The 55,780-nt window shown below is 40.3% G+C and overlaps 3 protein-coding genes across 5 annotated transcripts; 2 read left to right on the top strand and 1 right to left on the bottom strand.

The window, feature by feature from the left end:
• Window positions 1-4,771: 4,771 nt before the first annotated feature.
• On the top strand, window positions 4,772-28,876 carry phf21ab (PHD finger protein 21Ab). 2 transcript variants are annotated; one of them, XM_083667018.1, is made up of 19 exons: window positions 4,772-4,997; window positions 7,926-7,964; window positions 8,502-8,553; window positions 9,220-9,318; window positions 10,164-10,196; window positions 10,596-10,661; window positions 14,436-14,594; window positions 16,721-16,975; window positions 17,358-17,453; window positions 18,756-19,100; window positions 19,303-19,407; window positions 19,559-19,610; window positions 19,724-19,803; window positions 20,133-20,193; window positions 21,047-21,213; window positions 21,910-22,065; window positions 22,539-22,614; window positions 22,771-22,874; window positions 23,331-28,876. In XM_083667018.1, the coding sequence occupies exons 3-19, from the start codon at window positions 8,512-8,514 to the stop codon at window positions 24,090-24,092; spliced, it is 2,658 nt and encodes an 885-aa protein (XP_083523144.1). In that variant the 5' UTR covers window positions 4,772-4,997; window positions 7,926-7,964; window positions 8,502-8,511; the 3' UTR covers window positions 24,093-28,876. The 2 variants fall into 2 exon arrangements, with proteins under 2 accessions (XP_083523144.1, XP_083523145.1); XM_083667019.1 differs by lacking the exon at window positions 4,772-4,997 and adding an exon at window positions 8,944-9,021 and having other exon boundaries at window positions 7,950-7,964.
• Window positions 28,877-29,360: 484 nt separating this feature from the next.
• Window positions 29,361-45,113, top strand: prdm11 (PR domain containing 11). Of its 2 annotated transcripts, XM_083667042.1 has the most exons (8): window positions 29,361-29,533; window positions 31,994-32,119; window positions 33,700-33,800; window positions 33,914-34,173; window positions 34,447-34,514; window positions 34,797-34,984; window positions 37,505-38,107; window positions 39,470-45,113. In XM_083667042.1, exons 2-8 carry the CDS (start codon window positions 32,055-32,057, stop codon window positions 41,629-41,631), a joined length of 3,447 nt encoding a protein of 1,148 aa, XP_083523168.1. In that variant the 5' UTR covers window positions 29,361-29,533; window positions 31,994-32,054; the 3' UTR covers window positions 41,632-45,113. The 2 variants fall into 2 exon arrangements, with proteins under 2 accessions (XP_083523168.1, XP_083523169.1); XM_083667043.1 differs by lacking the exons at window positions 29,361-29,533; window positions 31,994-32,119; window positions 33,700-33,800; window positions 34,447-34,514 and having other exon boundaries at window positions 33,988-34,173.
• Window positions 45,114-48,654: 3,541 nt separating this feature from the next.
• On the bottom strand, window positions 48,655-54,236 carry kcnj11l (potassium inwardly rectifying channel subfamily J member 11, like). The gene is made up of 6 exons (XM_083667409.1): window positions 54,167-54,236; window positions 52,976-53,156; window positions 51,641-51,880; window positions 50,330-50,599; window positions 49,778-49,985; window positions 48,655-49,584 (listed from the first exon to the last, which is right to left on the bottom strand). The coding sequence occupies exons 2-6, from the start codon at window positions 53,132-53,134 to the stop codon at window positions 49,175-49,177; spliced, it is 1,287 nt and encodes a 428-aa protein (XP_083523535.1). The 5' UTR covers window positions 53,135-53,156; window positions 54,167-54,236; the 3' UTR covers window positions 48,655-49,174.
• Window positions 54,237-55,780: the final 1,544 nt, after the last annotated feature.

Below are 55,780 nucleotides of genomic sequence, written 5' to 3'. Positions count from 1 at the left end.
GGAAAGCTAAGAGTCTATATTTCTAGGCAAGGAAGTGAGAAATACATTTCTCAACCATCTTCCATCATAATAGGGATAAGCAAAGGCTTTGTCTTCTGGTCAAACATATGGAAAAGTGTTGAAGAAAACATCTACCAGAAATAGTATTTTAAGGTGTTTAGAAAAACATCAAAAATGAATAATGTTCAAGTATAGACCCAGGTCAACTAACATCAACACTTAAATTTTGTTTTTAGGAAATGGTTTGGCTTCGGTAAGTTTAAGAACCATTGCCCAGTCTCTGGGTCATTCTGTTACCAAAAACCCACATAAGTGTAAGATATTTTCAAATTTCTTCTCATGAGGAGCGAGGATAATGAAAGTTAACAAAAGTAAGAAGTATAGGTAGACCTACCAAATACTTGTAGTGTTTTTACTGATATCGATTTAGTTTATGAATTAATAAGTGATTAAAACAAATCAAATCGGTACGGATTACTGAAATTGAATTGGCTACATTCACTTATTGTACAGGTTGTACAGAACCTAAAGGTTCTTTGGATGTCCCTGTGGGAAAACCCTTTAAGGAACCCTTTTGGATTCCATGTAGAATGCTTTTGGGTTGCATGTAGAACAATTTTCACAGAGGGTTCTACATGGAACCCAAAAGGGTTCTACATGAAACTTAAAATGGTTCCAAAAGGGTTCTTTGTTTGTTAAACTTTGCTTTGAAGGGTTTTTGTTTGGCATACGTTTGAAAGTGAAAAATTGAGTCCCAGGGTCAGTCTGTTACTGTGGAATTGCCAATTATGAGATAAATTTGGCAGGCATAAAAAGTACCATACACAGGCTAATGCTATAGATTTGGGGAGAAGACACAAGTGACTGCCAGGATTATCCATATTTTCCATTTGCCCAAAATGTTCCTCAGAGCAGTATTGGGCACACTAGTAAACTCTTTCTCCTGACTTTTGTGCCTATGCCCCATAACACTTGTGTCAAACAGTCATTCTAACATTGACAGTAATTTCTCTGTAGACCATTGTATTGAGAAGAGAAAACATTGCCTTCATGCGGCAACCTACAGTTCTAATCAAATAGGGACCTCTTGTGGTTTGTCTGAGTGTAACACAATTTCAAACAAATCTTAGCAGAAGATTTTCCTTAGATGTCAGAGAGAATACACCTGTGAAATATTGACTAGCTAAATCAACTATCGAAAAGCCATGTAATGATGAATTCCCTCGGACAGGAGTAGACATTTTATTCACAGTGGGCAGGTGTGACGGAGTGCAGGCTTTCGTTTCAAACAAGCAGTAACACACCGAATTGAACAAGTTGAAGCCGGTAGTTGGAACAAAAGCCTGCACTCGTCCTCTGTCAATATGACCAGTCCTGCCAGAGCATTTGCTTCCGAAATATCTTGTATAGGCAGTTTCAGTGCCATGACTGGATACTCTTCAAGTTTGACCTAGCTTTTTTGTGTCATCACAGAAATAATCATGTACTGTAATTAACATTGTAATCAATGTAACAACATGTAATCAAATATGTACAGTAGCTTACACGGTTATGTAATGTTCTTATCACATAAATAACTTTGGTAAAGTGAACTCATATGATTTGACTATCATCTGTAGCCAAAGATTGTTATAGTTGAACAGAGAAACCATCCTGTGCAATTACAAATTGCAAAGTATCATATGCCACAAATTTTCAGCCAACAATGTCAACTGTAACATTTAATGATATCAGTCATCAATTTCATTTTGTTAGTGAATCGGTTTGATATGTACACAATATGCACATGTTCTCATGTACTTTACAAATGCAGGGCTTTTGGTTAATAGTATGTTATTAATCTGCAACTTTAGCATGATTAACTATTATTGTTTGATGTAGGCCTAATGTAACACATGGAAATGTATTTCCTGAAGAAGGTCTGTTTACTGTGACTAAAAGGTCATGACCTGCTCTTGAAATCTTAAGGGAGTGTTTAAAAAGGCAATTAGCAATGGTGAGTCATTATTTGCCCTATCCAAACAAATCAATATGACACAGTATAGGCCTCCATCTGGACACTATTCTTCCCAGTTCTCATCAATACAGCAACTCTCTGGCACAAAACCTGATGAACCTCACTGTTTTTTCCTCACAACATGAGAAATTCCTACATTGCTCATTAATTTAATTTAGTCTCGTACATTCACCTAATTTTTTTATTTGCAGAACAATATACAACTGATCTAATCTAGTATTCTTTAACACTCTCCATAATTTCATATTAGCATGGTCAAAGTTCCATGTGAGCCCTCTGGGCTTTTGTTTTAGGGGATATAACACCTCAGGATGCAAAATATTTATTTTTGTACCTATTTTAGCAGGGAGTCCTATTGAGACCACAGTCTTTTTTACAAGGTGAGCCCTGCATACACACAGTTTACACAATACAAATACAAAATTACAACAAAAAAACACAATCAAGAAAAATAAACACATTTTTCAACAAAGAGGTCCTCAATCACAACTTTAAATTGCCTGAGCGGCACCAAAGGAACCAACTGAAACGTTCTCTGCAGATTGTTCAGCAGTGAGTAACAACTAAACGTGGATTTATCCAATTCAGTGGAGACGCAAGGAACCTATAAAGTTAACCAACTCTGAGAATGAGTTAGGTAATTGATGTTATTGAATTTCAATAACGAGGTTCGGTAAACCGGGAGTTTATGCAGTAGGTTTATAGAGTATTGAAGACATCTACAGGACTTTAACAAGGTCCAGCCAATCTTTTGATAAAGTATGCAATGATGAGTATTAAAACTATCACCTGTGATAAAGCGAAGGGTGCTATGGTAGATGGTATCCAAAGGTTTAAGAGTAGTGGCTGCTGCACTTCGGTGGATGACATCACCATAATCAAGCACTGGCATAAAGGTTGATTGCACAATCCACTGTCTGCTGTTCAGGGAAAGGCAAGATCTATTCCTATAAAGCCCACCTTAAATCTTATCTTTTTAACAATCTCCTTCGTATGTTTTCTGAATGTCAAGTCTTTGTCAAACCAAATGCCCAGGTATTTATAAGCGGGGACATGCTCAATGGGGGCACCACCCAAAGTACATATGCATAAATCAAATACATTTTTCTATGATTTGGTAAATAACATATATTTTAGTTTTTCCAGCATTAAGCACCAACCTCAGCCCAACAAATACTCTGCAGGACAGCAAATGCAGACTGTAGCTCAGAAAGAGCCTGGACAATCGTGGGGGCAATAGCATATACAACAGTGTCATCAGCATATAGATGCAGGTTACAATTATTTACAGATAATCCAATATTGTTGATGTAAATAGTAAAAAGAATCGGACCAAGAATAGATCCTTGTGGAACACCCTTTGTTTATGTCCACAAAACCTGATTTAACACCATCAGTTAAGACACACTGTGTTCTGTCCATTAAATCATTTTCAAACCATCAACATGAAGCCTGATCCAAGCCTATTTCAGACAATCTCTGAATGAGTAGGTAATGGTCAACTGTATCAAATACCTTGGAGAGATCTATAAATAAGGCAGCACAATGTTTTTTTCTGATCTAGGCAATTTAACACATCATCTAAGACAAGTGTAGCAGCTGAGACTGTGCTATGACCAGGTTTAAAGCCAGATTGGTGCACATTTAGAATAGAATGGGAAGATAAAAAGGTTCTTAGCTGACCAGGGACTCTTATACTTTGGAAAGGCAAGATAGCTTGGATATTGGGTGGTAGTTATCTAGGTTGAGATGCTTTATGCAGAAATAGTGACCAGTGAGAGGCCTTTACATGTTTGTTATGAATTTTTAAATATGTTTCAAGATATGTGTTCACATATGTGTTTCATTCAGTAACCTTACAGTCATTAATTTGAGGCAAACAAAGATGTGTGCACACAAAATAGGATATAGGCCATTTATGTTTTCTAAAGATGTTCAGATAGGCTACATTTGTCATTGTCCCTGTACTAAACCTGTAATAAATTGCTTTTGTAACATTAACGCTACTTATTTTAAAATTGGATATATTTATGTTTGGAAACCATTTTGCGTGTACTTTGTTTAATCTTGTCTAGATCGACAGCTATTCTTTATAACAACAAAACATGGCGCGGTTGTTAAAAGGCCGCTTACCCACGCCTTAACCAGCCACGAGCCACCTCCCTTATATCACCAGAAAAATGTGCAGCGGTTCTGTACGAATGTTTGATACAGAAACAGCACACGTTCCATAATTGGGCTATGTCGAGTCGCCGTTTCTACACTGAAATGAATAGCGGGCTATTTTAATAGAACGATGAAAGTGAGCGAAGAGGTCGAGAAGATGGAAGGAAAGGCGCAGGATAGGACCATGGCAAGTCGAGGCAGCAACAAATTGCTCCGCGTATTTCTTTGCACTGAGTTGCACTGAGTGCCACTTCCCTCCAGATGAGTTTCACCGAGTTTACATCCGGGTTTTTTTCCCTAGGCAATGGAAGGCGTAGTACCCCTGTTCCTTAGGCAAAGTGAAATAAATTCGCCGCACCGTCACAAAATATAGTTCGCTTTTCTAACACATTTTCATTTCACCTTGCGATAACCATAGACTCCAATTTGCTTACTTTATCTATAAAATAATTACTAATCAGTGAATTACAAGTACAGAGATTACAAATGTCACCTTTTTAAATAGTTTTCCTACCCCCTTCTTCTCCCTCCTCTTGAGCGCATTGATAACGGCTGTGCTCAGGCTGTGGTGAATGAGATTGAAGAAGAGTTCTTGTTTTGTATCTCAGTTTCTCTCTTTTTTGACAAATTGAATTTAAACAAATGAGAAAATAATACGGAGATCTCTGACTCTTATGAATGAAGGCTATTTTAATATTTACATTATAAAATTGTATCGGGGATTCGGCTGAGAGGTATTGGGTTGTTTGTAAATATTTATTTAATTAATTTCTGAGGAGAGGAGGACTGCTGCTGCTCAAGTGAGTAGAGGAGGGTAAGTGCACATTGGGATCTTTTGATTATTATTATAGCTAACTTTCATTTTCATTGTTGCGAAACTTTGATTGTTTCCCCATGTGTTTAGCTCTTATGCCCATAATTAATCGTGTGTTATTATAGGTAAAGCGACTTGAGGGGTACATTTTCATAGCTATTTTTTATTATAGGAGTTGGGTGATATTCTCTAGCTAGCGAAGTGCACTGCTATTGGAGGACAGCGGACGTAGAAAGGGGCCGCTTCTAACTTGTAACCACCAGCGCGTGCCTTTCTTAGTGATAAATGTCAAATTCCATCTTTGCAGAAATTCCAATCTAGATATGTTATAGCTCCTATCGATGTGTCATTATAGAATTATTGATCTTTACCGCAAGTTACAGTTAGCCGTGAGTTTTCAATGTGGCTTATGTAGCCACTGTAGCAAGCTACTATATTGAGTCAAACAGCTAGCTATCGCTAGTTTAGCTAGCTTTCCCCGACTGACTCCTGTGAAAGCTCGCCCCCTGTGCTGCTAGCCGGTTTGCTATTTCTCAGCTAAGCGGCTAGCGTAACGTTATCGCATTAGGTACATTAGTTATCATTGAAGAGGGATGTCTGAGTGCGAGTTATTTGACTGTAAAAGTTAATCAAGTCCTCATCACACAACATGTTTTCTCAATTTGCATTAACTATCTATTCTAGATAAACAAGCTTGGCTCTAGCAGGATAAGACGAGTTTAGACGTGTGCGAGGCGAGCGGCTGCATAGCGCAAGATGGCCATTATTTAGGACTCTAGCCTGGTAATGAACGTTATAAAACATTTGTTTGACTATTGTTACGAATTGACCTAGAAATAAACTGTATACATTTTTTTAACACGACACAAAAAGCATTTGTGCATTTCAATTGGAAACCCACCATTTTATATGTCTTTATTTCCCCATACAGGCCCATAAGTGATGGTGTTTGAAGTTTACCTGCCTAACTTATTCAGATTCAGTGCCTGTGCGCGTTTATAATGTATCCTAATGACTACGTATCAAACACAAATGTACTGTATGTTACTTTTCTGGATGCATTATCATCAGCTCCTTTTTCCCATTTTGAATCTAAAATGATCACAAGTGTCTCAAGTATTGCATATTTTCATAGTCAAGGCAGTTGGACATTCCCATAATAATATATATTTTTCAGACAGAGCAATACATCATGTAGTAGAATGTAATTTACTGGGAGGGGGATTTCAGGCTTCAGGGGTATGAAAACCATCCATTGTCTATGGATGCTTATTGATGGATGTTTATTATTTGTTTGCGATTTGTTTGATGACATACCTACCAACAATATTCAATGTTTATTTCTTGAAGTTATATACATGACAAATCTGCATTTGATACCCGGCTTAGCCTATGTCTTAAGATGGACAGAGTATGACAGCCTTTTGGGGTTCTGTCTCCTATGCTGTTTTGTTGTCACCTAGGCCTACTAGTTTTGAGAATAGTGATGGCCCTTATCAGAGCACTATGATGAAGATGGATGAAGGGCAAGCTGATCCAAATCCTTTTTCATGGCTGTGAAAACAAAAGTGGATTTTTGCTTTGTGTGTGGGTGTAGGCCTATGTGTGTGTCTTCATATATTTGCAGGCATATTTAAGCTTGATCTTCGGTATTGGCTTTAAGAATAAGCTCAAGTCAGAAAACAATACCAAGAAATTCTAAGCTTTTTCTTTAGTTAGGCCTAATGAAATGTTGAATGGGAGAAACCAGTGGTTGACTCTGTTGACATGATAGGAGTTGAGGGGGCTGTCAATTTGTGCGTGTTGCCTCAGCAGGTTAATTAGTACGAACTGCATGCAGTTACTCTGAAAGGCCCATACCTGCACAAATGGTTTCTAAATCAAGGCATATGTATTTATCAATGTTGGCCTAGATGATGTTTAGATTATCTCTGTATGAGATTTGATATGAGAAATCATGCCTCCAATTATAAACCAAGTAATTGGGTCTTAACCAATGTCACTCTTCTACTGCTGGTCTGTCTCTAAGCCTCAATACTGGTGAATGTCCACTAGAATTTTAATGAAGTGACTGAAGCTTTAAATTACACATTTACACTCTTACTTACTCAGCTCTTCTCTGACTTGTCAGTAGTGGAATAAAATCTGCATCTATAGGGGGAAAAAAGGTTGAAAAGTACTGTAGACTAACACTTACACTTTACATTGTTACCCTATACCTATGTGGTAGTGCTGTTATTACTATTATCATTTTCATCGTTCATGGAATTGAATGGTCTGTGTTTCTACACAAGTGGAATGTCCTTATTTGTAACACAAACAAACTGTTCAACTCCATTACAAGGCATTTGCAAACCGGTTACTAAAAGTCTACACTGTGTAACATCATGTTAATACAGTGTTGTTTCTAGAGTAAATACAGAGTTACTACACAGGTATAGAGGTAACTTAATGTAGAGTGAGATTGAAAAGGTAAGGCCTATAGGCTTATGTAATTTACAGTAGTATCTAATGAAGGGGGCTATATTGACTGATTTGTTTCAAATCAATCTTTCTTACTGGGAAACATGGTTACTGGGAGGTACAGGTGTTTTATATATCGGGGCAGGGTAAGGAAACAAACAATTGCCCAGGATTTATTGGGATTTACTGTTGCCAACTGAAGTCTGTTAGGGCAACAACAATAGAACTATGTTCGAATTCAAGTCTGTAAGCCAGATTCAGTTGTGAATTGGGCTGAAGGCTACTTTGCCCACCCATGGTTCACTCGACACACCTCACAATCCCATCCCTGTAGTGTTGTCACCTTACATGTGACCTTGGCTGTGTTGCTCAGATGGTTTTCCAACGTCGGAGAAGGTTAGCCATTCTGAAAGCCCCAATTGTGGTGGTTGTCGTGTAATGGACTGTGTTTTTTCTGTCTTGCAGGGAGTCGGAGAGAGTGGAGACCAGTCACACTGCCAGGTGGTGAGTCCTGCTACAGCTCCTGTTGTAATTGTTCTCTTGGCTTGCAGCCTTGGCCTGGAAATCAATCGGACTGGACTGGCTGTAACATCGCCTCGGGCAGACTCACTGGTTTCCCGGTCCTCGCTGTTTATTAATTGTTGTGCCATGAAACCAGCCAAATGGATGCTTTTGTTAACTTGGCTTTAGTCAGTCAGTGCTCTGCGAATAAAAATAAAAAAAGTTCTTTATTCACTCACTTCCATGCTGAGAGTGAATCCCAGTTGAAATGATTGACTTGTTGGACATTGCACACTGATCCATAAACGGTAAACGGTTGTGCTGGATTCAAAGTGCTGTCCTATGGCATATAGTAGTACCCAGAGATTTTGAATCATTGAACTTTACGCAGATGCATATCGTAATTATAGTCACTTTAGATCAAAAAAGCAGTAAAAACAAGTCATACCCTCTGTCATCTCCAACAAAGGCCTTTTCTCAATGTCACCGAGTTATTTCTTTTAGTTAAGTTTCAGTAACCTTGTTTTTTGTTGTATGCAGCGGCTCTTTAATGCTTCAGTTGGATGGTATTCAACCTGGAGACAGTGTGAAGGTAGAGTTTGACTTCATTTTCACGTTCAGCCACAATGTTATCATTCGCTTCCAAAAAGAAGTGAACATTTATTGTTAAAGGCAATTTTACCTTGCTTTGGGCCAGGACACGTACCTTTCATAACTCATGTAAAGCACTGTATACAATGAATAATTGTAATATTTTACAGTCCTACAATACTACTGATATTAACTATGGTTCAACTTACTTGATAACTACTGGTACTCGTAATTGCTTGAAATTATTGAACACAATATATAATGAAACTGTACCTTATTGGTAACAACGGGTAGTTTGTGGTAAATACTACAGTGAATCCCAGAATAATCTATAACAATTTAATAATCTTGTAATGCCATTGTTACCATGTTGTTCTTTGGTAACTACCAGGTAATTAGGGGACCGTAAAATAAAGCAGTGCCCAAGATTCTCCAAGATTCCAACATGTACAGAATGGTTCAGTGTCAGGTGGGGACAGGCAAATTTTGTAAACCCCACATATTGACACTAAGATTGTCGCTATTCTATGTCATGGACTGTGACAGAGCATATAAGTTTTGAACCCTTTGTGGTCTGCAAGCAGTCATCCATTTGGTGCATATTGGAGGCCTAAATAGAATAATTGTGTGAAGTTGTTGTTTGATGTGTTTACCCCTGTGTTAACAGGCTGAACGTTTCCCTGCACAGACTGGCAGACTGACTGGATCAATGATGGATTTACAAACATTACAGGAGGCCCTGAAAGTGGAAATACAAGTCCATCAGGTAGGGATAAAAATTCCCAAGAGGTTCTGTAAATGATGGAATGCTTGAGATTGTCAGGTCCTTCCCTACCTTTGTCACTTAAAGAGAGAAAATAGAGTAAGTGTCATGCATACGAGATTCACTGAAATGCAGATGAGTGTTGAGAAAATGAACATCACCTCAAGAAATTAATTACGTGTCAAAACATTCAACATCCACTTTGATTGCTTTGTTTAGAGGCGAGTAAGCATGAGTGTAGGATGTTTTCTCTCCTCGCTCATGTGCTTGATGTGGTCCTCACTCATCAGCCTCTTTTACCTCTGTGCACCAGAGGTCAGACCAACATCTTCTAGTGATCTCAGTCTCTAATGTCCCATAAACACACTCAGCACATTGGCATCTCCCAGAGGAGTGGTCAGCCAGCCACACACAGTAGACCTGGCATCAGCGCATTGATAGGCCAGCCTCGTAATGTCCCCAGACTGAGTCCCCTCACCTGGATAGAAAGCATAGTATATCACTATAACTGAGTGAGTTTTATTTATTTACATTTATTAGGAAATAGTATTTTCAAGTTCATGGAGAACTGTATGGCTGAAATGTATTATTTATGCTTTTTATTGTGTCCTCTGGAGGAGATTTTAATTGAAGTAATGATATTTAAATACCACTGAATTGAGGAAAAGTCAACGTTTGACAAATGACTTGGCTAATGCTACAGTTAGGAATGGGACAGGTGCATTGACTGTAGTTCAAGGTTTGGCCTGAAGGTGTCACTGTGTCCACAGGCTGCGGAGTCCTGTAGAATGGCAATGAACAGTTGTGAAAATGCTACCAACATTTCTCCTTTTCTCTTCCTTCTGCAGAAACTGGTCACCCAAATGAAACAGGATCCACAGGTAAAGAGACGATGTTAAATATTGTGTAAAAACTGCTTTAACCTCAGGGTTTCTCCTACTCATACACCGTTATTGTGGTCAGTAAAATAGATTTAGAAATGGTCGGATATCTCTCTTGACACAACAGCACCCCCAGTCTGAACTGTTTGATAGAAAAATGCATTTTGTTTTTAGTTCATTCTGATGTCGATTCTGATGTCAATGTCAAGTGATGATGATGTAATAGGGTGTAGAACAAAAGGCGTACTTTCACTATCCTGGTCTGAAAGGAAGGGAAATTAAGTGTGTTTGGTTGAAACCAACCAAAGTGTCTTTTCAAGTGAAGTTGGATGTGAAGTATTTGAAATGGGTATGAAAGTTCCCCATCAAGAGCTTGACTTGCTTTGCTCTCCTCTGCAGAATGCCGATCTGAAGAAGCAGCTCCACGAACTTCAAGCTAAGATCACAGCGCTCAGTGAGAAGCAGGTATTTCAGGATACATTGCTGACACAAGGGTATTCCAGGCTGCCCTACATACTGTATGAATTATGACACGCAAATACTATTTGATACACAGGACATTGAAACAATGTTAATGTGTAACTGAATAGTCGTTTTACAAAACATATTGTTATATGCACACTCCAGCTATGTAGATTTTTGGTACTCTTTTTCTTTATACATTTTTAAACCGCAATAAGTAATATGTCTTGAAATTCATCATGAAATGAACAGTAGTTGTTGATAGTGGGTTCAGAGTTGCTTATAACACACCCCTTCCACAGAGCTAGAGGGGAGTTCATGGGCATGCTAACACACACACACACACATACACACACTTGCTGTTTTTACCAGTCTAATGTCTTGTGATGGATGCTTTGAGGCAGAGATGAAACATTATTTTGACTATGCTTTCTCCTCCAACATGCTCTGTCTCTGTCAGCATAATTCTGCTTTCTCTGATACTCACCCAGTGTGACTTCACAGACTTATTCTCAGGCTGTACACTCCTTCCAGTTCAGGGAACTGACTAATCAATGTTGTTTGTGATTATTTTCTCCGAAATGTAGCAGCATGTCCGTTGTCTCTCGTTGAGATAGAGGGCCTGTGAATAAATGACGATGATAGGAAGGCCTACATTCTGTTTGAATTTCTAGGTTTTTATATGTAAGCTGTAACCCATGATGTAGTCTGTTATTTTTCCTAACTTACTTTTGCTTGATTGGTCAATGGCTGCTGAAGAACTATGAAATGGGGGGGAAACATTTCTTCTCTTTGCTGTACTTTTCAAAATGCCACTCTAATTGTGTACTGGCCAATTGTTTGGTATAACCATGTGGCTTGTTTGTACATTTTCTTCAATCAGTTTGGACAAACCAGAACAGACAGGTTTTGACATGTGCATGAGTGTTTCGAAAGGATTGGTTTTTGTTGAGCTCATGACATGGGTGTTCCTGTTGGTTCAGTTAAGAGATAATCCTCCACCCCCCCTTCTGCATGTCTACATGGTGAAATTGATAGTTTTCTAACACCTTGGGTGAGTTGTAGATTCTGTGGGAGTTGCCTGAATTGTTGATATTTCTGAAACAAATTCATAATCCTTTAAGGGATAAGCTGTGTCTTTTCCAGGCATATGTTTCCCTGCTCTTGACTTCAACCTCCAAGGATTTGCTGAAGTGGTTGTCTGTGTTATTGACCTCAACTCACATTTGTATCCTAGATGCTCTGCTCTCTTCCCCTCCTCTGGCTCACTGAGGAAAAGAGTTTACAGACTGTACTGCACTGGACTGGACTGTGTTACTAAGCAACAGATACAGATTCTGCTCAAGAAAGTGAAGTGGTGTGTGTGCGCGCGCACGTATGCGCACGCCTCCTGGTCTGGCTGACATTATTGTGTTGTTACAACAGTGCTTGGGTGTATTATGGATTACAGGTGTGTCAAACTGCTATTCATTTCTTCTCTCAGATAGCGACACACACCCTTCTGACACGCTGGGCACTGAGTCCAGTCCATTTCAGGTTTAATCTCAGTTTGGCAAACAAATGCAGACCTGCTCTACCTGTAACTGATAGCTTTCAGAGTCTTCTAGTTAGGACACTTGACTAGCGTAGCCTAAGTCAGCAGGTCCAAATACACTGTGAGACACTCCTATTCCCAGTAGAATGAGATGAACAGAGGTTGTGTGAAGGCGAAGGCTGTACCATGTGGTGCGTTTATCCCTGCTTCCCAGGCCAGATAGGAGCTTCGCTCTGCCTCCAGATGAGCCTGTCCTGCTTCCTCAGCTGGGGAGGTCTAACAAAGGAAGAAGGAGCAGGCAGCTTGAGTGGTAGCTCTCAAGTGTCCACTGGAGCCTGTTTCAATCACATCTTTGAGTGTTGCACCTTTGATGGACCCAAGTATTTATATCCCACCACCTCCCACCTACCTCCTCCGGAAGAGAAGCTAAGGTCCTCTTTTCCAAGATCCTCCTAGAAGAGCCTGTTTGCAGATTAAGAGGTAATAGGGCCAACTATGGATGGATGTTCGACTTTGTCTATAGCCTATTTGATTAAGAGTATTCAGAGCTGCCCCTTGCCAGGTCCCATAAAAAGGACAAACACACAGTAAATTGTCTCTTTTTTTCTCTGCTGCTGTTTAAATAACTCTTGATTAACATGGAAATTGGCTTCTTGGCAAAGAGCAGCCAGCCCGATTTCCCTTCCCTACGGGGATGGAAGGAGGGATTTGCTGAATCTCCTGTTTGTAGGAGCTCTGAAACCCCACATTAAGAGAATCACACTTTTCTTTTCCCTCTTCGAGTGAAACGGCTACAAAATGAAAGGCTTTATCCACACTGCAGATAATATGATGAGCAAAGCAAAGAGAAGCAGCTGGAAATACACGTTTCCCCCCCCCCCCAGGGTGGTAGACGGTGCAGTTGCTCCAGGCCAGAAGAACACACTTGGTTTCACACAAGTAAATGCATCTTCAATGGACAATGCTGTTACCATTGGTAAATACTTACAGGGAGAATGCGTGTAGGCATAGTATGTATTTAATACTTTCCTGATCCTCTGCTCCCCCTCCACTCGTTCTCCTTCAGAGTAATTCCCTGTGTCAGGACGACGTTCCGTGTCAGTGTAGTGGTGGAATTATCCAGTGAAATGATTTGGCAGTGCTGTGAATGCTAATTTGCTCTTTTTGCTCTCATGAGAACTGTGGCTGTTGTCAAGGCGAAAGGTCAGAGGGCCCTTCAAATGTAAGCCGCTGAAGTCAAGTTTAATCTCCACGCAGAGAAAATGCCTTATCTTATTGTTCTCAACATGAATGGAGCCTTGTCGTACAGTTGGGCAGTGTTTAAAAGGTTCATACTGCCGCATACTACATCGCAACGGTGGTCTACCTCAATGCCGCTGCCTCAGAAGACACGAGTTGTTTGAAAATGTGTGAAGTGCTGCCGAAGGCTACCACAAGGTGGTGACGAGCTGTGAAGGATGTACTGACGGTGCTGACATTATCGGTGTTCCCTCCAAATAATCACTCAAATAAAAATGAGAGAAAATGGTTGGTGAGGGTTTACCTCATCAGCTTGCCTTAACAGATAGGCAAAATCTAATTTATTATAGCAGCTCATGAATTACAGAGATCAGTGGAAATGGTTTAAATATCAGGTTATCTTAATGAGGACCAAGCAATGGGACCAACTCGTGTTTTTCAAATATCCTTATCCATTTTGCAGTCATTTTATCAGTTATTGATGGCAAGTTTATCTGACCAGGGCACAAAAAGAAGCGCCAATAACGCTTCGTTAACAAGTGAAACAAGCAGAAAATAATGTGAAGCAATAATGACAAGGAATAGATGTGTAAATACATACCAGATACAAGTTATTTGTTGGTAATATTGGACATTACTGTACCCTCAGGCTATGCATCTTCATGCCATGGCATTAATGTTTGTTTATCCACGATTATTCTCCTCCTGATCCTTTTGCTCCAACAACAAATTATGTTTGGGTCGGCTCAAATTTCTGAGAACAAATACGGCCCAGGTCGGTTTCAGGTATTGTGTGTGTGTTACAGTAGGCCTATGTTTATGACAAACAGAATTTTGGTGTGGGGTATGGCCGAAGTTGGGAGTATCCAGAGTATCCATTTCTAATTTCTTCGACCAGACAATAATTTGTCCTTTTTCAAATTGAAACTCATCGGCTACTCCCCCCTCTCTCCCCCTTTCCTCTCCTCTCCCCTTGTCTCCCCCTCTCTACCTCCCTCCCCCAGAAAAAGGTGGTGGAGCAGCTGAGAAAGGACCTGCTGGTGAAGCAGGAGCCGGAGCCCAAGCAGCTGCTGCTGCAGCCGGCAGACAAGCACCACATCCTCCAGATCCCCTCCGCCCAGGCCCTGCAGGCACTGCCCACACACACCCAGGGACTTCAGCAGGTATGGCCCCAGCACAGTCAGAACCCCAATTTGCTTCTGCTAAAGAGCAGTTCAGTTAGTGCAGAGGCGGAGGGCAGGTCTCTGGCAATGAGTGGGTGGGGATAATTGAATATGAGATGAAGATATCTGTTGTCCTTGCCAATCAGGATTTCACCATTGTCTCACGTCAGATAGCTCAACTCTGCACTGATCGAGGTAATACAATTACCGTAGTTAAAGTTGTAGGCAACGAAAGTGTCTATGATAACATAATCTAACCACACAGCAAGCCGAGAGGGGCACTAAATTCAACCTGAGAGTCTCCAAGCACTGTAGAGTGGTTTAATGAACCTGTCGCGACTTTTCTCATACAGTATTGTATCATTTGCATCATCTATATCCTCCATTATCGCTTGTGACCCTCAGTCATAACCATTATCAACTGCCACTTTGGTTTAGTCTTACTTCAGTTGCCTTCATGCACTTCACTATTTAATTTACCTTTTTGCGTCCTCTCTGTAAACGGTGTCATGACTGTATGGTTATTTGAATTGTAAGCCTACTTAGGGTCCCTGGCAATAGTAGACAATACTTAATGTAAAAGAAATACATAGGAAAGTGCATTAACCTGTAGAGACTGCAATGCGCAGTTCCAATGAACTGGGGCTATCATGCGTGGGGAGGTAACCTAGCAGGCCAATTGTATGCTTGTTTATATGATCTCCCCTTCCAATATTACCATGGATTGAAGAAGTGGAATTTGACAACTTTCTGGATGATTCTAACAACCATCTTTTTAGTTTGTGCGTAAAGGCTCTCCAAACGTATTTTATATGAAGGAGGTATGCATATTGTCCTGTATTCTGTATTCTGTACAATATACAATGTATAGTAAACAGGCACGGTTGCATGATTTCATTAATGATATGAAATGAAATCAATGAATGGCACGGAGGCGATCGATGTATGCAACATTGGTCATTCGATGTTTTAGGGAATGTAGTGTACAGAATTTCATAATGTGAGAATATACACTAGGCCTACTTCCATATATTTTGTAGAGGATGTACTGGTGGTATGAGGGATTATCCCTGATCAAATAAATGTCTATTTTCGCCTATTAGTAATTATTGGATATAGAATGGATAATTGTCCCAGTCCCCATGCCAACTATCTGACCACTCCCATTTACTGCTCTGACTATATTGGTGCAAATTTGTGTTGGTCATGGCAGGTGCACTCTGAGTTGACACCAAATTACCAAAACGGTCTTTGCACATGGTTTTAGTGGTGCGCAGCGCTCTTTAGCGGAAACAAATTGGTGCCCTCAACCTCATACCTCAACAAAACTGTCTGCAAAAGCTGAGTGGAAATAACTTTGTGTAGCAGCCTACACTGACTTGAACTAAGCTTCAACAATTGCCCTCAATGCATATCTGTTGTATATGTGTCATTAGGCTATACTCACAACACCTCAAAAAAAGAATGATTACATTATCCTGATGTCCTTTCATTGCTAGTTGTTTTTTGTCTTCCACGCTACGGTTTAGACATTACGTTTATACAGGCTCTGCAGATGGACACAGCCATTGTGGAAACTCGCCATCACGCTCTGAGATTTATCTCCTGCTCTTAGCGAGATGGGAAGTGCTCGGCTGGCAGGTTTCCTGTGGCATTTGATATAATCAGAGCTGGGTACGTCCGCGCTGTGCTTCTCTGGCCGGCCTTGATGGCGGTGGGAAACGACTTGGCCAGCAGAGTCGCTGACTCAATGCCGTTCCTCTGACCTACTTGCTGCTGAAGGGGGAGGGGGTGGGGGTGGGGAGGTTAGTGATGGTGGCGATCAGTGGGGGTGGCAGTACCTCCCTGGGTTCTGTTGAAGCTGAGGCTCTTGTATAGGATGGATAGAGGAAGCTACCTTCTCCAGGGAGAGGTTACGTGACGTTTGCCCTGGCAGTGAATCGTTAGGCTCACTTAGACGTTCACAGTGGATATGTAGCAGTGTCTTCTGATCTTCTCTCTCGCTCTTTCTTTCACCGTGTTTATGTGTTTTTTCTATTTATCTCTCCACTTCCTTTCTATGTCAACTCTTTCTGTCTCCTTTATTTTCCTCTCTTTGACATTCTCTCTCTCTCTCTCTCTGACAGAAGACGCTGACAGTCACGCCGGTCATCACCACTAAGACTCTACCTCTAGTGCTGAAAGCTGCCACCACGCCCACCATACCTGCCTCTGTCCTACCCCAGCACCCCACAGTCGCCATGGTTGCTACCATCAGCAATGCCACCAAGCCCAGCGTGAACTCCGACTCCCAGAACACACCAATCAACCTGCAGATGGCCACCAAGTTGACCAATCAGGGCTCAGAGCCTGTGCGACTGGTGTCCAAGAATGCAGTTGTCGTAAGTGTAATTTACTACCTGTGGTTTTCTACCATCATTTTTCTCCTTTACTAGTTCAACCTTTCCAACGTTTTCTATTTTTTCTAAGAAGTCAGATTTTTACAACTTTATCGTCATTTGCAACGTTCTCAGTGCAATGCAGGTTACAATGATTTTGTGTTCCTCTGTGCGTATGTTCAGTATGGTAATGTACATGGTGAAAGTTGGAACCATGTTTTATAAGAATGTTATGCTGTAGCAGTGCTTTGGAGTGTGTGGTGGCCGTTGGCACTGAGTCATTCTATTCCTCAGTCATAAAACTATCTGTAGATTTTTAAGAGTTTCAGAATTCAATGTTCTCTGCAGCACCAGTAGAGAGATATTTGCTGTGGTTTTGTCTCAGGTGCAGGCCACCACCACCACCTCTGCTCAGCCTATCAAAGTTCCTCAGTTTGTCCCTCCTCCTAGACTGACGCCTCGACCCACTTTTCAACCACAGGTGCGTGCGTCCCAGTAAGACCTGCCCCTTAACCCTGATCCCTCACCAATCAATGTGTGAATTGATGGCCACATGAGACATTTAAACTCAGCCGTCACTAGAGGGCGACATTGTACATGAGGACACAGATGTGTACAAGCTCCGTCACAGCCACGCTACAAGGCACCAATATATTGTTTTGTGTTGTGTTGCTTTATTCATATCCTTTCCTCTTGTCGTCTTTTGCTCTCCAATTGATATTTGCTTTTTTCTGTCGGTGTGAAGACCTTTCCTCGCTGGTGTTGTGTTTCTGTCTTTCTCTTTATTGTGTATCCTCTGGTTTCCCACAGCTTATGAATGTGTTTATGTTTTGGCTGTCAGTGTGGAAACTTGGTTTTTTTACCCTCAGTGTGAAAATGTGATGTAATGTTGCCTAATTATGCCAAGTAACGCCACTGGGAGTTCAGGGTCCAGCACAGTTTAGCCCCTCATTTTCACATAATTTAGCAGATGTTCTCTCATCCAGTGCGACTACGAGTCCATACGACAAGTGGCTGAACAAAACCATAAGAAAGAGCTTCACTCGTTTCCTTTATGTGGTGGACGATGGTGGGCTGCTGTCATGGAAAAGCATGAGGAGGCTGTAAACTTAACTAGTGACCTTAACGGGTCGGAAATCTGCCACCCCTGGCCATCGTGGCAAAATTCAGTTAGGGTTAATTCCAAACAACAACATCCTCCCACCCAGCCAGCAGAGACAGAAAGTCGAAAATCAATGAGTCCACTCCTCTAGAACACCATTGGCAGTAACTGTTGTTTAAATGCAAATTGAGTGTCGGGTAGGACACTAGAAAGTGCTTTTTCCGTACCAAAACATTGTTCGTAATTCAAATATGGGGATATCATTCCCCAATCGCTACAGATTTAACATAGTCATTACAACCATTAGGAAGCTTTCAGAAAGCTGAATGTTATATACTGGACCTTGAATGGTGGTTTTCTGGTTTTCCTTTTAGAAATAATTTATTTATACTGCCCACATTTCACAGCATTTTCCAGGACAGCAGCCGTGTCCTGGCCATGTTCACTTCTGCTTACAACTTACAAAAGTGTTAATTTTTAAGTTGTAAGTTTTTATGTGATGTCTGCATCCTTCTTCAGTTGTATCTCAGAACACCACATTGGCATTATCTGTCACAGGGCAGTCTCTTCAATACATGTTTGCGAAGAGCCAAAGCTCCAATGTTACCAGAGCCACTGCTTTGACAGCTATGAACTCATCAACTAACTCTGTAATCCCTGAACCCCCCCCTTCTCACCCAGGTCCGGCCGAAGCCCATCACAACACCCAACAACAACGTGCCCATAGCCCCCGCCCCCCCTCCGCCCATGATGGCGGCTCCCCAGCTGCTACAGCGGTCGTTGATGTTGACCACCAAGCTAAGCGCCTCCTCCCTGCCCTCCACCGCTGGCCCCATCCACCAGGTCCGCATCATCAACGGCCAGCCCTGCGCGCCCAGTGCCCCCACCGCCAAGAGCCAGCCCACGGGGCCCGTGACGGGCATTGTCATCACGACCCCGGCCTCCGCATTGCGCCTCGCCACCCCCACCTCCACACAGACACTCCAGATCAGCGGCCTTGCCCCCGATACCAAGGTCAGGACAATGGTAGGTTTTGAAAACTCTGGAACCCAGTTAGAGCTTATATCTAGGGATCAGAGTCCAGAGGCCTTAGCAATGGGACGTGAAAGTAGCTGTCAGCTGCCTCATCCCCTCAAAAGGGATATTTTTTTTCTCCACACTTTCTGTGCTTGTCTCCTTGATTTTCCTAACGTTGAGTGCTTTGTTTTCCTCTCACTCTTTTGTCCAGACTGTTAAAGCTCAGGGGGGATCAGAAAAGAAGGTGTTAATCCCCTCCTCCGCCACCCCTCCTCTGTCTCCTGCACCCAGGCCCAAAAGAGAGGATAATCCTCAGGTATCCTGTGAATGGTCCCAACAGAGCTTATTCGATAGAATTTTATCAGTTACTCTATAGTGAATTCAGAAAGTAGAGTTATGCCAACTATATAGTATAAGCATATCAAGTGATGTATGTTGAAAATAACTGTTTATTGTTTCCTACCCAGAAACTTGCCTTCATGGTGTCCCTCGGGCTTGTTACCCATGACCATTTGGAAGGTAAGGCCTGCCGTTTCTACTTGAAGTGGATTCCAGTAATGGCTAACCTTGTTGCACTATTTAGAAGGTTATAATTGAGATGCCTGTATTGAAATAATGTTTTTTGGTTACAGAAATTCAGAGCAGGAGGCAAGAGCGCAAACGAAGAACAACTGCAAACCCAGTATACAGTGGAGCTGTGTTTGAGCCTGAGGTACAGACTCACCTGGTAGTCTTGAACTTTATGTTCAAAACATGAAGTGTGGATACTAAAGTTAGTCTTTAGATGCCATTTTCAGATGTAACCATACATTACTGTTCATGCACATGAATTAACATGTGGCTGTTTGAAGTATATCATAGCCAATGCTTGGACCACCATTTTGTAATGAAATTGTGACATGCACAATTGTTTTGGTCCTATATAGCATAAGGAAAGTAAATGGGTATCCTTTTGCATAGGCATGAGCAGAGGATTGACTTGCAGTCAAATCACAGCTAGACTCATTCACCCAATATCTCCATCCTATTCCAATTTCACAGAGGAAAAAGAGTGCAGTGACCTACCTAAACACTCCTCTCCACCAGGGAACCAGGAAGAGAGGTCAGTATGAACTCAACAAGCTGTCAACACCGGATACTTTAAACTCTTGCACATACACCTGTTCTAGTGTCCAGGGACATTGCACTGTTGCCATACATGTAAAGACTATTGAGTGGGCCTATATTATGCCTTTTTTGTGTACTACTCATTGGAAATGGTCCAAAATGCTGTGAAGGTCGGGGCACATTCTTTCTTGACTTTTCTACTGACCCCTCTTTGCTTGCTGGCTTAATCTTGTGGTGCAGGGACACTTATTCAAAGATATTATAATTCTGCCCTTGGCTTGAAGAGATTATTTCAGCTTCTTCTGCCTTGAAATGCTTTCACTTGTCAAAAAGGTTTTGTTAAATTATACACATTGTGAATGGATACAATAGTTCAACCTCAAAATGTTTTCATACCTCGAAATTGGTGGTGTGAAGTCCATCTGATGTAAAGATCCTGTTAAATACATTGAGAAATCTGCACACTCCAGTCTCAGAAAGATGGGCAAGTTTTGACTCTCAACCGTCCCTTAGAGCTTTATTGCAGCATGGAGACATGCTAGTAATGAGGGAGGGATTGGTCCTTCTTCTCTTTGTTGTCAGCTTTCTTTCACCCCCTCTGACTTCTCTTGCTGCTGCTTCTTCTCTTGAACCCCGCTTGCATGTAGCTCATGTCTCTTAGTGCACTAACTCCGCTCTCTGTGCTTCTCGTACTCCTCCTCCTCTCCACCTTCAACCTCACCCTTTACACGCTAGCCAACGAGGACCCCCTGTCGCAGGTATGTCAGACAGACGGTTTGTTTGTTTGTTTTTCCCCCCTCTCCATCTTTTTTTTTCTTTTTTTTTTCCGTCTGTCTCATTTCACCTAGGTCGCCCACCCAAATACAGCAGCCTTCCGGAGCTGGGCAGCCACACCCCGACCTCCCCCTCCAGCTGTCACACTGGCTCCCCGGCCCCTGAGCGACTCAACACAGGGGGCTTCCCCTTCCCTGTCCATCCCCACACTCTCCCCCTGCCCAGCCCCAGCTCTGGGGATGTAAGTAGTAGTTGGAGAGAGTACAACAGCAGCCTGTAACTTCTGGGGCTTTACCCCTACTTACTGAACCTGCCCCTCCTCTTCCCTAGCCTGTTACACCAATGGTACAGTACACAGGCTGTAACCCCATCATCACACACAAACGTCAAGGGAGTCGAATTGGCACAGTTAGAGTCTGCATACATATCCCACATCCAAAGACCTAGACAAGTTCACATGCTTGTTTGTTTATTTACTTCCCACTGTACGACCCATCATCCATCCTTTATTTACATTTTGGTGCAGTCTTACAAAGTGAACAGTGCCCCTCCCCCTGAACCCTCAGAGAAAAAAGTGATATGATGTCAAACTTTTTTTTTCAAAACAGTTTTTATTGTAAATAGGACCAGTTTGTTTTGATCCCTTTGAATTCCCCTTGAATTGCCAGGAGTAACACACTGCAGTATTATAGCAGTTGCACTATTGAAATTAAACACAGTCCATCCATGATGGCTTTACCCATTTAATTTGGAGGATTTCAAACTTGATATACTTCAACAGTGTACCATTAAAGTGTTACCACTGAAAGAACATAGAGGCCATAATACAATTGGATAATCCTCAAATCAACAAGCCTCCCCCTGCCCCTGCTCTCCATACCTGATTGGTCAGGCTTAGATGGCCATCGAAACTGATTGGTGCAATTCTTCCTGACAGGGAGACATCCATGAGGATTTCTGTACTGTGTGCAGACGCAGTGGCCAGTTGCTCATGTGTGACACATGTTCGCGTGTCTATCACCTGGACTGCCTGGATCCACCACTGAAAACCATTCCTAAAGGCATGTGGATCTGTCCCAAATGTCAAGACCAGGTAAACGCAGCACCCGTCCTACTGATCCTCAATCGGGGGGTGGGGGGTGGGGGCACAGCCCAGCAGTCCAGCCAGGTGCATTGGCCTAGACCTGAGAAGTCAGTTACTCCTTCTAAATAGAGAATTGGCCATTGGTATTTAAATGTACTATATGTTGCTATTGAGGTTATCCAGAAGATTAAGTTTGTTTTTCCCCTCCCTTCCTCTTAGACTTTGATCAATTAGCCCTTATCCCAAAATGCCAACATGAATATAGGACTGTTCTTTCCTTTGTAAGCTTCAACATGATTCAGTATTATTTTATGTGCTTCTCTTTCATTCATTTTGTAAGTGGAAGATGGCATCTTACACTCCCATCTGATTCATTTGTTTGTCCGTCCTGACATCACAATATGGTGACCACAGGGATGTTCTCTTCGACGTCTAGTTCATATTTTGACATCACTTTAACTAAAGTGTGCTTTTTTCTCCAGATATTGAAAAAAGAAGAAGCAATTCCATGGCCAGGAACCCTGGCTATTGTTCATTCCTACATTGCTTACAAAGAAGGTATGAATGATACACCAAAGATCTTTAGCCTGTAGAAGAATTGGAAGTTGTGGTTCTGCGGCTCTGTCACTGCGGTTCCGTCACTAGTACCTCCAACAACAAAATAGGCTTTGAAGTGTCACTGTATTTATGTGTGTTATTTCTGCTTCTTATTAGCGAAAGAGGAGGAGAAACAAAAGCTCATGAAGTGGAGTGCTGAGCTAAAACTGGAGCGGGAGCAACTGGAACAAAGGGTCAAACAGCTCAGCAACTCTATAACGGTAAGCTCCATAGAAACAGCAGAACACCTTCAGAAGAGAGTTGTCATCCCATTTAAATGAATAATACATTTTACTAGATCAAGTGCATTGATGTACTGCTAAAATAGGAAAGGTCATTGTCTAAATATAGAGCCTTATGGGACCCCACGAAATCTGATTAGAGATTGTATTGTCATCATAACAATCTGTTAACATGACAGTTAACCTTAATTCACACTACAGAGCAGAACCAAGATGAGCTGTCCTGTACTGGGCTGGCGTGGTTACGCACCCACCATAGTTGAAACGGTATTGGAAAGTACAATGTGAAAGGAAAATATCAGAACTAGCTCAGTATAGTTGGTGTCGGTCATGTGAATTAGGGTATAGTCATGTTATCTGTGCTGGTCCACACGTAGCTTATAATAAGTCCAGTGTTACTGAAATATCCAACCCTGCTCCTTCCCCACCAATTAGAAATGCATGGAGACAAAAAACACCATTCTGGCTCGACAGAAAGAAATGCAAGTTTCATTGGGGAAGGTCAAACACCTGGTTCGCCTCATTCAGGCTTTCAATCTAAGCCAAACCCTGGAGACCGAGAGTACAGCTGCCATCACAGAGGACATTACTCGGCTCAAGGATGAACTACTCCCTACTGAAAAAGCTGTGGAGAGGGTCAACTCTAAAGCTGTTGTAGAAGTCAATACTGAGTCGGTGGACGAGGTCAAGGCTGAGGTCACAGTGCAGGACGGCACCGATGTTGAAGCAGAGCCGAAAATATACGAGGTTGAAGCTGATGTTAACACAGAGATGGTTGCAGGAATCAGTACTGAGGCTGCAGTCGAGGTCAGTGCTGAGCCTGCTAAAGAGGTCAGCACTACGGCTGCAGTGGACGGCACTGTTGAACCCATGGCTGAGGTCAACACTGAGGAGGTGACAGAGGCAGAGACTGAAGCCACTGCAGTGGCCAATGCTGAGGACTCTACTGCGGCCACAACCAACGGCACCTCTGACAGTGTGTGCACTGACGTAAGCAAAGACGAGAGCTGTACTAGCGACACTAACAACAATGAGAACAACAACAACATTACCACCGCTTACAGCACAGAGGAGATAGTAGAAAAGGACCAGGAAGAGAACACAAACAATGACAGCAGCACCAACAACAGCAAAACCTCAGAACCTTCCCAGCATTCTTTGCCAGCTCTTCTTGACAGTTCGGACAATAAAGAGTAATGCATCTCCATCTCTTGAATTGAGGAAAAAAAAATACTTTTGCTTGCACCTTGGAAAGGTGCCTGAAGTTGCCAATCTATATAAATGTTAATTGTTTGCAATGTGTTGTCAGACTGTGTCAATGGTAGATCTACAGCCCAAGTCAGATTGCTCTTGGATGTTGTAGGCTATAATACCCCAAACATGGGTGAAAGGGTGGCTTATGTAACAGTGTCATGCCAATTAGGGATAGAAAAGAGTAGTAATAATGGTAAAAGGGAGATATTGATAATATCACACCAGTGTGTGCCTGCAACAGTTGCCCTCAAAACTCTCATGTGGGCTTCTTAGGTTGTCTTCTGTTCCTGGGGAGGCAGGTTAGAGATGTCCAAAGACCACGTGCTGAACCCACAACATGTTTCTCCTGCATTCACCAAGAGGAACATAAAACCAAAATATTGGCAGAACAGCTGAGGACAGGGCTTCTAGAATTCTAAAGCATCAGTATTTGTGGGAAACATCAGAGCGCCATAGAAAATCAAACAAGAAAACAAGAGAGCCTTCAATTATCCTATACCCTCCTCCCTATTCTCACCTTCACATACAGTAAATATGACCAATAACTATGGACCCATTTACACACCACCTCAGGCAAAAAAAGTTGAGTAATGTCGACATGCTTGGAAGCATGTCAAACAGGTAGTTGGCTTATTGAAGAAGACCCAGGTACTGAGGAAGTCATCTCAAGAAAGAGTGGAATTACACCACACACAGTAGCTTAAAATGTTAAAAATGGTCCAGTGTAGTGATTGAGTTTCATTTGTGAGTCAACTGTGAGCACTAAATGTGAAATTGCAATATTGCAATGTCAAAACACACAAAAATATCTATATCTGATGTGTGTTTCTTTTTTATAGGAAAAGATATTCAGGTCTTCCTTGTCTTCAAAAATAAGTGCATTTCTGTTTCATAAAACAGTTGTTTGTTATTAAATGTGTTAAACTGGCATAGTTTATGCAAGTAATTCTCTTTTTAAGAGGTGACCTTTGCATATGAAATGTACATTTTAGTTTAATTCTGAACTGCCAAAATGCTATTGTATCCAAATATAGCAGGGACATGTCCACTTACTGTATGGAAAGATCAAGGAAATTATGTAATATGTAATACCATTTTGGAAATTGGAAATCCTCAGTTGATAAGTGCTTATTATTTAACAATAACATCAAAATGTTTATCGTTTCTGGAAGCTTGAAGGGTTTGTTGTATTATCAGCCCATTCTGGTGGTAAGAAGAAATACCACAAATCCTGAGATTAAAGCACAAGCTTGCTGCATAACAAATAATAAGTGCTGAAGAGCTTTTTTGTATGTTAAATATGGAACAAAACAGAGTATGCATCACTTTATTGTTATGTAATCTATCCCCAACTTGCCAATATTTTTGTATGACCCAACTTGTCTTTGCTATTGAGGCTAAGGTCTTGTGAAAGCTGTACTTGAGGAGAAACGCTCAAGCCACTCTTTTTCCTACCCTTGGAACATGCTGGATGACAGGACTGTCTAACCCTAACCTAACCTAAAACACTCAATAGATTTATGCTTCCTCTGGTATTTATTTTTTAACGCTTCATCAACATATCTGGAAAATGTTTTATTGATTTGATCTTTTGGTTATTGGTAAGTTTGTGGAGTTAGCAGCCAGTTGATGATGAATGAACAAGATTATTTATACATTTTCTGGGTTTAAACCATTCACAACACCTGTGATAGATCCAATTAGAGTGCCACAGGTCTTCTCAATTTAAATTGAAGTGTGTTTTTCATGTTTTCTGTATTTTTATGTTTTACTGTTGCATTAGTGTGTGCACAGCTGGCTACATATACATATCATGTTTACTTAAATCCATGACCAATCGACATATCTTGAGAATGTTTGCTATTTTGATGGCATTAGAAGTACTGTACAAATATATTCAGTGATGGCCACCTGGGCAGATAACAGGGACTTCAAACTTTTCATAACTTTTCCATTTTTTATTCTTGCCAATGTCAAAAAAAATAATCTTTTCAATACTATTTTATGTCCAAGTGATTAAAAGCTGAATTTAGTAGTTAGGGTTAATCCATCTAAATGTGTAATGGAAATGGACAGTTTGACCAAGAGATGCAAACATCAACTGGCTGCTGTTATGTCTTGTACATTCTCATGGATATTATCTGATCTTTTCTTTTTGCTTTTTTAAGTCTCACACAGTACTTGTAAAGACATCTTCATCAAGGAGAAACAGCATTGATTCCAGGGTGTCCCAACTGTTTTTTTTTTTTTTTTTTTTAACTGTCCCTTGAATAGAACAAAGTGTTCATGTGTCTATTTCACCTTGATGTTTATTTGCAACGCCTGAACTTTTGTTACAGAGCAAATGGACCTTTCCCTTGTAGGTACCTAGAGTGCCTTTCTTCCAACAGCATATTTTGTCTCTTGACTTGCACTGTGACTTGTATTACCTTACTAACCCTACACAAACACACTGGTCTATCCTGCCCTATCTCCACAGTGGTTATACTGCACTGTATGTCCACCTTCATAACTCAACAGTTTTTAGCAAATACATGTATCTGAATCTATAGAGCACAATTGGGCTTCAAATGTCGATGTACATTTCACTTTTGTTTAATTTGACTGGATTTAAAAAAAAAAAAAAAAAAAAAAATCATAAATAGTCTGTCTGTAGCAGCTGCCTTAAATGTATTTGTTAGTTAATTTGTCTATATTGGGGATCACTTGTAAAACATGGATCATAGATATTCACCACATAGTAGTTTGTTCAAGTGTCATTGGAATTGGAATGATATTTGTGAAGGATTATTCACAAGATCTTGAAAAGTAAATTGATCAGGTGTGAACTGCTAGATTTGATGTTTTTTGCGATGCACTTTTGGTTGAATTCCCACCCAGTATTATTTTATACAGTCCTCCCTCAAAAGATGTGATGTGTATATAATATGAAATAGAAATCGGGATTATATCTTCTAACCCTGAATTTACATCCCTATTCTTGATATTCTAGAGGCATTTTATGGTAGTCTAGTCAGCATTTATACTCAGTTAAGTGGTCATTTCTTGTCCTTTGAATTTGTCATCTTCTGTTCCCTCCTTGCACACCTTTTTTTGTTCTAATTCTTTTTCATTCTTGTCTCTGCCTGGGAGTAGGAACAAGTTTGATAAATCAGGTCATTTAATTGAGCTTTGGCCTGTGTGCATTTGGAATGAGCAAACAAAACTGCACCCTGGTTGGATAGACTTCTGAAACCTCCTTAGCACCATCTGTCCAATCAGACCAACAGAAAGCATGCCTTCTTATGCAAGTTTTTATACAATATTTATCAAACATTTTTCAATATGCATTTACTTTAGATTTATTTTCTAAAAGTTTTAATGTGAAATTTAAGTCACCTTTTTTTACATTCTGGCAACATGATGCCAAAACTATTGTTTCATTAAATAGACATCTCAATAGAAGAAATTTAAGATTTTTGTACAAACACCATCTTTGGAACAGTGTGCTACATATTGGAATTATCTGGCAGAGGGGTTTTAATGCCATGAACTGTGAAGTGTGTAAAAAAAAAAAGAAAAGAAAAGAAAAAAAAAAGAGTCATTGAGAAAGGTATAATGAAAGTAGTGTCCTTTGGCTTATTCTTCTCAAGGACCATCATTTTCATTCAATTTTGCCTTCGCTAATGCACCATGCTGAATGTTATTGTTACTTTGGGACATGAGATGGGGTTGTGGAAAGTGGTCTAAAATGGTCTTGTGTCTACAATTGTTGAGTGCATTGTCCTGTTTTTAAAAGAATAATACATTCAATTTAAGTACTCAAGCTCTAAAACCAATACCCAAAGAACATTGCAAATGTGCATTTCTATTTGGAAGCCTTTATGCATTTGATACATATCAGTTGAATATTTTTTGAGGCTACATTCATTTCTGCTTCAGCATAGTGTGTAAATTTGTAGATGTGATGGAAAGTGTTGGCAGCTGAGACACTCTCAGATTGTATGTTATTGGGCTAGAGGGTTGAAAAATGAAAGTATAGTTCCCTTATGCATAAATATGGCATTTTCAGTTCATTCCAGAGTGAATCCTCACAGAAAGATCCTGTAGAGTAGCTCACTTACATTCTCACCAGTGCATTATATTCTGTCAATGGCTATTCAATATAGTCTGGGTTTTTAGTTCTTCTGATATACCAAGTCATGATTGTGGCCTTCTAGTATTGTTGATACATTTCATCATCCATAATACTCATAATTCATATGTTGTGACTTCCCTGTTGTTGTACATCTAGAGCTTCTTACCTCATCCACTGTAAATTCAATTGGAGGAGTTTCTTCTTAAGAGTGCAAAAAAAAGAATTAAAAAAAATCTTCCATTCCGTGAAAACATTGTAGCGATATGAATAAAGAAAAGGTTCACCTGGTGTGCTGAATTATGTGTAAATTGTTAATTACACAATCTGAATATTTGTACAATTGTTTGTATTTTTCATAATAATTTTAAAAGGAGTGCGTTTATTTTTTTGACTTCTCTTCTGTTACAGATCTCTCTTTTGTTTGTTCACCTGACATTGTGAGTGGTCCGGTGGGTTTCTTACCTCTCTCCTGTATTGAGCCTCTTCTGTGATGAATTACTTGTATGCAGTGTTTAGAAAATACTGTAGGGAACATGGGAAGAAGTTGATATTAGGAGCATTTGATCAATTTGTATTTATTTATTTTATCATTTTGTTAATAAATTGTTAAAAGCAATCTGGCTTTTTGTTGTCCCAATTTATCTGTGTGTATATTTTTCTGCAGCAAGAAACAACTATTCAGAAAACAAGTTGTGGAATTGATGATTATAGCTATAATCTAGATAGTTGTGTGTGATGAGGCTATATAGTACAATGGCCACCAAGTCCAACATTATCTGTCATGCTTGGTGATTGTCTTAAAACCTAAAGCAACATTCTGAGCCTTGACATTTTTCAATCTCCCTGCTGAAATTTTATTTTCTTAGATCTTCAACTTTTCAAATCGGGTTATAATTCTATAAGTGAGTTTCTTAGAGGCTGGTCAAGGTCGCCTCTCTCAAGCCTACACATTGCAGGACAAGCAGGGCATGGTGAGCACTTTTCTACCTGAGATATTAATATTTCTGTACTACGTCTTTCATCTCTTTGCACTCAAGTCGCTTTCTTCCGTTTTCCATGTCATTTCCTGTAATAAAAAGATGGTGGTCAAAGCCCGAGCGTCTGACTCGTTGCAATAATTTCTAATACAAAAACTTTGCATCGCCCTGGACTAGTGAAATTACAAAGTGGCGGTGCGTCGTCGGTAAGGATCACGGAGGCTCGAATAGGGGTCGGGAGACAACGGGCTAGCTGCAGACCCTCTGAAGCCCTGCAGACTCTGTAGAAGGTGAGTCTGTCTCACTAGCCAATGTGGCCAATGAAAATGGCTTCCGAAAGCGTTAGCTAGGCAAATTGCCAATTGCCTGCAGACAGGGATCGAGGAAATATTAGGCTGTAGCGCTTATCACGACAAAACTGGAGTCTCTTTTAAACAGCTGTACTGCTGTGATTCCCATCATTCTTGTGGAGGAACAGCAAACTTTGTTGATGCAAGTTTGTTTTTTTAAGTATCATTGTAGCCCTGCTTGTTCTGTGTAGTCTTTACAAAGCTCGATCCCTACTGAGTGGCAGTCCTGCCGACCAATCGGAACTGTCTCTGTTGACGAAATAGTGTCCTCGAAGCTTATGGTGCGTTCGGCAGCTGTAGCAAACTCGGAGATACAAGGTCCTGAGTGGGAAATAACGACTAGAACGACCCTTCCAGTCAAAGTCCCAAGTGGGGAACTCGGACCAGTATGATACCTGAGTTTATGTATTGTGACGTATCCCCTGTAACCTTTCACCTCCATGTCAGTAATGGTAAAAATTCAACAGTATTTATCTTGCTCTACAGTTTCAACATATTTCTATGTGTATGTATAATGTATATTTGTAGTATGTTAACGTTCATTATGTACTGCAAACACAATGTAATTGGTTGAAGAGTTATTCATGCAGTTATTCTGAGTTATGACTTAACCAACTGGGAGCTACGAGTTCCCAAAAACCAAAACAACATACAATTAATCATCAACATTCTGAAAAGGGGTTTATGGCAAAATGGTCTGACTGCGGCAAGTGTCCAGGGGCATTCCTTGACAAGGGGTGTCCCTGGCCTATTATGTATTCTTATTGGCTCTGCGCGTAATAAGGAAATGAACAAGAATCGAATCAATCAGCTGGAGCTTGTGTCAGGAACTTAAGAAAATAATAAAATGATTCCTTGCTCATGAAACAAAAAGTTATACTATAGCCACTTGTGCCAGTTGCAGGGGTGAAGGAAGACAAGATGCTGGATATCGCTCTCTTGTCTTGCACTCGTCTTGCACTAGTCAGTCTGTAGTTATATACAATGCTGCAGAGCACATGCACCTGCATTTAAATGCTAACCGCTTATAATCTCCTCAACAAGGGTAGGCACAATCAACACATCACAAATAGGCACCAATCGTAGTCAGAAACACTAACAAGAAGTCTCCATAAGCATAACCCAACAAAGTTACCCCAAACAGTTATAACAACAAGGTAACATCACCGAATGTACAAAGCGTAATTTGAGCTGTGATTTAAAAGCCTACCATAATGTTGTCTATGTGTTGTTAAAAAATAAAAGAACAAATTATGTTTTCAGAAACACCAAAAGTTGTTTTCATGTTGTCCTTATTTTATTTGGTTTGCATGCAGGCCGGCTGAGTAAAATTCTTACTGTCATGTTTCACCTTTGTTTTTAATTTAAAGTTAGCCAAGCTGCACAATGCATAGATGGTAGTTACTATTGCAGATTGCTTCGTTATTTTTTGTTTTGAGTCCACCATTTGTATCCTAAGACTAAAAGCAGTACTGTACTTTTGAATTATGTCATGTTGTCCTGATACCACCTAGCAGCAGCCCATGCACCAGTTATGGATCCCTCCTCCTTGAGATAGGATACACAGTCCAACAATTTGAAGCCTACAAGAAGAATAGGGGTGTAACAGTCTTTCAATCTACTGCATACTTAAGTACCCCTAACCAAAAGAAGTGTGTTATCACGTTTGTAGTTATTGTTGCAGTGTGCAGGGGTGCAAACTGGTGAAGGCCCAAAACGGCTACACTTATTTTTTCACATGAATAAAACACACAGCCAATCAAGGACTGTACATGTTGTATTTATATGCTAGAAATAGACTGTGCTCAGCCAACTCTTGAGTGTTCCTTTTTTAGGCCTACAGTATGATGCAGAACATGAAATATGGAACACAGTCTTGTTAAATCAAAACTTTTAAATCAATTAATTTATTCAGTACTAAATATTGTTCACATGTGTATTGGCCAACAAAGAATGAGGAATAATCAGGGGCCTCATGCACACAATATTTTAGAGGGGGGCACACAAATATATATGTAAGCACGAGAGAGGAGGTGAGGTGTGTAGGGGGGTTCCCGCTCTGGAAGCTGGAGCATTTAGCATTTCTCACTCGTGAGCCGCGCCGTTTAAATTCAGTTTTCTTGGCAGCCAATGAGAATAAAAAAGGGTAGTTCCTTGACTGTCAGTGAACGATCTCTGGACACTTGCCACAATTGGACCCTTCTTGTTTATTGTTTCATGTTTGATATCGTGCTCGTAGCAAGGTTACATTATTACAAACTTCTGGTGTCTGTGTTTGTGAGGGATGCAGTGTTCTGTGAAATTGCATCTTCATACAGACATGATGTCAGAAACACGTCACTCATAATGTCATTGATTGTATCATACTGATCTAAATCAGTATTGCATGTTTGTTTGCAGATTAAAAATGTGGATGTGGGACTGACACTTATAGGGGCCCACTCCCCTCCTCCTTTCAGTAATGGCAGAATTGTCTGCCTATCAAACCGAGCCATCCTCAGAAGCCGGGCCAGACATCAGCACCAGGTAATGCACACCACTACTGTAATAGAGTTGCTGATTGCCTGAAATGTTGAGAAGCTTGATATACAGTGCATTTGGAAAGTATTCAGACCCCTTTACTTTTTCCACATTTTGTTATGTTACAGCCTTAATCTAAAATGGATTAAATTAATTTTGACCCACATCAATCTACACACAATACGCCACAGGACAAAGCCAAAACAGGTTTTTCTAAATGTTTGCTAATTTATTAAAAATAAAAAACTTAAATATCACATTTACATAAGTATTCAGACCCTTTAATCAGTACTTTGTTGAAGCACCTTCGGCAACAATTACAGCCTCAAGTCTTCTTGAGTATGACGCTACAAGCTTGGCACACCTGTATTTGTGGAGTTTCTCCCATTCTTCTCTGCAGATCCTCTCAAGCTCTGTCAGGTTGGATGGGGAGCATCGGTGCACAGCTATTTTTAGGTCTCTCCAGAGATGTTCGATCGGGTTCAAGTCCGGGCTCTGGCTGGGCCACTCAAGAACATTCAGAGACTGAAGCCCAAAGCCACTCCTGCGTTGTCTTGGCTGTGTGCTTAGGGTCGTTATCCTGTTGGAAGGTGAACCTTCACCCCAGTCTGAGTTCCTGAGCGCTCTGGAGCAGGTTTTCATCAAGGATCTCTGTACTTTGCTCCGTTCATCTTTCCCTCGATCCTGACTAGTCTCCCAGTCCCTGCCGCTGAAAAACATCCCCACAGGGATGGTATTGGCCTGGTGATGAGCGGTGCCTGGTTTCCTCCAGATGTGAAGGCTTGGCATTCAGGCCAAAGAGTTCAATCTTGGTTTCATCAGACCAGAGAATCTTGTTTCTCATGGTCTGAGAGTCCTTTAGGTGCCTTTTGGCAAACTCCAAGCAGGCTGTCATGTGCTTTTTACTGAGGAGTGGCTTCCATCTGGCCACTCTACCATAAAGGCCTTATTGGTGGAGTGCTGCAGAGATGGTTGTCCTTCTGGAAGGTTCTCCCATCTCCACAGAGCAACTCTGGAGCTCTGTCAGAGTGACCATTGGGTTCTTGGTCACTTCCCTAACAATGGCCCTTCTCCCCCTATTGCTCAGTTTGGCTGGGCGGCCAGCTCTAGGAAGAGTCTTGGTGGTTCCAAATTTCTTCCATTTAAGAATGATGGAGGCTACTGTGTTCTTGGGGACCTTCAATACTGCAGACATTTTTTGTACCCTTCCCCAGATCTGTGCCTTGACACAATCCTGTCTCGGAGGTCTATGGACAATTCCTTCAACCTCATGGCCTGGTTTTTGCTCTGACACGCACTCTCAACTGTGGGACCTTAGATGTGTGCCGTTCCAAATCATGTCCAATCAATTGAATTTACCATAGATGGACTCCAATCAAGTCGTAGAAACATCTCAAGGATGATCAATGGAAACAGGATGCACCTGAGCTCAATTTTGAATGTCATAGCAAAGGGTCTGAATACTAATGTAAATCCATTTTAGAATAAGGCTGTAACATAACAAAATGTGGAAAAAGTGAAGGGGTCTGAATATTTTCCGAATGCACTGTACCTTGATGATGATGGTACGTGTATTTCTTTTTCAGCCTTATCAAAGATGAATGTGAGTCTGAGGAACCAAGTAAGAAACTTAAGGTTGATCATGAGCATGGTGCCACTGATATCCACCAAAAACTAGACTTCTGGTGTAAGTATTATCCTTTAACAAATTAAATTAGAACAATTCCAAAGCTAAACATTAATGTGTATTTCAAATTAAAAAACTAATTAAACTCTACCATGTCCACTTTGTTTATACAGTCTGTGAGGAGTGCAAGGAGTACTTCCTGGAAAAATGCCCCTCTCACGGCGCTCCAGTCTTTGTGCCAGACACACCAGTGGCTTTGGGGGTGCCCAATCGAGCCGCCCTCACTCTGCCCTTGGGAATAGAGATCATCCGGGAGGAGGAGGAGGTTGATGTTTGCTGTGTAGATGCAGACATCCCCAAGGGGGCGTTATTTGGCCCATATCAGGGGGAGCTGGTATCCAAGGACAATTCCTCAGGGTTTTTCTCCTGGATGGTGAGTTGAGCCACATGGTGGCCTCATTTGCCTTCTCTCTATGGTACGCAGCATGTATAGTATATGCCATGTAAAAGGGGGACTTTTCCCGAAAGTTAGCAGTTGGTCCTAAACCCAAGTTACGTTGCCCATTTGTAGCTTCATCCTTCGATGTGATTAAGGCATGATAAGGGTCAGGGCACATATCTCATTCCTGAGCGCTCATCCATTTTCTAAAGCATTACACCATTCTGCTACTGCTAGTGTTTTCAACCTTACTCTCGATTTTCTTAGATCGTTGATGAGAACAACACATACAAATCCATTGATGGCAGTGATGAAACTAAAGCCAACTGGATGAGGTATAATTTATATGTTGATCATATAAGCCTCTCAGTTTTTAGATTAGAATTGAAAAGGTAAAATAGACAGTGATTTTCATCAGCTGTGATACCTTGACATCAATGATGAGCATTTTCAAAGACTAGGAGTAATATGAGAGTACAGTATATAGGAGGTGTGTCAAAATCAGACGTAACTGAATAATGTTGACTGTATGTGCTTACTGTTCTGCTACAACGTTGAATGTATCAGGGCCATATATTTTCAGGATTGCCAGATAATTATCAACCTTTTGCCACCAGGTTCATACGGACCTCTGCAGATGAGAGCGAAAGGAACCTAACAGCCTTCCAGCATGGGGAGAACATATATTTCCGTGTGTGCCGTCAGTTGTCTGCAGGAGAGAAGCTTCGTGTATGGTACAGTGATAACTACATTGGGCGGCTGCATAGTGTCTCACAGGACAGCATTGACCGCAACCTGGACAGAGGTGAGATGCCCCCAACTATTTATTCTGTAACATTTTACTCAAAACCAAGGTACAATACTTGTAATGATTTTATCACATATAGTCATATATAATGTTTCACTGACCAATTTTGACGAAACATGGGTGAATTATGAGCCTTGCCGTAGATATTGGTAGGAGTTTAGAGGTGATGCCGATTCATCTTGTGATGGTGCAGCTAAAGTGATGGGTTGTTATCATTAAAAACATCATAATAGGGTGCAAAGAGGAGAGGGCACCTCAGACCGCACCTTTTGGCAAATTGACTGTTTTCAAATCATTCTGTCAAATCCTTGGAATTTAATCAAAACAGCACTACAAGCTTTTCAGCCTTCCTCAAATCCGTGGACTGCCTCGAAATAAACGCAAAGCTGTAAGAAGCAAGAAATGATAATTAATCAGATAAGCACTACACGTTCTGGTAACTTTTCAATCATACGTCTGAATAATTGTCATCAATTCACACAAGGAGGGGCGCTACCACATTCGTGGGGGACAACCTGTTTACTGTACACTTGTTAGTTATGCCTCGAGTACATCTAATATCCAGTTTGGTGTTTTACTTCTTTTGGAGCAATTATGACCAGCAGTGTTGTTCAACGGAGATGTTATATTCAAGGAACATTGCACAATATATTTTTTTGAGCTTGAAGTGGATGCAATAATTCATATCACACAGTACAGTATCTCAGATGCTCCGGCTGTGGTTATACCTATATTATATAGGTATATATTATATATATAATATATATATATATATATATATATATATATATATATATATATATATATATATATATATATATATATATATATATATATATATATATAGCTACCTATATTTTACTATGAACTATTTTTGCTTCCTTTTTATTAGACTGCCATTTTAAACATCCATTGAATGAGTCTCTAATCTGTAACGAAAAACAAATAAATGTGACAAATAGGTAGAAACTATTAATTAAATATAATTATCAATGATGAATCAATTGTTGGTCCTGGGATGACATTACTTGTCCACGTGATGGTGCTATTGCTGTCTTGTTGATCTCAGAACTGCTCTGGGAATTATTTTCCGTACTGTGATATGTACTGTAGATTATCTGATTCTTGAATAGGTCCTATTATCACGTCTCTTTATTGGTATACGATATTCCTCTCTCATTCTCTCTCAATTCATTGGTTCATAGCGATTAGTAGCTATTTTATCTGATTTTTGTTTAGCCCTTTCTGAACAAGTTTACAGTTCAGAATATTGAGAGGTTGGGGTAGGAAGGTCATTGAGATTTAAATGAGTACTATTTTCACAAAGATAATTTGAAATGGATGCAGACTTTGTTATGGATACTTACGTGGTTTCAGGGAAGGGCTACTCATATCCAAACTCCAACATTTTATTCATGTGAACCATTACCACTGGTAAGTGCAACAACCCTCTATTTTAAGAGAACAAATTGAGGCAGGCCCAGAAATCATGGCTGCGGGGGGCTTCCAGCAAGCATTCTGCTGTCTCTCCATGGGTAAAAACATATTCTGTATGATAAAGAAAAAATGCTCTGTCATATAACAATGTCGTGTTAGGGTTAGATTTAATCCTTTTAACCCCTAGTTGATTTAATCCTTATTTTCGTTTATCAGACATACTACAGCCCTGCCACTTGGTTTGCCATAAAACTGGGATGGGGCTGGAGAAATGTAACCTCTCTCAAATTCATAGATGGTGCAAGGACTGACCGTCCATGAGATTAAAACAATAGTTTTAACTATATTTTGAAGCTACAGTATATGTTGTTTGTTTAGAAACAATAAACATAAACACACAATTGAGTTAAACAACCTTGTATTTTGGGTTATGATGGTAAGACAGTTGTACTAAGCTCATGGGCCATTTATTTTTAACATAAGTATTTTCAAGAATCAATGGGTAAATATAATTGAAATGAACACTGAACAGCTGTCAATACTGTAGATTGTACCTTTAACTGTCAACATGTCCTGACAATTTCTATAGATAAGTTGTTCATTCAGTTCAATTGGTTAGTGTTGCCATTTTTAATGATGTGGAAAAAGCGTTCCTGAACATTTAACTGCATTGATTCTGCAGGTAAGCAAAATAGGTTTTCATCGTCTTCATAAATGTTAACACTTTTCATTTAGCTTCCCAAAACCTGTGTCATAATACTGTTGTCACTGTAATAACATGTTGTAACATTGTAATTAGATTGCATGGTATATGAAGTTGAGAGGTTTGTGTCATAATATGAATAAGGAACAATTTTTGTCCACTTGTGTAATAACAGTAACCATATAACTAACTATGCAAACATGTTGATATGTTGTTGCTGAAGTAATAACAGAGTTACTCCACAGTTATAGGGGCAACTTAAAGTACAGTATTTTCATTTATGGGATAGAATATTGCCTTTGAGACTCAATGTTCTCACATTTAGTATTATTGGATCAGTAGCTATACTCAGCTAACACTGCACTGTTGTGTTGCAGGCCTGTTGGCTGTTTGGAAATCAGATGCACTGTCCCACCCTCAGGAGGAGACCAAAGGGCCTGTGCTCAGGTCAGGTCTGCATGGCAGGCGGAGCCTCAGCAAACACACAAACGAAGAAGGGGACAGCCAACCCCAGACCAAGAAGAAGAAGATTGACCTCATCTTCAAAGATGTCCTGGAAGCATCTCTGGAGGCCTCCAAGAGCCAAGATAACCCCTTGAAAAGCACATTTCCCCAGAGGCGGACAAGAGCTCGGCATGTCACCCACCTCTACAACCACCCTACCACGCCAACATCCCACAGTGTGGAGCCATATCTTGCCCAGGAGGAATGCAAAGTGTCTGTCCTGAGTCTAGGTCTTCAGCCAGCAGAGCAGTTAAAGGGTAGCTTTGATCTGAGGTGCCTGAAGGTTGAGAATTCAGTGGATGACCCCACCCAGACCAGTGAAGGGCCCTCCACCTCGTTCTGTCCAAACTGTGTAAAGCTAAAGAAGAGGATTCGGGAGCTGGAGGCAGAACTGTTACATCTGAGGGGAGGAGGGCAGGCCTCAGAAGACATGGCCACACCCCACCCTGAGCAGGCACCAATTGAAGACTTCCAAGGTATGTCCCAGAGAGAGGCAAGAGCAGTGTGGAAAGGGTCATTTGGTGAAACTGTATGTTTCCAAACATTTAGCATTTACTGTACTTCTGTCATTGCATGTTGCCTTTCATGTTCAAATGTCAATTTCAGTAACAATGTTTTCCCAAGTGCGCAATATTATTATCATTAGAACAACTGAAAATAATTAATTCTTAAAGAACATTCTGAAAGAACTGTTATATGATCGTAAATTCAAGTGGCCTTTTGGAGGTAACTGTTTACATGTCCAAACATATAATCTGAATAAAGTAGTTTCTGACAAGCACAGTGGCCTATTTTTTGTGTGTCCCGTGGGCCGCAGCACAAACAGCCAACATGTTTTTCGCATTATTTGCACTGGTCGTGTTTATCTTTATTTCTTTATGAATTAGACAGACCAAAAACCAAAATCATCCCACTCTTGATCAGTGGAAGGCGACAACTTGAGTTAGAGCCCCCTCAGTCTGCCCCTCCTAGCTTCACAAGACAACAGTGGATGAAAATTCTGAGCAAAGAATTGTGCTCCTGAGGAATGGAAGCAGAACTTTCGAATGACACGCTCATCCTTTACGAAATTGAGCACGCTTATAGAAAGTGTTATGGCCCGATGTGAATTGTTTTGAATTCCCTTTGAAGCTGCATCCAATATCGTTGCATGTGCATTAGAAACTTGGTTATTCTGATTGGGCAAGTAAGCTGAATGAGTGTTTACATGCCTTATATTAATTAATATTGTCCTATCAATGGTTTATCAAAGGTATAATCCAGCCCTTCCATTCAGAAATAAATGTCATTCGTATGGTCACACTGTTCTGATTTAAGTGTTTTATATGGGTTTTTTATTCAGTTTATTCAGACTATTAACATAATATTAGGCTGCATGTAAACAGGAGTCCCTGTTTTAAAACGTTGGTATCTGTCAATGTGTTCCCTACATGAATGCAATATTCTATTGATTGTTAATGGGGATTTGCAGACTAATCAAATAAAAAATTAAAAAAATGTTTGCACATGTTATGTCTTTGTACCTTGTACAGTACCTCAATTTGAAATTATTACATTAAATCAATTTAAGACTTGTGTTTCTTACAGTGGTTTATTATAATCTACAACATAAGATATTCAGCACTGTATTATTATTAAACTATTATTATTAAACTTTCCATTTATTTTAAATTATGAGAGCAATAGTTATTTCAGTTGATGCCAATGTTGTTAATTTGATACTTAAAAAAATAAAAAGAGTGAACAATGTGGATGTGTTATCCTATTTGGACATAGTGTAGCATTGCAGAAGTTGTTAATATGATATTCATATTTTGTCTCATTCTGTTTATTTGTAGTGACAGAGGCAATGACCCCCATTGCCTTGGTGCTGGAAGAGGATGATCAGGATGTGGACTCTGCTGATGAGTCCATTACTGCGGACCTCATGGTGGCTGCTGATGAGTCCTCCAAGCTATCAGCTGGGCCTGGTCGGCGGATACGCCGTTTCAAGCAAGAGTGGCTCAAGAAGTTTTGGTTCTTGCGCTACTCGCCAACCCTAAATGAGATGTGGTGCCATGTCTGCCGCCAGTACACCGTCCAGTCCTCACGCACTTCCGCCTTTATCATTGGCTCCAAGCAGTTCAAGATCCACACCATCAAGCTGCACAGCCAAAGCAACCTGCACAAGAAGTGCCTGCAGTTGTACAAGCTGCGCATGCACCCGGAGAAGACAGAGGAGATGTGTCGTAACATGATGATGCTATTCAATGCAGCATACCACCTGGCCCTGGAGGGTCGGCCCTTCTCAGACCTGCGACCGCTAGCTGAGTTGCTTAAAAAGTGTGAGCTTAAGGTGGTTGATCAGTACATGAATGAAGGCGACTGCCAGATCCTCATCCACCATATTGCTCGGGCACTTAAGGAAGATCTGGCGGAGAGGATACGCCTTTCCCCCTTCCTCAGTGTCATCATGGACGGGCAGAATGATGATCTGCTTTCAGACACTGTTGCCGTCTATGTACAGTTCACCACCAGTGAGGGGCCCCCAGCCACAGAGTTCCTCTCCTTACAGAGACTGAGTGTTGGCAGTGTGGATGGCTATCTCCAGGCCGTTGATAGGGCCTTTGGTGTTCTCGGTCTGAGGCTTCAAGACATGCTGGTAGTCGGTCTGGGGATAGATGGTTCCAATATCTCCTCTGGCTTGAGAGCAAATCTGTACATTGCTGTACGGAAGACGCTCCCCTGGATCCTCAGCCTGCCGGTCATGGTCCACCGGCCTCATCTGGAGGTTCTGGATGCAATCAGTGGAAAGGAGCTCTCCTGCCTGGAGGACCTAGAGAACAACCTGAAGCAGCTGCTAAGCTTTTACAGGTACTCTCCTCGCATGATGGCTGAGCTCAGGTCAACAGCCCCCACACTGTCAGAGGAGACAGAGTTCCTTGGAGACATACGAGCCGTCCGCTGGATTATAGGAGAGCCAAATGTCCTTAACGCACTTATCAAAGATTACCTGGAGGTGGTGGCTCACCTCAAGGTCATTAGCAGCCAAACTCAGAGGGCAGATGCAGCAGCCATTGCCTTGAGCCTCCTACAATTCCTCATGGATTACCAGTCAGTAAAGCTGATATATTTTCTTATGGATATCATCGCTGTCCTTTCACGCCTGGCCTTCATCTTCCAGGGGGACTACCTGCTGGTGTCTCAGGTAGATGCCAAGATTGAAGAAGCCATCCATGAGATCGGTCAGCTAGTGGACTGCCCCGGAGAGTACCTGCAGGAGTTTGAGGAGAACTTCCGTGAAAGCTTCAATGGTGTAGACTTGAAGAACTTGCGTGTAGCGGAGTCCAAGTTTCAATCCATTCGGGAAAAAATCTGCCAGAGGAGCCAAGGAATACTGTCCCAGCGACTCGACATGCATAGCAGTACTGTGGTTAAAGCATGCCGGGTGCTCGACCTAACCACGTGGCCACGCAACAGGGATGACCTGCAGGCCTATGGGGAAGAGGAGATCCTACTCATATTTGAACACCTTAAAGCGATACCCTCAGCTGGTCAGGAGACATTGCGGGACAAATCTGACACTCGGGGAAGCCTGGTAGTGGAATGGAAGGACCTTAAAGCCGACTACTACAGTATGAATGGCTTCAAGGAGGTAGTCAGTCACATTTGCAGGTACAAGCAGCGCTTCCCTCTACTTAACCGCATCCTCCAAGTCGTTAGGGTCCTGCCCACTTCCACCGCCTGCTGTGACAAGGGCCGAGGATCACTGCAGAAAGTGTGCAAGAACAACCGCTCGCGGCTCACGCTGGACCAGATGAATGACCTGCTGACCCTTGGGGTTAATGGTCCGCCCATTGCTAACTTTGATGGCAAGCGACCATTGGACAGCTGGTTTGAGGAGAAGTCTGGGAACAGCTATTCACTCTCGGCTGAAATTCTTAACAGAATGTCATCTACTGAGCAAAAATCTGTGCTGCACAGCATGGATGTGAACACAGAGTTTTACCCTGATATTTGACCAATGAGGGTCAGGGCTTTACTCCACTTTATTCCAAAAAAGCCATCCCGGAGGAATAGGGGTGATCTGGGCTATCATGTGATTGGCCATATAAGTGTACAATGGCCCTGCTGCTAAGATGGCCTGATCAGTGTAATTTAGAGAATGAAAAAAACAGCTAGTGGAATTGTGCATTTGTTTCATTTGTTGAACACACGTTCAAGTCAAGCTCAGGAGGCAAGCTGACAGCATGACAGCAAATCAAGTTGACTTACAATGATAACAATCAGTTTGTATGAATGTGTTGAATTTAAAGTATATACAATATAACACTTATTAAGGCATGCGCTGCTGGATGTTGGTTGTAACAGTATTGTTTTTGTAGGGTTAACAGTTGTTATTTGGGTGGCTTTTAAAATCAAGTCATGAATTGATTGGGAATGGCATAGGTTCACATATTTGAGGCACATGTACCTCTAAAGTAATAATACTTGAGGTTGTGCATTATTGTGATTATTAGTACAGCATGGTGTGGCCTGGCATCACAAAGTGCTAATAATCACAATAACACACACCCTTGATAGTATTATTGCTTTTATGTAACTCATCCACCCGCTGATTTTAAATTCTCATTAACTACTTTATCTAAAATAAAAAAGGCAGAATTTAACATCAGCTTTAGTCTTCATTACTCCATAGAAAGTAACTTAATTCGATTACCATATGAAACCGTTTCTTTATCAGTTTGTAACAGTTTGTGGCTTATATGAAAGTAATCAGGTCATTTTATAATAACACACGGCTGAATGTTAAACGCACTTTTAACAAATCAGATTCTGTGGCTAGAACTATCCATTTAATAATAATTCAATTGAATTGAACAATGTATTGTTCTTTGAAATATGTCTTAGACATGACCTAGACTAAACTTTATCCTTATAATTAAAGCACTATTTGCTAATTTGACGTAGATTGTGCCATAATGCATATTGCAAATTGCGTTGATAAATGGAAGATTCATGAGGTGCTATGCCACATACTGTATGTCGCACGAGATTATACAATTTGTTTCAATTTTATTTTGTACAGATATTTACTGTTAAGGCATTAAGGTGATATTTCTATCATGGCTTTTACAGGTTTAAAAGACTCCATCATGAGGAATGTATGTTCTAAAATGCCTAAGCTAATGTACATTATTCAGTATAATTGTAGCTTTGCAAGATGATAATCCTTGAAGTTGGCTTTATACAGCTATACAATGTACACATTTAGAAAATGGTTGACCTTTTTGCATTTATATAAAGTAACATACTTGACTTTTTTGAAAATGCAGTTCTTTCTTATGCAAGACAGCTTTGAGATTAGCATTGCAATCAATTCAAAACACATGTATAATATATATATATATATATATATACATATATATATACATATATATATATATATATATATATATATATATATATATATATATATATATATATATATATGCCAAATGTAATTTAGAGGTAATACAGACATTGAAAGGCCCAACTTATAACTATAGCACAATGGTGCCCAACGGACAGACGTTTTTTTGTTTTTTTTACAATTAAATTAATTCCCTGAAATGCTACAGTTGTTATCATACATGCCAAAGTTTAGGTTTCAGAGGGGTCTGGAATGTGTTGATATATTGTAAGATGCATGGTGATATGACTTTACTTTCTTTTCTTTTTGACAACTCTGAGATAACAAAGAAAGAATCATCAGTGGAAGCATGCAGTGAAGATCCCAGAAACCACTCACACTTTGCAACTGTGCTTGAACTGTATGAGTAACTTAAGGTTGATGGGATCATTTATGACATTGGTTAATGACTGAGACTGTTTCACTTTTCTCGCTGAACTGCACATTGTAATATTATTCTTACTTTATGTTGACTATGTAGTGTTTTTCAGTGGCCATGCATTGATACACAAAGTGTATCTGCTTTTATGTTTTGAAATGTGGTTGTTATATTGCATGTTTTGGTTGGTTACAAAGGTGATTTTTCTGGGGGGGGTTTTGTTAAATGAATTCAGTCACAAATAGCATACCACTTTATGGGGACAGTGTTTGAGTCTGACTGTTTTGAGCCTCTGCTTTAAAATTGAGAGATTAGCAAACTATTTGTGTCTGCATGTGTTTGGTATATGTATGTCATTGTAATACCAAAATGTCCTATTCATTGTTTTTGTGGTATGTGTTTTGGGTGGCTAGATAAGACTATTACCTCAATGAGGTATGTTATAAAATGAATAAGCTTGATAATGACTTTTATAAAACACTGTTTACTTAATGTATGGACTCATAACAAAGGGCAGCTGTGTACGCCATATTAATTATCTTAGGGCAGAAATCGAGACAGAGAGAAAATATACATTTGAATCAGTTCTTCACAGCTGCGGTCAAAACTCCAAAAATAGTTGCCATCCTAATGCAAATCTGAGGAATTTGACTTGTTCTATATATTACTGTTGTGTTTGCACCTGCTACAGTATGTTTCTATTTGTGTGTACTTTGTGTAAATGCACAGCAAACATGCTTGTTGTTTATTCCCATTACATGAGCCAAAACCAAGCAAAACAAATTTGTTCTTATGATCCTTGTGAATCTTGATTTATGTTAATCAATTTCTGTCTTTGGTCATTTTCCAAACTGAGGTTATTGCACCAAAATTAAAATTCCAAATCAACATTTACCAGTTCATATCTTGTAATATAGGCCTACATGTTGTAGTTATTTAGATTTTTGTAATTGTATGCACAATGATATTTTGTATCCAGCCAAGTGCTCGTCAATCAATTATGATATTGCTGTATTCTATTCTTTTAGCCATTTGTTGTTGTTTTCTTAGGGGGGAATTCAGGGGCACACCTTAAAATAGCAAAGCCCATAATACTTTTGTTGTTTTAACTTGTGATTTCTTTGAATTGTTAAAACGCCTGCATCCTGATCTTACTCTGCATTAAATGGGGATACATTAACAATACAAGCATTTAAATACATATATGATTCACTTCAGTGGTACCTGCTTAGAGGCATTTAACACTGGAAACACAAACCTGTATGTGAACATAAGTATAAAATGTGTGTGTGTGTGTGTGTAATATATATATATATATATATATATATATATATATATATATATATATATACACACACACATACATACATACATACATACATGCATATATATATTCATATAACATGTATACATGAAAATCTGAAAATGTATTAAACCCACTGTAATTTACATAGTAAGAATATCTATATGGAACAAACAATTGTTTAATAAAGTATTTTCCATGGTATTTGTACTTATTATTTGAGAAGAAAAACTGTCTTGTACTCAAAACCTTAATCAAAACACTGTCTTTTTTCTAAAAGGGTCTTATCTCTCTAATTAAAAAACGTAGAACAGTATCCATGTTTGCAAGTCAGAGTGCAATCAAGTGGTCTTCCTTGTTTACAGATCAACTTTTACTGCTTCTTGGGGGTGACGTGGCTCGGAGCCAACTGTCTTGTTGTCATGACATCTATGCTTGTCTCAATTGCTTGTCTTGTGCAGATGGCATGGTTTTCCTTTTACTCATTCTACTCTGTGAGACAAACCATTTATGTTATGTTATATTCTTAGTTCAGATCCCTGTGAGAGAAATAAATGTATTTTCAATTCAATCCTGTCACAAGCTTAAAATTATATCTATAAATGGCATCACATACAAATGTTTGCACAAGAGCCCCATAGAATGGTCATGAACTGGACTTTTAGATATCTGTATACAAAACACAGATGGACACTGACACACAGTACGCCTATTGTCAGCACCAGCCAGGGCTGCTGAAAAGATGTCTGAATAATCAATGTGTCATTCCCGGTGACTGGTAGTTCCCCATCCAATCTTACACAGGCAACTCCAACACACCATTGCCATTATAAAAAAGATGTGTATGATATTGGTAATTTGCTAAGATCACATAAAACATCTCTCTTTAATTCCAATAATGTTTAAGATGTTGGAGGTCACTTGTACATTTAATATAGACCAGGTGGCTACATTGATGAAATCCAGATTCAACCACGAAACAAGGTGCAGTAAACCCTGTTGCCCCTGACTTTGCAATATTTATGTTAGTAGTGGGATTATGTTCTCAGGGGACACATAAGAAAGTGGCAATAGTGTGGCATAATATGAGTACATGTAACTAGATGGAAGGGTGTGATTTTAGAGTCCATTAACATCTCAAAATGAAATTAAAATCTAACAAAATGATCATGTTTTTACATGAGAGACCACGGTTTGACCTCAGCTGATATACAGTGAACTTGGATGCCTTTTAAATAACTACAGGTCACTCATGCAACATACCTGAAAAGCTAGAAAGGTTTTTGAAAGTATGTCTTTAATATTACATTCAATACTCTTGTTCTTTGGGTTGCATGTCATTTGTTGACATGATATTTTTTAAATAAGTTTGTTATACTCGCTCATTGAATGCTTGAACCAATAGAATTGTTCAATACGTCCAGGGGGCAGGAGGTGGAGTTTACGTTAGACAGAGAATCTTTGTAGACCCACTGGACAAAGAACTGTTCATATTTTATACTGTAGGTCAGTCTGACTGCTGCCTGTCATTGCATGGTGAATTTGGGGGAGGCTTAACCTTCATCAATAGAGTAGGTGTCAGTTTATGCTGTGTCCTACTTAGAAACCTAATTTCATCTTTGTTTGTTTGGATTGTGTTGAATGCATGTCTGGCAACATCTTACTATCTCCTTGGTTTATTCAGTTGTCTGCTGTTTTCTCTTTTCTTAAAGGATACTTCTGTCAGTTGTCTTATATTTAGGGGAAATTACAAGCAAAAATGAAGCACTCTCTTGGACTATGCTTGGTGGTTTGTTTTGGGATACTTGATTTGGGTAAGTGCATTTTGGTTACAAAAATGCAAGTCTTACACATGAAGATATACTTTTGGGGGGGTTGTAAAGCATTTATTATTAATCTATAGACAGTTAGCTAATAACCTAATAAGTTATTAACAGTTGAAACTCAATTATTAAAATTGAGTCATCATCACTTTTGGTTCAAGGAATAAAAAAAATGTCCAGCTCTAATGCTGTGCACTGAAATAGATGCAGTGCACAATACATTGATTTAGTGCAGAGCATTAGAGCAAGATAGTGTTTGTCCCCGAGGTGACGATCACACACATTTCATGATTGGGTTATAACTAATTCAAACATTCTTCAATTTAACAAATAATAATAAATGGTTTACAACACCCAAAAGTATACCAAGTGTTACCAATACTTATACATGTTGAATTAAAGAGTTACACTGCACATAGATTACATTATCTAAAAGAATGTTTGGTGATCTGAAACCGACGGATGCCACTAAAAGTATGTACAATTCCGAAAATCTCCAAATACCGAAATACTGACATTTTTATTTTTCCTGTTTAGGTTCCGCACTTAGGTGCTACAAGTGTTCTGATTACACTGGGCGCTGTGAAAATGTTCAAGAATGCACTTATGAGGATTCTTGTTTATCTCTGAGTGAAAGAGGTGGGTTATCTGTGCTAAATATGGCATGGATCGATTGACCATGTGTAAAGTTGAAGGCAACTTTTATGCATCTTTTATGCAACCTTCTGTACAGTTAGATTGTATGTCATTTGAATGTGATTATTAATTACTGTTTTCATCTATATAGGTGGGAAAACAATTCGTCAATGTATTAGATACACTGACTGTGACAATTCTCGACTGACACAGATGTTCCCTGCGGTCTCTGGGTTCACATACAGGTGTTGCACCACCAACTTGTGCAACAGTAGCACCACCATTGCCATAAGAGGTCCGGTTTTCGCTTTGATGGGGTCACTGATGGTCTTTTGTTTGTGCTCACTATGAACTCTCATGCAACTGTGATACATATTGTCCAGGGCTAAAGCAGAGATATGGTTCCAGTGATATGATTCTATGTTATTAACGATGAGTGTGTTCAATTTGTCATATCAGTTGTGGATAAACTGTCTAAATGAGCCGAAGTCTTACTGTTTTCACAATTGATGGTTTTGCCTTTCAGCTTTAACTTCCCTATTTTAACAAACATGATCTAGCAGCCTTGTTTAAATTCAAAATATTAGACTGTGTTTGGTTTATTAAAGCGAAGACCATGATCTGAACTCTGAAAGATATGGAACTTGCACTTTCCTACTTGGTGTAACCTTAATTGCCTACAGACTCATTCAAAATGGATATGAACACACACAATGCAATTCTATAAGGGGAGTGGAGACAGGAGTCAATGGGACATGGCTTAGTCAACTCAATTATCAATTTTATTATTTTACTCACTTGTAAGACCAAAAGAATAGTTGCCGTCTAGCCTGTGTTCACATTTCTCTTACATTGACGAATGACACTTTGACTAATGATAAACAGTGATGGTAGTGTTAAAGCAAACATTGTAAACAATATATTAGGCACTAGGCATAGTAACGTATATTGCTTACCTGTTGATCAGTGAAGGCCACACTGCTACTCTGCTATTATTCACTAAGACAGGATTGTATCCTATGTGGTGTTGGAAAAGCTGCCCTCTCCAGCTTGTGTTGCTCATAATACAGTATGCTGCTATGATTGGCTTAGACTGCAGGGGACAGAAAACCGGAGGATTTTTTTCATATTCAAGAATTTTAGATTTTTTGTATACTTAATGCACCTTATTCTACTGAACATTGTTTGGAGCTTGCATGAGCTTAACTCAAGATCAATTACCATCTGTCTTTGGACAGAAACAAGGTGAAACACAACATTGTACAAAATAAAGATTTATATTACTCAAGATTGATGGCCCAATGAATAAATACAACCAAATAAATAGATACAAATTAACAATTATGTTTTCTGAGTGGAACATCCACAAACACATTGCACAGGAAAATAACAATTGGCCAACTTTATCACTGCACATACATCTAAAATTGCACACTACATTTGTTTTTTAAATATGTTTTTAGGGCATTTCTGCTTTATTGGGATAGAGACAGTAGATATTGACAGGAAGGATGGGTGAGAGAGAGGAGGGATGACATGCAAGATATGTCGAGGGTCGGAATCGAACCAGGAACCTTGCGATTATATGGTATGCGCATTCGTGTGCTACGCCACGAAACGCCCTGCACACTACATTTGCAATATGATTTCATAATGGCGTTAATCAGTTATTAATCAATACACATAAATAACTCTTTCAACCATCCAGTGGTGTTGTATCTCATAATCTTCTTTGGAATACAGTGATGTGACATCATAAGCTATTTACATACAAATTGTGCTTCATCACAAGTTAACCAATGTCAAGAGGTAAAAATAGGAAACCCTAACCCTAACACTGGTCAAAAAAACAACCATTTGCGGACTACATGAAAAGGTCATTACACTGGCAGTTTACATATCAATACAGGTGTTTTATTTTCAACATCAATCAAATATTTCTCTGTCACTCATGTCTCAAAGACCTTCCTCTTACATTTCTCGGCCTATCACTTCTAGCTGCACTGTTTTCTTCTGCCCATTCTTCTCTTTTGCCTTCTCTTCCTCCTCTTTCCCTGCCGGTGCATACCAGGGCCGGGAGGTTGAGCTATCACAAGCCCTGCCCCCTCTCCGGAACCCTCCCCTGCCAGCCCTGACCAATCCCCAGCCCTGTAGCTGGCCCTCTGGCACGTCCCCCTCCTGCACCCCTCGAGTCTGGTCCAGCTCTTTGGCACTGAGGGAGGGCATGCGCACAGGGATAGTGTTCCCAAACTTAGAATAGTCCACCGAGTACCAGTCATCCTCCTCTGTCATTATGGAAACGAAGCGCCGGCCCCAGAGAATCTCCTCGGGTGTGTAGGATGTACGTGCCTGCATGGTGATACCTGTGGTCTCCACGACACCTGTCAACCAATCAACCACACATTAGTTTGACCAGAATATCACAAGACTAATCACATTCAGTGAAATTCCATAGTTTCATAAATGGGAAAATGAATAGTGTACAAAAAAAAACACTTTTGAGGTCTGAAGCCAACTGATTACAAAGTACAGCTTTTGTGTGCATGTGTGTGAGTGTAAACTCCATCCTAGTACCTTCCAGAATAACAATGACCTCCAGGTCCTCAGTGGCCAGCGAGTGGGCGGAGAGCTCGTAGAGTGGGCTGCTTCTCTCTATAGTGTGGCTGATGATGAGAGGGGAAACCAGGAATATCCCGTTGCTCCTGAGGGGGTTCTCTACCTGAATGTCCAGCTGGCAGACAGGTATAACCTCACCTTCAGTCGTGACTGTCCTGCGGATCACCTGCCAGCATAGACAGGCGTGTTAGAGAGCCTCCAGCCTCCTCAATGGTTTCACATGATCTCTGTCATCCCCACTGGCTTACATCATGATCTGCTACATCACCAGACACTCACAGAAAAGCAATGATTATGTTTCTGAGCAGTTTTCCAAATTGGTCATTGTTCAGTATGTCATTCAGTCCCTATTTTGTTTAACAGGCCATTAATTGCCACAAATGCCTGTATGCATACTGTAATACAGTTTTAAATGTACTCAGGGCTTTGTACAGTGTATATTTTTGCATTGAAAGATAAACTTAACACGTCATACCAACAAGGCTACTCTATAACCTCTCTCAGTGTCACCTGGAGTTGTATGGTGGCAGAGATGATCATGCTCTTCCTCAGGTCTCCCACACGGAACATGAAAGTGGGCCGGCCGTTGCGCGGTGCGATCACTGCGTTCCGTGAGAAGATGAGGGTCTCAGCGCGTCTGTTGGCCTGAGCTGTCTTCATGAAGACGCAGCCGAGCATCACAGCATTGATGATCAGTCCGAGAATGTTCTGGATGATCAGCACTGTGATGGCCAGAGGACACTCTTCTGTCACCATTCGCCCCCCAAAACCTATTGTCACCTGGGAAACAGATGTGGTGTTGACCCTCATCTACCAGGTCAAAGTAGCATCACACAAGGCAAGTAGGGATTTTTCCTCATTGATTAAGTCCAGGTACGAGTACTCATGTACATGTTCAAAACCCTAGTATTGAGCATTAGCAAAGACAACCTAATTTAGAGAAATTAGTAAATTACATTTTGCAATTGCATTGCAATATGTATGTAATAAGTGTACCTTGGTACAACTTACACTTGACTACTGGATTGACTGGGCATGACGCTCACAAATTTGATTGACAGTTCGTCTTGTGAGCTATTCCTAATGTTTTTTTTAGCTGGCTATAATGTAAACCTAATTCGTTAGCAGCCTACAGTGTCTCGTGGTTTTATGCAGCATTTGTTTGCTGTTGCATGCTATTAAATTTTTGGTGAGTTTCTTTGAAGCTAGCTGTGTAAAATTGTTAGCAACTCTACTAAGATAAGTTAGCAAAGTTTCTAGCTTGCAAAATACAACACTTGTGCTAGCTCAAACAACAAGATAACTTAAGCTACATCTTTTCCTTACGTTTGTATTCTTCTAGTCTTGCTGCATTTTACCACAACATTCCAGTTTCATCTAGTCTGGGCTATTATCTGTACCTGCCCTAGCACAGTTATTGCTGGCTGAAATGGGAGGAATGTAAAATGTAAACAAATTATATAATTGGATTATTTAGTTTTACTACCCAGAGCATGCATCCTATTGGAGTATAACATGAGCAAGTTGTGGTGACAGACCTTATATCACACCCATCAAAAAAGTATTTGAGGGAGAGTAGCAGGGCTAGATTTTTTACATAAAGAGTACTGGAAAATGACATTGGGTGATGCTTATTTGATCTGGTGAAGCCAACATTCAAACCAAAACACTGGAAATGACCATTTTCACTTTAGTGGGCCTTTAAGTAAATTAAGCAGCTCAAAAAATGTCAAGACACCTCAATTATAAATGCCTTTATTTAATCAGCATTTTCACAAGGAGTATTCAAAACATATCACACTTACTCATTTCAGACCTTACCTGCACCTCGATGGAGAAAAGGAAGGCAGAAGTAAAGGAGTGAATTGCAGTGACACAGGGTACAGGCCCTGGCTCCCCGTTCGGGTCACGAGGCTCCAAGTCGCCATGGGCAAAGGCCATGAGCCACCACACCATGGCAAAGAGCATCCATGAGCAGAGGAAAGCTGAGGTGAAGATCAGCAAGGAATAGTGCCATTTCAGGTCCACCATGGTCGTGAAAACATCCAGAAGGAATCTGCCCTGAAAGGAGAGACACGAGCATCCAATTATCCATCACCAGCTGACTATCCACTGACTATCAAGTGTAAACATGGGTGTAGTACTATTTTTTTTTAGGGCTGGTGCGTTCACCCCCAAATAAATGTTGTTATCTCTACTATAAGAGTATGCCCCCTACACTCAGTGGCGACGTTTCAGCTGGTAGAATCATTGGCGCTAAAATTCATAATCATAATTTGGATGGAAGGAAGTTTTCTTGACAAAAGACTAGTTCTATATGCATGTTTAATGCAGTTATACATACTTTTCAGCAGCACTTTTAATCAGCAGTCCGCTTGCTACCGAACCATAACACTGGGAAACCCCCTGCTATCCTGTGTAAATGTAGTACGTATAAATATATCCCTTTGCACACATCTAGCTAGTGATTAATTGTTTCAATGTGCCTCATTGAGTAAGCACCTACAGTGCCCTCCATAAGTATTGGAAAGAAGCAATGTTGTCTTCTTTTAGGTCCTATAGTCAAACAGTTTGGAAATCAAACAATTACTAAAAGTAGAGATCTATTTGTGTGTGTATTTGAGTAGGGACAGATGCAATAATGCACTCTCTTCGCAACCAGTTCTACCCCATTGAAACCACTCTCAACCACTTAACCAACCAACTCTCTACCTAACTCCACTGAAATATCTAAGGCTCATCCTATCTATCTGTGTGTGTGTAGGTGTAAAATGACTGCACTTAGATTTCTCCAGATTTTAAATAAAGATTTTGACAATGCCAAACATGTTGAACAGGATCATGCTAACTTGGGCAGCCTGCACTTGTTGACATCCGATTGATTGACAGTTCAACTATCAGTCGCACAGCAACGGACCTAAGTCTACATTGCCGCTGAAGATGCGGCTTGTCTTTCACACAGAGAAAAAGGGGCAGTGGTAGCGCTACCAAACTATAGAAAAATAAGACTTTGCAAGCCAGCAAAGTTTCTTCAGGAACTTAATTTTCTAGTTATTATATATTATTATATCACCATTACCATGTTGCCACAAAAATGAACAAAGTATATAATATTTTGCATTAATTTCATGAGAAAAAATGCAACACGTTGCTGACCTGCTCCCGAATGTTCTTATGGGCCACATTGCAAGAACCGCTCTTAGTGATAAAACGGGCCCGCTGGGACTTGGGCTTGAAACGGTTGGGCTGGTTGGCGTCCTCTGCCAAACGGGTCAGGAGAAACCCATCCGGTAGTAGGCCTTTCCGGGCCAGCATAATGGTGAGGTAAACTGATGTGCTGTGAAAGAATAATGAGTATAAACAAATACAAATGTGTCAATCAATAGATAGTAATATTACCATCACCGAAATCTATTTATGTGGAAGCATAAGATTGCTATTTTATTTCACAAATTCAGGCTACTAATATGATCCCAGCCATACAGACTCGTCAAGCTTTCGCAATGAGGGTGGGCAGAATCCTGTCCCCTAGTTTGACCTCGATCCCATCAACATTCACGATTTGCATCCATTTAACTCCGTAATGCTCGTAACACGCTATCGTGCCTTACAATATGTTTCAAGACGCTTTATATATTTTATGACAAATATGAAAATAGCCAAAATAACAGCTTGACCATATTTAACCTGATCTCCTTTTGAATCATGGTACATATGCAAAATATGTGCAAATAAGATGGGCCGACAAACAAACAAGGCCATATGAACAATTAGTCAAATATCATCTCAGGTTTACTCTGTTAAACCTTGGCTTATTGATGAACAGCTGCCTACGCTAGCGTGTAACGAAGCAGCGGAAGGAAAGCCTTGTAACCTAGATCTGGCATATAACAATCATCTGGTAATAACAATGATCTTATTTCAAAAGTATTTGCTGTGAATAGTTGTATAGCCTGCCTTGTTTTAGAGGGGGTTCTGATAGAACGTCTACTCTCTCCTCATACCGTTTCTCCTAATACGCGCAGCCAGGACGAAAACTACCACTGAAATTGGCCACTTAATTGCAGACTACAGGAAACTGGTGTATATTTTTTTCGAATATGAATACTCGGGCACGTGAGTGACATAGCGAGACCAAATTTGTTCTAAAAAGCACCTGGTACATTTTTCGTGTGTCCAACCTACCATAGACTATGCTATGGCAGAGGAGGATGCTATCCGGCTACCATCCTCTGACGCGTCAGCATCAGTTTGTGCAAAAAAGCCAGCAATAACGCCACGACTGGAAAACTAGCACGTGTAAAATTCATGCTAAAAGTCATGCAGTAAAATAAAAACATATCTTACCTCGGTGAATCTTTCTGAATTATCTACGAAATGAAAAGATGTGACCCGACTGGCTTCAATATGGTGTAATTGCAGACCGCAATTGGGGGCGTTTTTTGATAGGCGTTCCTTGATATCAGGAAACGCCCGTTAATACCTGTCTTTGGTTCCCGCACTGTCCCACTCGGTTTATATTTACGAGATTCACGGATTTCGGATGTCGAAATAAAGCTAAAGAAGTGCTTTAGACATGATAGGAATTGCATTTTTTATTAGTTTGTTTGACTGTCTATGGATGGCACATGATGCAAAACTATTTATTAGAATGAGAATTTAAATCGTAATGCAGATTTCATTATGCATAATAAAAACAAACATCAACCACTTGAGAAAATTAACGTTTATAAGTTAGACTTCGTTTCCGTAACTCTTTATTTTACAGCCCCCTAACCATGTATTTTTTATGTTTGGAATACTCAACATACAACATACATACATGGACATTTGGATGACTGACATAATCACATGTGCCTACCATATTCTTACGTGTTACTTATATTCTTAGTTTCTGTGTATTAAAGGTATAATAGAACTGTAAACTGAAACAGTGACTATTTCCAGGTAAAAAGGAAGTGCTCACTGCAAATCAGTCCACGTGTTTAATACTTTACACCACTTTATCACAATATCCAGCTTTTATGACAATTGGTGAGTTATTTACAAAGATACATTCAGTGTTAAAGTATCCATTCACAATAACGGTTGAACATTTTTTTTTTAGCACCATATAATTTGGTTAGACAGACATTTATCCCACAAAGAACACCATATTATTTTGTACAAAACATGCTGTATAGATATTCAGACATACCCACTAACAGCACATTGATAAAATACACCTCATACACCACAGATCTTGACACACACACACACACACACACACACACACACACACACACACACACACACACACACACACACACACACACACACACACACACACACACACACCATGGGAGGCTGATGGAGGTAGAAACCGGAGGACAGGCTCATTGTAATGTTGTAATGTATGGAATGGAATGAGGAATGGTATCAAATCACCGTGCCGTGAATTACAAAAAGCCCATCATTCGATTTCAGGACTCCCCCACTTTGCTCAACAATCAGGGCTGCCCTGCCTTGCTCATAGGAAAACCACCTACAGAAACAAGCAGACACAACATACATATGGATTCACACTGTGAATTTACACTGTTAATATTTACGCATAAACACGTGACTGTGCAAGGAGTTTGAGTGAAATTAGCTCTGACACGACATTCCATATCAATACTGTACATATTTTCAGTCGGAGCAAGAGTGAAATATTTGTAGCTTGCAAGTTTTCATTTTGTATTTTGAGAATGTTCGCTGTCAATAAATTAGCTATCCAACATTACCTAACAGCTTCCCAATAATCTGTATCCAATTATAGCGACTTCATTTACTGAACGTGTTGAAAAGAACCAAACATTGTAGAGGGTGCTTCTGGGGGAGAACGACATTGTCGAAATCTAATCTTACTGCGTTCTTCGAGGAAAAAAAGAAGAAGAAAGACAAGAAACGGCCACGAACCAATGGCGCGCATAATGGGCG

This window comes from Argentina silus (genome assembly GCF_951799395.1).
Source record: "Argentina silus genome assembly, chromosome: 3".
In the NCBI taxonomy this organism is placed as follows: domain Eukaryota; kingdom Metazoa; phylum Chordata; class Actinopteri; order Argentiniformes; family Argentinidae; genus Argentina; species Argentina silus.
Note: the sequence above shows the minus strand (reverse complement) of the source record. Positions and strands in the feature narration are given on the sequence as shown.

Coding starts and splice junctions, on each gene's coding strand:
- phf21ab (XM_083667018.1), top strand. CDS start 8,512: ATGCTTCAGTTGGATGGTATTCAACCTGGAGACAGTGTGAAG. Junction 10,662..14,435: donor CAGCGCTCAGTGAGAAGCAG/GTATTTCAGGAT, acceptor TCCCTCCCCCAG/AAAAAGGTGGTGGAGCAGCT. Junction 17,454..18,755: donor GACCCACTTTTCAACCACAG/GTGCGTGCGTCC, acceptor CTTCTCACCCAG/GTCCGGCCGAAGCCCATCAC.
- kcnj11l (XM_083667409.1), bottom strand. CDS start 53,134: ATGCTGGCCCGGAAAGGCCTACTACCGGATGGGTTTCTCCTGACCCGT. Junction 51,881..52,975: donor ATAAGAACATTCGGGAGCAG/GTCAGCAACGTG, acceptor CTCTCCTTTCAG/GGCAGATTCCTTCTGGATGT. Junction 50,600..51,640: donor TTTTCTCCATCGAGGTGCAG/GTAAGGTCTGAA, acceptor TCTGTTTCCCAG/GTGACAATAGGTTTTGGGGG.
- prdm11 (XM_083667042.1), top strand. CDS start 32,055: ATGGCAGAATTGTCTGCCTATCAAACCGAGCCATCCTCAGAAGCCGGG. Junction 33,801..33,913: donor CCAAAAACTAGACTTCTGGT/GTAAGTATTATC, acceptor TTGTTTATACAG/TCTGTGAGGAGTGCAAGGAG. Junction 34,985..37,504: donor TGACCGCAACCTGGACAGAG/GTGAGATGCCCC, acceptor GTTGTGTTGCAG/GCCTGTTGGCTGTTTGGAAA.